The sequence below is a fragment of the Pipra filicauda genome, unplaced genomic scaffold (genome assembly GCF_003945595.2).
Source record: "Pipra filicauda isolate LSUMZ 115617 unplaced genomic scaffold, ASM394559v2 scaffold28_size6257848_pilon, whole genome shotgun sequence".
In the NCBI taxonomy this organism is placed as follows: Eukaryota; Metazoa; Chordata; class Aves; order Passeriformes; family Pipridae; genus Pipra; species Pipra filicauda.
The window spans coordinates 5,989,368-6,061,456 of record NW_024104409.1 but is presented as its reverse complement, the minus strand read 5'-3'; positions in this window follow the sequence as shown (position 1 = coordinate 6,061,456).

Here is a 72,089-nt window from a genome sequence, read left to right as displayed (position 1 = left end):
ATAATTCTTCAAACTCTTAATTTAAGCATAAATATGAGACAGGTTAAAACATTAAATCCTGTATAAGCTCAGTTATATTAAATGCTGACTCTTTGTCCCTAGGGCTAGTGCCTTCAGTAATTGTTATTCCTAGATCCTATTCATACTTCTGAGAGATCTGAAGACTGGTAGCTTATTTATATATGTAATTTGTTTTCCATATATTAATTCTGAATATCTTCTGTGAGCAAAAAGACTCTGCAAACTGCTGAGGTTAAACTGTCCTTATCAAATGTGATTTTAATCACTACGAACCTAAAACTTGAATGTCTAGCTGGATAGTTATTCACGGGGTTATTGATAATGGAAGTATTCATATTTTTTTCAGCTGAAAGATGTATTGTTTTGTTTCTAGCAGGGATTACTTTCATCAAAGTAATTTTTAGCTTTGTATCCCTAAATACAAAAAACATTTATAAACTACATATTACATGTAGCAAGTTAACAAATATTTCCCTGTGAGAGCTCATCCTTTGACTGCATCTTTTATGCAGGATTCAGTTTCAAAAAAAGTTGTTTCAGTAATGTCCATCTCTCAAAACCTTCTTTATTTTCATTAATTTTAACTTAAATTTCCCTTTTCTTTTCTCTTCCATTTTTCTTTTTGCCCAGTGTGTATGGTTTTCTTCAGTGATTTAATAGTATCCTGGAACAGCAGGGTGTTGGTAAGAACATATTTCAAAAAGTGTAAGAGAAGAATGCAACTCAATCAGTTAAAACATTTCATTAGCTCAGTTCTGTATTCCATGACTACATAAAATATTTTGTAGGATAAAAACAAATCTGTGAAAACTGTCTTTTTTTTCTCCTTTAAAAAAAAAAAATTGAGGAAAATTGTTTGCTATTATATATACCTGAACATTTCTGTTATAATTTTCCATCTGTCAAAAATTTCTTCATACAGTTTTGGCCTTCAGGAAATTCCAAAAGCTGGTCTTTTACCCAGAGGTACATTACCGTTACTATGTCCTTTCCTGATGGAGATTACCCGTGCACTGATGGAACATAATGTTCTATAACACGACATAAAGCAATAATAGCATGTAATATAATCCTTGTTATATCTTTAATAATGAGATAAAACTAAATTACAGTATTTGATTTTGCTGACTTAATTTCAGATGCTCATCTTTCACAGGAAACCTAATCTGTGCCAGAAGTGGTCATTGAGGATCATCAGCAGTGCAACTGAAAAAGAGAAAATAGAGTTCAATTACATCTAACCGTTAAAACTGAATTTAAGGATTGTAAGGTCATTTGCACAGCATACTGTCATTTTTCACTTTGCAAGTTTAAATATGCTTGCATAGGCTTTGATAGATTCTTCCACAGCAAACAGAATACTTGCATACAATTCAGCCTTGAGAATCTCATTAGCCTTTAAGTGGTTTTTGTAGGTTTCTTGAATGTTACACCACTGTTTAAAAGGCAATTTTAGATATCATAGGATTAAAAATAGCTTCATAGGACTTTATATTTGTTTTTCTCCCTGCAGTGTGCAGTGTTATTATTTGTTTGTTGTATTTTAAAAATTTATTCAGATTGCAATAATGAAAGGTATCTATTGTATAAACACTGTACAAATACATACTTAGGAACGTCCACTACTTAAAAGATTTTGTTATGGTAAAGACAAAATAACTCTGCCAGAAGTTATTAATATTTCCTGAAATTTTCCTATAAGACCCTGTAACTTGAGGGGTTTGAGTTCTTTATTGTTTCACTTGGCCTAAAATCCTGAAAGCTGAACTTTATGTTCAAAATGTATAATTTCTAGAAAACTTCCTTACAGTTAATTCTGGATATAACATGGAGTAGGGAAAGGAAAGTTAGATGTTCTGTCATGTAATAAAAGAAAAATAGAGAACACTTTGCCACTGAAATCTTTAAGCCTTGGGGTGAAAACAAAGAATTCTTCTTTGGATAATCTCTTACCATTCCTTAATGCTGTAAATGCTGACAAAAAAGCCCTCTTCACTAGTGAAAAACTATCTTTCAGAGTGTGTTGCCAAACTTCATGCTACTTCTGCTTGTTAGATTTGATTTCTGTAAAAAATGTATAGCATCTTTTTCTTTTTCTGATGTTCTGAGCAATTATGGGATTGCATTTGACAACAAAGAGCTTACTAGTAATTCAAATGTGAATAGATTATATCTAATCTATCTAAGTATGGCAACTTAGGATTTTTCTCTTTATGAAGAAAGAATATAGCAACAGAGAACAAACCTTAGGAAATCATACATATTAAAAGCATAATAATTTTTTTTTTTTAATAAAGACCTAAGAAGTACTTGATCAACACTGCTCAACTTTAAATAACTTCTAATCAGGCAAAGATTATCAGTTCCGTAAAGGTTTTTCAGACAGCTGAAACAAGCTCTAAACTTACAGTGAGGACTTATGTCCTTGACATCAGGGACCAGGACCAATTCTTAGGGGGTTTCTATCTGCTTAAGGAAATTCTTAAGATTACTTAAATATCTAAGAAAAATCTTAAACTGAAAACACTTTTGCGTAATTGCACATCAAAATCTATTTTTTAAAAATGCAATATTAATTTCTCTCACTTTCTGGCAAAATTATGATCTCCTGGGAAATGTTTTCAGGAGATGAAACTCATGTGAGTTTCAGTTGGGACTGAATATCTCTAGTGGGCGTGGTGGTATTAAGTCAAAGGTTGGACTTGTGATCTTGGACGTCTTTTTCAACATTAATGATTCTATAATTCTATGATTCTATGTCCTCAGCCCCTCAAAAGTGTTCATTCTTGTGCTGCAAGACTTCTAGTTCTCTTTTAGGTTTTGGTTGAAAGGTAAAGGAGGCTGCTCCATGTTATACTTTTTAGAGGAGGAAGAGACACCAAAACCATATTTAAAATACTTTCATAGTTCTCAACAAGTTCTGACAGATCCCCAAAGTCCTAAATGTCAATAAGTGGAGGTTTTATACTTATGAGTTTTAGATGCTCTTTTATTTTGATTTTGAATACTATTAAAGAAACAGTGTACAACATACTTAGAAGAAGCAACTTCCTGTACCACTGTAATGTCTTACATACTCCTGAAAACTCTTCTCAATAACCACTTACCATCTTGCTATCTATGCTGTTTACAGATATACTGATATCTTCTTTCTATTTGTGAAAACTGAATAGTTTTGATGGATTCTAGTTTTCTAGTAATTAACCCTTACACTTCTTACCCTGAGTTCTTCCCTTCTACTGTTTATCCTCCATGAAATGTTTCTGGAAGCCAATGGGATTCTGTTCTAAAAATACAGTTGATTACAGAAAGATGTGGGTTGGAATAAAAGAGCTTTCCTTATCTTCTTTTCTGGCTTTCTGTCTTATTTTCTTTCTAGTTTTTTTGGTTTGGTTTGGTTTTGTTGTCTTTCCCCCTCAGCTCTCTCTCTCCCTTTACAATTTAGCTTAGGTAAAAGACTAAGAAACAAATGACATAATTTAAATTCTGATTTGTAATTTTCCTCTAACAATGTTCTTTCAAATCAAAAACATCTCATACAAGGCATATCTGGTATAATAGGTCTCTTTGTATTTCTCCAGAGCATGGAGACATAAGGCTGAGCTCCAGCAACTGGACAGGAGAGTCCTGGGTTGAAACTGTTCAAGGTAGTGGCCTTGTCCCTTGCTGTCCAGAAGACAGGAAGGAAAGGAAGGAAGGAAAGCAAGGAAGGAAGGAAGGAAGGAAGGAAGGACAGAAAGAAGGAAGGAAATCTCTGTTATTCAGAATCCTATTCATTTCTAAAAGTAATGTCAGTGACCAGCCTAATGTTACAGTACAGAACAAAGAACCATGATTCCACTTTTTAGCTCCTTGACTAATTTTGTGAGTGCTCAGTGGAGAAAAAAGACAATGTTAAGAGCCTTTTTATTCAGTAATGTGCTCTGAGCTCTCGTTTGGTGTAGAAGTAACTGAGATGATAAATATTTTTCTTTCCCAGATACTTCAGCTGAGGCATGAGATTGCTTTGTCCATCCTTTGCCCATTGTGTAACAAATACAATTCTGAATATCATGTAGAAGCGAGATAACACCACCTTTTACTCTTCTAACTGGACCAAACTTCACATAAGTTTCCATAACACACTTTTGAATTGTTGCATTTTTGGAAATATTCAAGAGGATTCAGAGATACGACTGATTGCCTCAGGCACTATATGTTTTGCCTTCAGCTGCCCCACACACACATCAAGCATTTCTACTTAAAGCTTCTGGGTTGCACAGAGAAGGCTTATGTTCAGACCTAGTGTGACATGGAAAGCTACATCAAACTACTTCTTTCTAAAATGTTCTCGTTCGTTTTGTGTTACATCTTATGCCTACTTTTTGAGTTCTGACTATGTGAGCTTTGTGGTATATAAAAGTTAACACAGGATTATTATCCAAATCTATCATATTGTATGCCATAGGCTATGATTCAAAAACACTTTAGCGTTTAGCAATTACATTACTAATATATCATTTACCACAGAAAAACAGTAGCCAGAAAATTCATTTCCTGTCCCTACAACTGCTTATTTTCTCTGGTTAAGACAAAATCAAGGAAGAAGCTCTTCCCTGTAACTCTAATAAAAAATTCCATCTGTAGCAGTATGAAAAAATAGAAGTACTCTACCAATGGGATAGATCTGTGCTTCTCAACTTGAACCATTTCAGCTTTCATGTCCATTAACTCTCTAGCTGTCCTGCTGAGGCAGTCATCAAGATTGCCAGTTGTGGTGGTGTTTATGCTGCGAGTGTTTGTCCACAAGCAAACTAAAAACATTAACTAACCTAAAGGTCAGTGATTTTGAAACTGCAGCCCTCAAACTTGTGAAAAACATGTTCTGAAAAAATTTCTGTGCTTTTCAATGGGATTAGATGGAAGGTTTAAAAGGCATCCTTAATTTTGACTAAGTTTAGCAGAAAGTTTTGTAAATGCTTTTAATTATTTTTTAGTAGCATTACAAAAGGTTTTCAAAATTTGGAACATTTTGAAGTGAAGACTAGAAAAATTTTCTGACAGGGTAGAAAACAGATTATAGAGCCTGTGGGTGTACTCTGGGCCCTGACACTATGATCATAATTTTATTTATCATACATATCCATTTACAGCTACATACACACTGCATGAAAGCTCTGCTGCTCAGATTCTAGTTTACTGATGATACTATAGTGAGTCCCCTGGGTACAAGGGTATCCTGGAATGCATTAGGAAGAGCATTGCCAGCATGTCGAGGAGGTGATCCTGCCCCTCTACTCATCCCTGATGAGGTTGCACCTGGAGTGCTGTATCCTGTTCTGGGCTTCTCAGTCCAAGAGAGACATGGAGTTCCTGGAGTGAGTCCATCGGAGGGCTGTGAAGATAAAAGGAAATTGGAACAACTCTCTTACAAGGATAGGCTGAGGTAGTTGGGCCTGTTTAGCTTCAAGAAAAGACTACTAAGAGGAGGTCTTATCAATGTATATAAGTATATAAGGGAGGGTGCCAAGAGGATGGAACCAGGCTTTTCTCAGTTGTGCCAAGCAATAGAACAAGAGTCAACAGGCAGAAGCTGATGCATAGGAAGTTCCGCCTGAACATGAGGAAGAACTTTACTGTGAGGGTGATCAAGTACTAGAACAGATTGCCCAGAGCAGTTGTGGAGTCCTCTTACCTGGAGATATCAAGAACCACCTGGACACAATCCTGTGCAGTGAGCTTCAGGACAATCCTGCTTGAGCAGGGAGGTTGGACCAGATGATCCACTGTGGTTCCTTCCAACCTTACCATTGTGTGATTCTGTGAGTCACACTGATAGTTTAAAAATGGAGAAAAAGAAAACAAATTAAAGACAGCGATAAAATTAAACCATTAGCAAAGCCCACTTTACAGAAAAGTGTGAGTTATGACACACCCTGACTCTAAGGATTCTTCATCACAAATACTTTGTTCTGATCACAGCCCCTTAATTAAATTATCTTTGCAGCATTGACTGTGGTATGTCATATGTAATCTATAGGATGGGAATGCTAAGGAGGCAGAGCTTCATGGGGAAGGTTTACCATGAAAATCAAACCCTTTTCTGGGAATTTTCAAGAAACCACCACTGTTTAACCAATGGTGCCCTATCAACCTGCACCTAGTAATGTAATGCAACAGGGGAAAATATCATTTGCAAGTGGTGGTGCTGTGTAGAACGGGGTGTCAGAGTTTACTGTAATCCTGTTACAGACACACACACTTAAGAGACACATACATATATGTATTTTATATATCAGTACTCACAATATGTAGAGATACATAAATATAAAAACTATATAAATTGGAAAATATTACTTTTCACACGTAAATTTCGAGACAAGTAGATATGGAATATCAGCCTAAAATAATCAGTCTTCATTTTTTACCAGATTTATTTATTGTGCTGTAGACTCAGGTTCATGTGTCTTTTTTGACAACTATGCTCATCCTCAAGAGGAACCAGAATTAGGAAATTATGCAATGCAATATATGCTAAAAAATTCGTCTTCCAAAGCAATGAAATTTAGATGAATTATTAAATGTATATGCAGGTGAGCAGGAAAGAAAGACTCTTTAAATAAATAGGTAGGTGAATTTTCTATCCCCTTGCTATTCTTGTCTTATTTTGAGTCAGAACTGAAATTCTTAAATTTGAGAAAATCCTTATAAAAGGAACCTTTCTTTAAAAGTTTTTTTCAATCAATCAGGCAACCAATCAATCAATCAATCAGTCTTTCTATTTAATCTTGATAGTCTCCCAAATAAATAGATGGACAGGCATCTATCGACTAAGGTCCAAATGAGAGTTAGAATTTCAAAAATAGAAAGTAACTCTATTAGATGCACACTTCTGATATAGCAATCATTAGGGGTATTTACTCTTGTATGGTTGAATTGCACTTTAGCTGTAACTAAGAAAGGATCAGGGGGCCCCCTGGTGGTCTAGTGGTTAGGATGCGGCGCTCTCACCGCTGCGGCCCGGGCTCGATTCCCGGTCAGGGGACTCCTCTGGGCAGATGGAACTCGTCAGCCCTGTAAGGCCATCCATCTAAGAGAAGGTCACTCTAAACAAACCTACGTCCTGAGGACCTCACTGCCACCGTCCAAGTTTCGCTCGGCCCCAGCAATTGAACCTTAGGATTAAAGGGTGGGCTCAGTTCAGCGCACACTGTGTCTCACCTAAAAAAAAAAAAATCCACTGCGCAGGCTCGAAGGGTAATGACCTTTCCCAAATCTTTGTTCGCGAAGACTGACCATACATATACGAGAAAGGATCAAAGACATACTTTCTTGTGCAAAAGACAGACAAAATGTGCTCTGCTAGACTGGGAGGTATCCCCAACATATTATGTATAATTCTGGAAAAGGTTGGAGGACACTAGTAGTTATAAAAGTGTTTTTTACTATTGATTGGGGAAAATAGTTTAATTTTCTGGATATAATATTTACTAAGGGTTTGCATTTATTTACTAGCATTGTCTGTATCACCAGATACTGTTCATAAAGGCCGTACCTAAAAACCCTATGTTTATATTTTTTTAAAAAATATTAATTATTCTAACAATCATCAGAATCTTTTTTTTTTTTTTTTGCTATACAGAGTAAAAGAAAGAATAAAATTATTTCCTGCCAAGAAATCTTGTTCTGGGATATACATGTATATGTATAAAATGCTGATTTTTGAGAACATCCTACTTGAAGACAAAATTTATATAATGTAAATGCAGACCAAATGTATGTTGTGTGTTGGGGAATATATGCATTTTCCTGGAAATGCTGGTTCTGCATTTCTCGGTGGATACTGAATATCTGCACCTTTATAATAGCTCATGATTTTACTGTTTTTTACTTTGATAAGTAGTCCACTGATACCACTGAATATGTGTAAGAATTAGTTCCTGCTTTTATCACAAAGTTTTTTTCAGATTGCAGATAGGGTACTTTAATTGCAAGAAATAGAAGGATTTGCATTTACTGTGTATGTGTAGAAAAAATAAAATTATATATTATAAATATATAATATGAAATTTTTCTTCAGTGATTTTTTAATGTAAGTATATACACCCACATATAAAATGCACATTTTAATTTCATTGCTGTTTTAAGTTGACAGTTTTAGTAAAGATCCATAGGTTATGTTAGTAAAAATAAAAAATTAGTCATGTCCTTGACACCAATAGGCAAGGAGTGCGTAGTCTTTTCAGTCTCAGGTGCTGGATGTGTCCAGGACAAAAGAGCCAGCACAAAGTTGGTTTTGCAGTCTTGCTTTTGATTCTCGTGAATACCAATAAACAAGCTAGTATAATTAGCTATCACTTATTTAACTGACCAAGTACACTAATTAATTCATGCTAAAGGATATCCATTCAGGGAAGTATATTAATTCATTTTTTACACATCAGTCTTGCAAACAGAGAGGATCTACTTATTCTTATCCACACAATGGTTGATCTGTTAAATGCCTCTGTAGTTTCACAGCAATGGTAGACATCCATCTTGCTTCAGGAAATGGCAGTTCAGGTCCCTTGATAACTTGAACAAAGCAAAAGAAGAAGTATGCAAGAAACTTGCATAATTTAACAAAAGTAATTAGGTTACCAAAATGCATAGTATTCATCTTTACTCAGGCTATTTACTAATTTTTTTTATATATTTCATTTAAAAATGAATGAAAAACTTCATTAAAACCAAAAGTGTTCTTCTTCAATCACATTTTTTTATAATGTAGAACAATTATATTAATAGAAGTAAATTTTTAGACAAGCAGTCATGTAATATGTCAGACTTAAGTTCCACATCAGATATTCCACAACATCAACAAAACAGGGGGAACTAATTTACCCATCTCTGAAAGCTGGTTTGTTGTAGTACAAGTATTTTGCAAATGTAGTGCATTTAAATCTGCAGACTGTGGGATACGAATCACTCCAAATTCAAGTCATGGATGGGAGCATAAATCTAGAAATGGGGCTCAGAGGAGTCTGTTAAAACCCCAGTGCCTTCTGAGCAGTATGTAATGTGAAACAAACTGTATCTCTTTCTTATCATCATACTTCCATCAACCTACACATACCATTTAATGGAGAAATTTTCACAGTGATTTTGCACTAATATTTTGCTTTGGTAAAAAATTTATATTTTTTGCAAATTATAGTATGTTAATACTTCAGATTTGCCAAACTACACAGTAGCACAAGACAGTAATTCTAGTTGTGTGTTGCTACCAAAAATGCTTTCTGGAGATCATCAAGCTGTTACCATTCAAGTTCTAAAAACCTAGCTGCCAATTCTATTTAAATTTATTTTCTTTATTGTTACATGTATCAGCAAGATGAAATGAGTCTACAATAATGTATATTCCTAGCAAAAACAATAAAAAAAGAAAACAAACACAACCCTCCCAAAAATTGTGATAAGGACTTTTTTTTCTTGTTGGACTCTGATTCCATGAGTTGATAAGGATTTTGAAATACCACTAACCAAGGTTCATGTTTAATTAATATTTAGACAATATTTTTCAAGAAAGAATAGACTTGATAAACTTTTACCACTACTTGTTTTATAAGAAATAAGAAGATACTATTACAAATATGCAGCTACTCCAAAGATAGGATTGGCTTCTCCCAGTTTCGGAAGATCTGCTGTCAAATATTGTATTTCACCTTCATCACTGCCTTCTTTTATGCTCTAAAGCAAAAGGATGTCTAGAGTAACTATTCCAGACAAGAATAAGAAGAAATAAAAAACCTGGCAATACATAATTTTGTGGTTGTATTTTCGGTTTCTACTAGGTCAGATCAAAGTCAGTAGAGCCCTTTAATTTCTTCAGTATTGTCCCCACGGATGTCATTATTAAGGGACATCTAGAATACATTTTTCAATGCTGCATGCAGACTGTGGCAAAGCAGCTGAAGAGGAACTTCTGGGAAACCTATAAAAAAAGTAGTAAACCTGTTATTCCTTCTGAACACTACAAGCAGGATGAGGAATTCAATCTTGCGAAACTTTGTGGTCTGTGTGACATTTACTTTTTGATGAAAGCCAGAAGCCTGTTTCAGCCATAAGCTGAAATGCTGAGTTGCTGAAAGATCCACATCTCTTGTATTAACATTCAATAATCTCAGACTCTGCATTTCTGAATTATCCAAATACAGAAAGTCTTTTGATGTAGCTCGTCTTATTGTTTTCTTCTTATAGACATATATCTGCATGGTTGGTACAATATCTGCCGGTCTTCTGTGAATTGCTAATCTGTGATGCTAAATGGGTTTCAGGTTTCTGTGGAGCCCACCAAGATTTTAAGATGTCCTACATAACAAGAAATTGAGGAAAAAGGTCATTATTAGTGATCTGTTAGTTAATGAACTTTGAGCTTAGGCTACACAAACATGAACTATGAAGTGCCTCTTCCATTTGATGTAGAGAAATAAATTCATTAATTGGGACAAAATGTTAAAATCATAGTAAAGTAATAATGAATCAAGAATTCAATCAAAATAATCTTCCAAGTCAGCAAAAGAGTTCTATTGCAAATCTAAAAATGAAAACCAAAATACTGTCTGTAATTCCCCAAACAGTGGGGGGTTTTGGCACAGAAAACTAAAAACAAGATTATGTGAACTATGCCTTTTTTTTCAGGCAAGAAAAAGTTAATAATTTCCATGGACATAAGCTACAGAATTTTCTTACAATCATTTCCTTTTCAGTCTGACTCCCAAAATTAGTAAGCATTATTTATAGCTATCTTATCGAAATGTCATACTTAAATGTCTGAATTTCAAAACACATATTCATAGTGTAGAAATGAGTTCCAGAAGGCTTTTGGTTCTTGTTATTACCATATTCGAAGTTGCAAAGCTTTATCAGAATTTGTAGACAGTGTTCTTTCCTAGGAGGGGCTTCATTGGAATGAAAAGAAAGACCAGAGAGTATAGATTTGATATATCACGACAAGTTAAAAGTCACAATCAGTATTGGTATGCTGGAATTTTTTGCTTCACCTCCAGCTGTACTTCCTCCACTGCCTGCCTGCTCTCACCCTTTCCTTGTCCTTCCTTTTCTACTTTGTTTTAGAAAGTAAAGTTGCAGTAGGATAAAGTAAAGGTTAACTTTAAAAGTTAAAGGAGACGAGGTATCTGGGATTTTCTTTCAAAAAGTCCCCATAGAATTTTGTCAACTAATGTTCAGTGCTTGCTCTGAAATGAAGATTAATGGTTAGGTGAGATGTTTGAGTTGCATAAGCTTTTATTAGCCATCTGTTTAAACATGAAAATAAAATATCCAAGTTTAGAAGTTATTTTATTTCAGTAGAAAAGTGAAAGGCATGAAAGATAAAAATTGAACAAAGCAAGAACAAAAATTGTTTTCTGATTTAAATAATTGTTTTGCTGTAAATCATTATTACTTTTAGATATGCTTATTCTGAGAGTTGGGTAAATTACCAGCATTCTGATAGCATCCAAATTCCTTTTAGAGCAGTGCACACAAGGCTGTTTCTGATCTGGGATTATGTTGCACTTTTTTTCCAAAACTTGGCATGACATTTCAGAAATTTTAGAGATCCAAGATAACAACTGTGAAGCTGGATGAGCCATAATCCTTTAATAAAATCACTATAAGACGCAAGGTTTTCTTACAAGTCATACAAAATATATATAAAAAGGCATGAAAGAATACACAACTAATCCAAAATCTTAAGGGTTCTGAGAACAAGTTGAATTATTCTTTAGGATAAACATGAAACTGTTCCCCATAAAAATACATATAAAAATGAATTCATGACAACTAAATGTGCTGTACTATGCTATGTCCATACATACATTAAACAAATGTGGTTATAAAACACATTTGGTTACCCTGGGCAGATGACTTCATCTGATGTACTGATGACAGAACTGAAACATAAATTAAATTATCTTCTATAGGAGATAGAAGAAGGTTTTTACATCCATTTTCTTACATAGCATATACACTGAATTTGTAAACCTACTGCTAATAAGGGAAAAGATGTATTCTGAGAAATAATACATATTATTATTTTCAGGTATTCTTTTGTTGGTGATGATTTTGATTTTTTTCATGTGCTTTTTTGGTGGTCTTTGTTTGGTTGGGTTTTTTTTGTTGGCTTTTTTTGTTTGGCTTTTTTCCTCGCTTTTTTCTGATTATTTTCTGTCCTTACTATTTTATTTTGTATATGGACAGCTGCGTTCTGAGTACTTTACATTCAGGTTCAGTCTAGTAAATTACAGTAACTAAGTTTTAAGGTGGTAAAGATATAACTTAAAGTCACTGGAAACAACGTTGAAGAAAAAAAAACAAGTTTGTTAGTAAAACAAAGGTAAAATTAGATGTGTTGACAAACATAACAAGCTTACTGAAGTTTAGAGACAAGTAAAAATTATGTTTCTAAACCATTTTGATGAATGTCATCTATACGGTCTTACTAAAAGCTGAAATCAATCTTTCTGTCAAACCATTAATATTTCAGAGCCAATTTTTTTTGCTCTTATTTGGACACCCTCCATTGCCTCAATGTCTTTCTTGTGGTGACTGCATGCAGGATTTGAGGTGCAGCCTCATCAGTACAGGAGGATGTAGTCCTGCTGGCCATACTATTTCTGCTATTATAAACCAGGATGCTATGGGCCTTGCTGGCTACCTGGGCATATGTCACTCTCTGTCAACCAGTACCACCAAATCTAAGTGTACAGAGTGAACTCCTTCTCCACCAGGCATCTTTCCAGCCACTCTGCCCCAACCCTTTAGCATCAAATGGGGTTGTTGTGACCCCAGTTCAGGAGGGTGTGAGATCAAGTTAAGCCAGCAGTAGCTGCATTCAGGTAATTAGAATCAAAAACGAGTGTTTTGGCCTTGACTGGTGAGACTGTTGTTTCTCAAAGTGGAAAAACATTTTAAACAGCCTGCATGATAGTGTGTGTTTTTCTCTCGTAGCTGAACATAGCTACCACATGATGCAAGGTGGAGATGTGGGATCAAGGCACCAGTTTAGGATGATCCTGGGAATTTGGGTTAACTAAAAGACAAACACCAGGTGCTGTTTACAAAGGAACCCTAATAAAAGGGCAATGCCAGAAAGATTGGTGGACAAGTCCCGAAACTGAACTGTATGTGTGCAGCCTCATTTCTTTCAGTGCCCATATTCTCCATAGGAGGGGACACTTGACCTTGTCGAATCTCATACCATTGGCCTTGGCCCATCAACACAGCCTGTTTAGACCCCTCTGGCCTTCCTTCCTTCCAGTAGATCAGCACTCTTGCCTAACTTCATGTCCTCTGTAAACTGAGTGAGTGCCCTTGATCTCCTTATCCAGATTGTTGATAAAGATATTGCACAAGACTGGCCCTAGTACTGAGCCCTAGGGAACAACACTTGTGACCAGTCACCAGCTGGATTTAACTCCACTCACCATCATTCTCCGGACCTGGATATCTATCCAATTTTTTTTTACTCTCTTTTTTTCTGAAAATGGATGGGACTGTAGACCTGGCAAGACTTCTTTATGAACATTTGAGCATATTCAATATACATGATGTTTTTAACTCTGACCTTGGCACAGGGACTAATTTTTAACATATGTGAGTGTGTAACACACTCAATCTTCTCTGCATCAGCCCAGAAAATCTAAGGCTCCTAAAACTATTCTTAAGGAGTAGTAATACAATGTCAAAACTTACTAATACTTTAACACCTGCATATTCCTAAACGTAATACAAGTGCTATAAAAATGATTATACAGACTTTTATAGCTTTTTGATATGTGAACTTTAGATGATTTTACTATAATACCAATAGTCAGGTCATTGTTCTCACATGCTGATAGTTGCAATGAAATACTTTTGTTCTCTAATTCATATGATTTTCCATGACCCTGGATCTCATTTTCTTTTAATCATGCTCTACCTCCCATGAACTCAGCAAGTTTTGTGTTCCAAAGGCTCAGCTAATTATATTTCATTAACAAAATAACACAAGACAATGTACAATGTACACAAGACAAAATATTAATCTCATTGATACTGAATTATGCCCTTAGTATCCTTGAATAATGCACTTGGATAATGCAGTGTGTCATCTTACTGTATGAATTGCTCATTGTGAATATTGCTAGTATAATGTAGCTTTATGTATCTAGTATATGTGCTTATAGAGTGTTTGTGCACTGCTTCATAGAATAATGCGAAGAGGTAAAGAAAGGGATTTCATTAGAAGTCATCCATTAATATTTTAGAACTGCAGGTCTGCATTGCCTCTTTACTGACAGTGAAATTCAAACCAGTTTCTAGAAGCAACAGAGCCCTATATATAAGCAAGGGGGTTGGTTTTGATGGTTTCCCAGTTTGTACTGCTACCTTGGTTCTATTTCATTATACCTGAAATGTAGATGCAAAGCAAATCTGCAAGGAAAATCTCTTGTACCCTAAATTGTTATTGAAGAAGTGGTCTTAAATGCCATCAACACCAGTCTCATAGTTGGACTCTTCTGCTTATCTTCAGCTTATTCCAGATAAAATTCTGCTTCCTGAAAAAAGATGATACTTCATTCGGTTCACTTCTTCCAGAATTTTTTTTTTTAAACCTTTGAAGAATTTTTTCCTGAGGAAGTATTATCAGCATGTTGCAAGGCTTGCATGATGCCGAAGTTATGAGTTATGAGTGAAGTCACAGACAGTAAAAGAACAGTTGAGCATGTGGACATGATAGAAGAAAATAAGGTCTGTCCTTCCAATTTAATTTACACACTTAGAAAAAATTTATTATTATCATTATTCTTAACTGCACAACATTTTGATGTACTCTCTGAGTTCTCCAAAATAAAATTCCCACCTGTGTTTACCTTGACTTTCAGGTCCACACTCTCATCTGCAATATACTTTGATGCACAATTATGAACAATATATTCCCTTACAAATTACTCAGAGTACTCAAGTATTGAATAAATGAAGGGCTATATGTCATCATTAAAACATGGAAGTCTCTTTTTGAATATTCTTAATATTACCATTTAAATATTACATATACACCATTAAAAGAGATTATTGAAATCTATTACTAGGAGACTATTAGCAAAGAGAAAATGGACTACAGGACTGTAGGTTTCTGTTAGATAATTTCTCGTCAGTTGAAACCATTTGACACATTTAACATTTTCAGCAGCCATTTTCAATTGCTTTTCTCAAGACTGTACAAAAAAATAAAATACTTTGAATTAGTTCTTTTTCATTGTCTATTTTTTTATCTGACAATTATGTCTGGTTTTAGGTAAATTACTTATAAAGTTTTAAAAATGTTAGAGAAGCCTAGAAATTAGAGAACTCTCAATCCGTTTTTCACTAACTTCATGCTTGCTTGTATTATCATATTACATTTTTTTAGATGTTACACATTTCCCTTCCCCTCCTCTTGTCTCACCCAGTTGAGGCTTAACAACTGAAAGTCATCCTCCATTAACATTTGTTATTCCTAAAGCATGAGTAATTTTGAACTAAACCACACTGGACTATCAGCTGACAGTATTTGCTACTTTATTCTTATGCTGGTATCTTATGTTGTTTAACAATGAAGTTTTCTCCACAGTCACTACTGTATTCATCTACCGGGCCAGGGAAGACAGAGTCAGAATCTTTTCAGAAGTACATAAAGACAGGAAAAATGGAATGAATGCAAGCTGAACCAATGGAAATACTAATTACATATGTCAGGGAGGGGAAACTGTAATGAATGAAGTAAAAAGAAACAGGCTGCTCAGAGAGGCACTCCTTCTCTGGAATATCTCCTTCTGTGGAGATATTCAGGTGCAAAACCAACTTGAGCAACCTGATTTAAGTGAACCCTACCTTGAACATAGAGTTGTACTTGACAGCCTCCCAGATATATACTGGAGAAAACTCAGACAGACTAAAGAAATTCAAGTTTGAATTCACAGTAACGGGTAGCATGAATGTAGCCTCTTTTTTCAAAGGCCTTTTGGAATACCAAAATTGACTAAGTGAAAGTTTGAGACAAGAGAACTTATTGTTTGAAAATAGATAATTTAGAATAATGCAGTTTAGAGATAGCAAGAAGTTGTGATATTCTTCAGTTACAGTGTTCTATTCTCACATACAATCTCATTAAGACAGTCATGAGTAAAAGTAATAGCAGTTTTTGTCTTCAAATCCTTCACCATTTTTTATCCCATGCTTATCTTGGAAATTATATACAACAGTTCTATGGTTTTGCATTTTTGCATGTATGGCTTTGCATTTCTAGCACCTTATTTAACATGTTGTTTGCTCCATTTTTTCTGAGCTTCCTGCAAAAATTCAGGTGTGCTCATGAAAGCTAATAGAGGGATTATTAGGTTTTGCTCAGAAATCAAATTAGATGGATTCTTCAGTTGTATTAGTGTTTTTAAGAAGGGAACAATTAAGAACTAGTTATGCTGGGTTTTTTTATCTATCCAATTAATTTATTGGACATAGTGGTTTGTTTTTGGTTTTTTCCTCCTTTCTCTTTTATGTAAGAATTAGCTTTTTGGCTAATTGAGAAATTATCTAAAACTGTCTTTGTGTGGATCTGTGAGTCTTGCAGGATGTCTGAACATTCTCGTGGAAGCTGTGATTTTTTCTTCCTCCCCCCCCCTTTCTCTTCTGATTAATTTTTTTTTTTAATATTTGTCAATATATTCATACTCTTTCTTTTTCCTCTTTAACCATGAATCAAATTTTAAATGGTATATTATGATTATGAAAAATTGCTCACTGAAAATTACTTCTGAAGTATTTGTAAAAATTTTGTAGGGACTGGTTAGGATTGCCTGAGGGAGCAATTAATGACCATTCCTATCTCAAATAATAAAGGAGTTACCATGTACTCTTTCTGAGTTCTTGATTAAAGAAAAATAATCCACCAATTTCATAATTTTTGCTTGGTAAGAAAAATGCCTACTTCTACACCCTTACCATAAACATTGAGTCTGTCTGCTTTACAAAGCACATTTGCCTGCAGCCATACTTATGTTATTCCTTTTTGTAATATTATTAATATTTTTATTTCATGTATATTTCTAATTTCTAAAACCATTCATAATGAAAGCAAAAAAAATAAAAAGGAGAAAAAAATGGAACATTCAAGGATTTTTATTTTCCTGATTATAAAATATAAAAAAGAGTTTCTGATGGATCATAATGAAGGATTTTTTGATTGTCTGGAGAATTATCTAAATTTTTCACAGTATCTCATATAGAGTTACTCAGTACCTTCTTTCTTCTTTTTTTACTACTTATTTTTCTACACTGAAGTATGACCAAAGAAAGGTTAGTTTCGCTTAGTAAAATATTCAGAGAATGTACATAGTTTCTTCTCTGCTTCAGTAAAAGAAGAAAGAAAAATATAATTATGTGCATTGATAACTATAGGATATACATATAGGAAGCAAACCCTATGCTTTTAATGCATTACCTAACTATACAGCACAGCAAGATCTCTTCTTTAGTCAAATGGAAAAGTCTTTAAATCCAGATTTTCAACATAATATATACACACTCTTTTCTTGATGAACAATATATTTCAGTTAACCCCCAGTTTTATCAAAATAAATCAGCTCTTTTGACAGTGTTTTTTGTATTAGGAAACATTGGGTTCCTTTAGTTGTATAAGTAAGGTAAATCCTTTTTTAATGGGTTCCTTTGTTGTAACAAATTAGGATTTTCTCATAGGCAACTGGCTCCTTATTTACTAAAGGAATATATATGTCTTTTTTTCAAATGCCAATATGAGCTCTTCTCTTCTAAGCTGCAGATATTATGATATGTTGTATGTATTCTTTCCTAGATAGGGACATAAAATCTTGAATATGCTATCAAGCAACAGATGTAAATTTAACACACAATATTTTAGATAAACTTCATAACACAGTCTTCAACAATAATCTTGATATTTGGCAACAATTAATACTACATGTTTCATAAAATGAAATATAAAATATAAGTAACTTAATGTAAAATATTGGGTTTTTTAATCTGTTTATTATTCAAATGGCACTGTAATTGATATTATTATGTATAAAATTGTAATAACTAATTAATTAGATGCTAGGCAGTATAAAAGAATAATTCCTAAACTAAATGCTAGGCTCTTGTATCTGAATATTGCAGATCAACATTTTTTTTCTTTTTTTTTCTACCCTCTGCCTTTGAATATTTGTTGGATTAATCTGGGAGTATTCTTTCTAAATAATCTAAGGAAATAGAGGTTATGGTTCACATTTGTTTTCTTTAAATCTAACTATTATATAATTTATTTCTGTGTCCTTAATGGAAAAAGTACAATTTTCAAATCAATTTATTTTTTCTATAACTCCTATGTTATTAAAATACCTTATAATATTCATAACAATTACTAAAGAGATATGTTCGGGAACATACAATAGACGATGAAGAGCAGAAATGAGATGGTTCAGGTAAATAAAGGAATCATACAGACCACAGGAAGATACTTGCTGGAAATCTCTGTGAGTTGTGGGGCTCAGAATTAAGTCCTTCTTTGAATGCTGTGTGTAATGGTAAGTGCATAATCTATATCCCTAAATCTTAGTGAAAGTTAATCATGCTATAAGAGTCTTCTGAAATTCAAAACATGGTTTTTATTTTTAATTATTTTTACTTGATTGAAAAGTAACTCGATCTGGGTGAAGAAGGGCTGAGTGAAATATTCATTGTTTCCTGTTTTTGACTTAGCAATTCAAGTGGAACATTAAAAAATATTGAAAATGAAATGTCTTCATGACATTTTAGCATAAATGTTTATGGCGGTGTGGCTGTTAGAGAAAAACATGCCTGTCCCACTGACACTGTCACATGCTGTTAAAGAAATAACTGCAAGATAAAGCTGTAGCTGTTTATCACATTAAAAGATGAGTTTACTCAAGGACTAAAGCAATGACTGCCTTTTACTTAATGAAATGGGCTAATATGTGTGCATCATTTCTCTCCAGAGCCTGGCTAAAGAGTGCAGAATGAGTTCAAGAGAGGGACAAAAATATTCCCAGAGACTGGCAAAAATTGTCTCACTTCTTAAACTTACAGAAATTTCTTTTTTTAACTCAGGCAGGAGTTATGCTTCTAGGTTTTCTTTCAGAGCCATGTTACGTCTGGGGCTGGACACAGAGATGCCAAAATATTGTGAAAAGTTGTTCTCATGGCATTTTTTTCTAAGACTGAGACTGCTAAAAAATCTGACAAGAAATCTTCTTTCCAGATTTCTGCCCCAATTTTGCAGACTCGAGGGGCTTGTGTAGTCATAATAAGCTTCAGCTAAGCCTGTGAACATTTAGATGCTCGTCTCAATCAAACTGAAATTCCAAACTTAAGTCCCACCCATCACCAACCTAAACCTCAAAGCTGTAATTCTACCTCCGGCAATACTTTTCAAACGAACACCCATATATCTGAAGGAAATGTCAGAGTACACCAGATATATCAGACTGCAACAGAGAAGCACATTTCACTGATGCATTGTACATGGCACATCATTCAAAAGTTGAAAGACTAATCATCTAGTCTCTAAATTCCCTTTCCAAAGTTTTCTATCTGTTCTGGTATGCATAGTTATGCATTGTGCAGGAGGATGCTTGCTTTCCTGTGAACCCGGTGACTATCTTATTTTTGACCTTTTAAGAAAGGAAGAAATACAATGAAAATTGGTCTTAATATAATGGGCTAGGAAAATAATCTTAAACTCCATGTATCCCATGTAGGTATTTAAAAACCATAGAGAGTAAGGGATTAGCAAGTATAAATAAAGAAATACGTGTTTGCATAGCATAGGTGTACTGAGGAAAGGGTTGAAGAGGTGGAGCAGGAAATGTCAGAAAACATATTTCAGTTCCTTGTTACACACTCTCAAAACCAGGAGAAATAGAAACATGGTAGAAAAGTAAAGAAAGTAGAATGAAATAAATAATGTAAAAACTATTCCCTATAAGCAGTGCGATATTAGTAGCAGCTAGGAAGATTGCTCTGGTGCCTTAATAGATTTTTTTCTAGAGAGAACAAAGCCACACCTGTTAAAGGTGAAATTTTACCTTAATACTCATCTCACAGACCAGACTATATATTCCTTAGAAGCAATTACATATGTTTTATTCATTTCTGTAGGTTTCAACAAATTCTTAAGGGAGAACATGTTACTATCAGTCTGGACCTGAAAATACAAGGCAGTGTGAAAAGTAAGACATTAGAACAGCATTGCCCATTGTTCACAATCTTGATATGAAGTCCAAACACTGAGGAGATGGTTTGCTACAGTGACATCCTAACACTAACTACTTACTGAATCTCTGCCATTTACCTGTCTAGAAGTGTAGTTTTTATTGTAAGTTGTTTGTGGTGTAAAGGTGTCCAGAATCAAACTTTTCAGTTCTTTGGCCGATGACATAGAATACTGAAGATAATTTCTGTTGTCTAATTGAATTCTGCTTTATTTTTCTTTCCTAAATTTAATTATTTTTCACAGATATGTTTTAGGTAAAGTCTTAGTTGCAGGCCCAAAATCTCCAGAACTTCCTAGTGTGCTATTATGATGTGAACAAAATCAATGAGAAAAAAAAATACAGTGCAGAAAGTGTCAAAAAACTCACCCATTAATTATTTTCCTGTTGCCCAGGCAGTTCCACTCTAGTCTTACATTAGTTTCAGATGGTACCAAATCAACCATAGTTCAGTTTGGTTTACAATGTGCTCCCCCAACTGAGGGATATGAACTGTTTTTACTTCTTTAATGGGAATGAATATTTATACTGCCATGATTTCTCTTGCCTACAGAGAATTTTAACAACCACTTCTGTTTTCAAGGAGCAAAAATAAAGCAGTACATCAAACAAATTTTGTATTTTCTATGCCTGCTTAGAAAAATTACAGTTTTTACTCCCCGGAAAGCAACATTCTGATTGCTGTTATAAGTAACCTGCAGTAATACCAGACCATGATGGCTTCCTTCCTCATCTGTTGCAACTTTTCTATTTTATTTATACCAAAGTTATCATGCACTCATTAAAACTTCAGTGAAATAAGACATGAAAGCAGAAAACACTTTACATGAACCACAAAAGAGCAACATACCATGGAATGCTTCATAATGAAACAATACCAATATAGTTTTACAGAATTAAATATCTATGCAAGTGAAATATATACTTGTAACAAACACATTAGTGGAATGCATACCTTTTATAAATTGATAAATTCCAAGTTTCAAGTTACAGAACAATCCTATTTCTGTGTGTCAGAGTTCACAATTCCTTCCCTTGAAGGCTACCAAATCACATCAGTATTAATACAAGTGCTACTCTGGTAGAATAGAATTTGAATTTTTTTCTGATACATAGAAGTATATTAAAATCTGTACACGCAAACCATCAGTATTAAAACAACAACAAAAAAAAAACCACAAACAAAACAAAGTTGCACTTCCACAGTAAACCAACAGTTTACTGTGATAACATTAACATTACATCACAGTACTGAGGAATGGTTGCTTGTTTAAGAATATGAATTGTAATACAGAAATTAAGAAACATTCTAAAATATGAGAAAATGTCTATAGCTTAGTCAGCCATCATGTTAAGAATCACACTAACAAAAGCATAGGATTTATCTTTCTGTTACCTTTTCTTCCTCTGTCCCTTCTTTTCAGTCAACTGTACCCAAACAGATGCCATAACAAGTATATTTACCTGGTAAGAGTATAAAACACATATTTGCTAAATGGTACACAGATGAGACAGGTAGGACTAACAAGCTGTTAGGCTAAATGTTGATCTCATCTTCTAATCCCTCTGATGAGACACTGCAGTCCTTTTTGGTCAGTAAGCCAATTAAAGGGTTCGACCAGGTCGATCCATTTTCTGGGTGACATATTCTTCTTCTGACTCCCTCAGGATTTTCATTCCAGTATTTTTTATTTTGAATCCTTGAGCTACTATTATTAGTATTCAAATAGTCTCTATTACTATCTAAACTGTCTCATCCTTATCTGCATTTTTACTTCTGTTATTTTGCGTGGCTCTAACTTGTAAATTTCCTCTCTGCTTTTTCTCATTTCCGTGTGAACATAAGTCTAAGCCAGAGTTACACAGATGTTCTGTGTCCAAACCAGAATTTGGATCACAGACAGCTGAAACCCTGGAAGGTGGATTACAGGATAAACGTACTTGCTTCAGGTGGTGAAGATGTGTTGGCAACAAACACAGCTCAACTATTGCTAGTTCAAATATTTTGATAAAGACTCTGTTAGAAAAGAAATTGGTTTACTTTCTTGAGTATTTATTATTTCTTTAGAAGTACAACTTACTGGGTAAACCTATTTCTTTGTGACATTTATTTAATGCTGTCAAGTAATAAAATAACGATGCAAAAATCCAGCTTATGTTACAACAGCTCCACAGAACAAAGAATACAGGACATTCATGCCACTCTTGCCGTGACTCATCGCAAAGGAAAGAGTATGAACAGGTCTGTAATGAATAGATCTGATTAAGTAGGGCAGGAATAAATGTGAGAAATAATGAAGCACATTATGCTAAAACAATACATCTCAATACTCTTCAATAGTATAAGGAAGAAAATTTCTTATTTTCCTCATACCTTATGAAGAAAATTATGTTTTAAATTACTATTTTTATTTTTCTTTTTTTATTAGTTTTTAGTGTATAAATGTTATTAATTTAAAACACTACTGTACCCTAAGAAAAATTTAGGGCTGAATCTGTTGTAATTATTGCCTTCCACAGGAAATCTTCCAATAACTCGTTTTGTTTGTTCTGTTTGTAAAATATGATGAAGTCTATACTTCCTCAAAAATTATTTTTCATTAGACATTCACAATTAAACTCTCTTTTCTGTTACTTCTCTATCTCTTTCTGATAAGATATAATGATATATACATAAATAATGTAGCATGCTCATGAGCTCTTTTCTGAAAAGAACTATAAGACAAGATGCACAAATCCAGGCAAGGACAAGGAGTGTGAGCTGATATTCAGCTAATATCATATTTACTAACAGCATCTGACATCATGTTAGGAAATTGCAACAAAAATAAATTTCTCTATAACATCGTGTGATGCCCATTAGTTGAAAAGCTTAATAACCAGATGAATGTGATTCATTATTCTTAGAACTGCCTGTGGCTTTCTTTCATGTTTTCAAGCTGCAAATAGACAAAGTAGGAAAGTACAATCACTGTATCATAAAGACACCTTTGCTATTCATCCATAAAACCAGAGCTACAATGTTTTTAATTTACAAGTAAAATTGCTATACATTTCCTTTCTCAAAAAAAAAATATTACCTGGAATTGTACCAGTCTATAAAGACAAATATAATTCCAAACTCTGTTTAAAAAATATAAAATGTAATTAAGGGAAAACAGAATTAATTTGGTTTTTTTTAATTTTATTTTTTGACCTTTATTCATATGTAATTTATTTTTCAAAATAAAATGTTTTGTCATGATGCTGTCTCATAGTCCAATGAAATATGTGTTATGATATATTTCAATGGAAATCACCGATTTCAATATCCCTTATTCAAAAACTAATATGTGGAAGAATATTTGGGACTGCATAATTAGAAAATTCTTTTCAAAACAGTACAACAATGTCAGAAGGCTGAGTAAGAACTTTGTCATGGGTTAAGATTGGCCCCCCCGGGAGTCGGGGGCTCAGAGGTGACTGGGTGCCAGGGCAGTGTTCCCTGGAGAGCCAATCACCACTCGTCTTGTTCGCTTCTGCTAAAAATCATATATACACAGCACCGGAAGCTGCTGGCATATCTCTCTGTTGGTGTCTGCTGCGTGTAGGTGTAGAAGGCCAGGGGGTGGCTGGGCTCCTTCTTCCCCCCTCCGGACAGGAGAGGGGAGCCCTGCGGCCCGCCAACTCTGCCTAGGCCAGAGTTAGAGACAGCATTGGAGTGAGTGTATGTTTGTGAGAGATGCGACTCACAAACAACTGGTAAGCGAGAGAGAGAGAGGCAGGCCTTGAGGCCAGGCCCTCTTCTTCTTTCCCCCCCCTTTGCAACCAGGCTGCAGAAGGCGCCTGTTTTTCCCTTTCACTGATTAGTGGGAGTGCTGCAAGGCTCAGCATTGAAGCAGAGCCAAGTGGACAGGCTGATAACTAAACAGCTCAGCGCTAGGGAAAAGAATCCCAGGCGAAATTGGAGACGGGCCAAAGGGCTCAGGAGTTGCCCTGCCGAAGTTTGACCAGGGGCAGCTGAAAACTGACTTGGAGGACGTGCACGTTGATAAGCTACACTACAGCAGCCTACAGAATCGAGGTATGAGACCAAGAGGGAGAGATCACATGGCAGAAATGACACAGGATCAAGGAGAAAGGACCAGAGCTACCTTCTTGGACTTCATGAGGAAGGAAGGACTTCCACAAACATCTGGAGCTTGGTGAGGGGGGAGCGTTCAGGTCCCCGAACACTCCCATGAGAGAGAGACTGGTTACTTATCAGCCTGAAAAGGCTTTTCCTGGACTAAACTTAAAAGGAGAAGCTTCGGAGGGACTGATAGAAGTGTAATAATATATATGTATATAGTTGCTTTTAGTTTGTACAGTATATTTATTTGTGTAAATAAATGTAAATACTTCTCCTTCCCCTATAGAAGCCTCTTGCTTGAAAGTTTTCTCTTCAGTGTTAGGATAAATTGTGGGAAAGAGTGGGGAAGCTTGGAGATTGGATTTCGGATTTCTAATGTGGCTCAAACTGCCACAAACTTATAATAGAAAGTTTGTTTCTTCCATTTTCTTTCTATGCTTTTTCTATCTTTTGAAGGGGGAGTAGAAGGATGTGAAAATGATGTAAACAGCTATAAAAACATACACTTGCAACACATTTTAGTCAGCTTACACTCTATGAAAAACCCACAATTGAAATACAAACTCTGCGTAAGTCAGGATACTGGGGGTGTTCTTGTGCAATATTCTAAATATTCTTTGAAAACAGTTAGATATTAAGGTAGTTGCCAAAGAAACATAGCTGTCTATTCTTATACCAGTTGACTAAAAACACAAAATAAATGTCATAAAACCAGCAAATATAATAATCTCAGAATTTCAATACTTTATAACAAATCAGCCAATTCTACTTAGTCAAAATGTTGAAATAGAATTCCCCTGAGGACAGGCATCTTTCAACAGATTTCTTATTTAAATTTTAGATGGAAATGCAATCCCATGAGAAACACCAGTCTCTCTGATAGGTTCTACTTAAAAAAAGAAAAGAAAAAATGTTAAAGTTCTAATGCATAAGAACGATATATAAGAAAAAGAAATGCTATCACCTTGCTAAAATAAATTTGGATATTATTTAATTTGAAACAGGAACCATCCTCAAAAATAAAAACACACGTACAAATAATAAAAAAAAATTGGACTCTAACCTAACCTCACAAAATTAATTTATGGGAGTTTGTGTCATCCACTAAAATCTACACTTTCTCACATGCTTTCTGGTATAGTACAGTGGTCTGCTGAACCATTCAATAGCTGAAAGCCTAAATCCCACGTACCCCTGAGAAACTTTGTACAAGGTTTACATTTTCTTCATATTTCTCGTTTACACAGAATGACCTCAGTTGGGAAAAGTTTATACACGAAAAGTGAGTGAAGCCAATCTTCTCATTTTTCACAGGCACCTGGCTTATGTTGAATAACTTATGGTAAAATACTTTATTTTCCCAATTGTTAGAGATCAAAATTAAAAAAAGGGAAAAACTAATGAAGGTAACTTAAGTTCATTAAGGCTGTTCGGCACAGTTTTTCCAAATATTTTCAAGAACTCCCTTGGTATTATATTTTAGCAGCTACTAGTGGAAGTATTATTCTGACAAATCTTAATTTCATTTTAAATTCTAGCAGAAAAGTTAAAAATATAATGTTTTAAAAATGAAAGATTATTAACATAAACCAGAGACACTCCCCCCCTCGATTTATAATGTATATATCATGCAAAGGAAGTTAAAATGGGGGTTATGTTCTGTTTTAAAGTCAACATAAACCAAACTCTCTTAACCTGTTCCTCTGTAGTTCCCTCAGGTAGTAACAGTGTGATATTTATCAGTCAGACTTGACTTGATTTTTTTTTTATTTTCAGCACATGGCTTATTGGGAATTTCTGTATTGGTTTATATCATGCTCAACTGGTGTTTGACCTGTCTCGCCAGTTTGATCATGACCAATTCAGACTGGATTGTGGGAGGGTTAAAAAAATCAGCAAAATTGATTACACATTAAGAGATACCTAAGTTTACTCTTCTGTTTGTTATATGTGATATCTGTATTTACTGCTAATAATGTTTTTATTTTTAAAGTGACTAGTGATGGAAATTGTTATTTGTTTTTCTTTAAAAGTGTACTCAAAAGATTCTTATGATGTGGGAGAAAGGAATTTTGACATGGACCACACAAAGAAAACATGTCTTTATTCAGAACTGAATTATATTTCATTTATTTGCATGAAGAAAGACGCACTATTACCTGAAAAAGCTTTTTGAAGACAGACTGTGTTTTCCCTATGTCTACAAACAACATAGAAAAGATGACAAGCAGCTCTTCTTGTCATCTACACTAATTTAATTACTTAAAGTAGTATAGTCTGGAGCCTTCAGATCCCACTGACACCACCAACTGAAAGAAATGCCTCCATATTTTCTCCTATTTTAGTTCAGCTTTATTTTAAGTTTGAGCTGATCCTAGAATTTTCACCTCTGAAATATGGGAAAATGTGCTTGTATTTATATGGGATAAATACAAGCATTGCTAACGATCAGTACACATTCTGAGGATTATTAACATTTTATTTCACCTTAAAAACTACATGCGATGCACACTAGATTTGAAAATTTTTCAGAGCTAACAAGTAGTTCTCCTTCAGTTTGTAGATTCCAGCATGTTCACATATTGGGCTACATAATAGGAGAAATAGCAACAAAGTAGATTAGAAACAGGCTTTACTAAGGGGAATTGCTAAGAGAGAGATCACCCCAGATCATTAAGGCCTTCAGCCTCCAGTAAATGAAAACTTGCTCAAAATGCCTAACAAAAATTAAGAAATTGCGTTCTCAGAAATTTTAAAAGAGTATTTTTATAATTATGGTTTGTTGTTTGGGGTTTTTTAATGATATTTTATATTTCCAGTGCTACTCAGGCATATCAAATTAGTGTAAAATAAAAAGAAAAGGTGTTTAACTCAGTTCTCTTTATTATTCTAGCATATATTTAACTCAGAAAGTGGAGAACTAATTTGAAGTAACATTCATTTTCTCTGCTTTTTGAAATGTGCGGTCACATCCTCAGGAGTTTTGCAGTAGACCTTAATCGGAAGGGACATTCTAACCTGAATGCCAGAGGCAAAACCTCACAAATTCTGGAGAAGAATATACACAGTACCCTTCTTCCAAATTTTCTTCCTGGACATAGAACCACAGGTCCATCACTGACCAGGAAATTAACCAAAGATTCAATGATAGACCTAAGGAACTAATAGTTCAGATTTTATTTGTAGTTACTGCAATTTTTTGCAGTTCTTGGATTCATGTTGAAGAAAAAAAAAGACACAAAAGAGAATCAAGAACAAGGGAAGAGGAAATTAATTACATATCCCTGATTCAAAGGTACTTGGAAAATAGTAATATTTTTCCTGTGTTCTTATATACATATATATATATATATATACGTATACATATATATATATACATCTGTGTAAGAGTATGCACCTCACATTTTACCTTTCCTCTACAAAGGACACTGCTAGAATAATGTAGAAAATTGAGGTAAGCGTTCTTTTTTTATTTTATTACCAAGTGTGTTGGTAGAGTGGAACTGAGGATATAAAACAATTATTTTGGGAAAAAAAAAAAGCTCTAGCTGAGGATGAAAAAAAATTGGCATTATGTATCTGTGGAAAGTAGTAGAGGTACTAGAAATGTAGAGCTCGATGTAATTTTTTTTGCAAAATATATCTTTTGTCAGAAAATTCCTATTCTTCAAAAGAAACTTTTCCAAGGGAATTTAAGTGAAATTGATATTAAAATAATTAGTTTTGAGATTGCTTTTCTGGGTGAGAAAAGGCTCCCATTGTAGCAAAGAAGTAATGAGGCATTTAAATAAAGCACATGAAAATAAGGTTCATGCTCTTACGCTGTTTTATTGGAACAGTATTCCACCTTTTCCTTTGCAGTGCATGAACTTCTTTTAGCCAAGACCCTACTGGCATGCCAAATATGCTACTTGTTTTCACTTTGGCCCAAAAAGATTATTTTCTCTACCTAAGAAAGCTATCCCAGCAAGCTCCACTGAAAACAGTGCACTTCTGATTTCAAGGAAGAGTGTGAAACTGTATCCTTCCTGTCACAGTTATCTTCCTTGCATGCAGAATGTAATTCCTGTTTTCCAACTGTCACTATTGATATAACACACAGAGTCTTATATTTTGACACTCTGTACTTCTCTAATCTGTGTTCTTGCAAATTTTTCTGTTTCTCTAGTATCTGACTTCATTGGGAATTTACCCTGCTTTTCTGTGATGTGACATTGATCAGCATTTTTGGAAATTTGGGCAAGTTGCAATTCCTCATTCTTACCAGTTTTCATATGCCAGGTTTTAGTAAAAAAAACAATCAAACAAGCAAATAAAAGCCTCTTTAAAGGCAACCCCCCCCCAAATAATCAGCTTCTTATATGAGATACTGTGGTATTATTAATGTGGGAACTCAAATTATTTTACAATTGTGATTTTCTGGTACTTTGTTTTTCCAACTGTGCTATACTTAATAACTAATTTATTGAACTTTTCTTTGAAATTGGGAAAAGACTGTCTTTTCCCACTCTTAGAGCATTGCTGGTTCCTACTTAAAAAATGCTAAATATTCTGATGTTGCACATCCATAGTGCAAGCTTGTTGTTTACTTAGGACCAAGGAATTTAGTTTGATTAGGTTTCAAGTTAAACTCAGTCACGACCCTAACAAAAAAGTTCATATTTCAGAGATGAAACCCAATCAAATGGTATTTTAAAACTCTGGATGATGCCTTCTTTTCTTTCTGTACAAGCATTGCATGTGCATATGTGCATTCTTTCCCATTTTCTGCCATCTGTCCCTCCTACAGACACTTTAATTTTTGAGCAGACAAGGTGAGGTGTATGAATGTTTTAGGCTGTATAGCTTGAAGACATAATTTCATTCTTTAATTAGTTTCAGGAAATCTAATAAGGAAATTCACAGAATATTGAATATTCTAGTGTACCTGTCGTCCTTGCTCAGTATATTTATATAAAGAAAGGCTGATTTACAACTAATAAAAGAATTTATGTAATAGGAGAAGATCAACTCAATATAAGCAGTTAGTAGAAGAGGATAAATAGTGTTTTGCAATTCAACAAAACTTCTACCTCCTACACTACTAAGGTGACTAACACAAAGGTTTGATTTGGTCATTCATAGATTACATGGGAAAATGATCTGTGAGTTCACCCATACCAGTGGTGGACACACACACATTTCTCTTAAGCACTACCACTTCCTTAGTCATTTATTTCCTGCTCAACAGGCTGTTCAGAGATGCTGTCACCTTACCAGCTCACTGGTCAACTCTGCAGCTTAAGGAAAATACAGAAGTGTCTGCCATTCACTTCAGGAGTAAAAGGTAGATTTGGCGCAGTTGTTTTGCTCATCCTCTAGGGAAATTCTACTTGAAATCTAACTGTGTTATCACTATTGAATCATATTTTTAGTCCAATGGCGTTACAGTGGTAAGCGGATCTTACGCACTAAGCTATGTTGAAAAAACAGTCAAGAGCTTTTGTTGGAATAATTTTGTATTTGTAAAACTATAATTTCAAGTGTGAGTTTAGAAATTAAACTACCACTTTTGCTGCTTCAGCTACCGGTACAGTTGTGAACATATAAGTAAAACATGACAGTAAAGAGTCAATAACAGAATGACTTACTGGAGGAAAAGTGTAAAGTATTTGCAACAGCGAGGAAAGTAGGAACCATATGAATAAATAGATTATGTAGAATTTGTCTAATATGGCTGAGAATAACTGGTTTGTTTGAGTTACTTAATTTCTTATATGATAATGAACTTATGCTTGCAAAATGGCTAATAGCTCAAATGAAAGTAATGGAACAAGCTGACAGAATGCTAACACTTCTCTCATACTGTGAAGTGGCAGGAATTATTGGATACTCTCATGTATAGCCATATAACCAGAAATTGTTTTAATATCTAAAATAACATTCTTACTATTCTGCTTTCTGAAAGAACACCAGCTGAATTGAAAGAACTGATTTGCTTTCTGGCATTCAGAAATAAAAGGTACCATATAATCAAAGGTGGTCATCTTTAGAATAGTAGGGAATGTTAAGAAAAGGATTTTCTGCTCTTCAGAAGTATTACAGAGAAGGAAACACAGGTTTTTGTTCTGTTGTCCTGCTATAATAACATGAGTGTTGCCTCACTGGAGATCAAGAATGACTACAGCTGGGTCAGTCTATATTTGTGACTTTTTACAGGTTGCTCCTTTCAGTATCTCAGTGAGAGCGAAACTCTTTCCCTTTGTAGGCTGTCATCACCTTGTTTCGGTACCTTTCCTTCCTTTTGCTAACTTTAAGCCATTGACACAGTAGGTGATTGAGCCAACTGAAACAGTTGTGTGTGTTCTCTCATCTACTTAGGCAGATATTTAGTCCTTAGATCTCGCAGCTGAGTTATAGACTCATTTTTTAATTCTGCTAAGAAAAAACTTTTTAGCCTAGGTTAAAAAAAGAAAAAAAAAAGGAAAAGGAAAAGAAAAAGAAAGGGGATAAAAAGGTAGCCAACAGTACTGCTATAGTTAACTTTATAGGTAGCTGTAATGAGTAAGTAACATATTTTTGTTATTGATTTTGACTGCTGATATCTTTGTAATTTGTAGTTCTGAGAAGTCCACACATAAAGAGGGGATTTTCTCTCACATACTGCTACTAGTTAACTTTGAAAAAAAGTTTAAGAAAAAAAAGATTTTATTATGAGTCACATAATTAAAATTTTAACTTACAACATAGAGTAGATAGATGAAAGTGATAAAAAGTTTCATAAAACAATGGGAATAAAAATATTTTTCACAGCACATTATTAGATGTTTGCTATTTATTTTCCTTTCATTTTCATCATGCCAGTGATGAATAAAGTTTAGTGAGTTGAATAATGCATCACGTGTAAAATATGTATGAATCAAACATATATATTTTTTGCCTGTATTATGTAGATACTAAACACTTTCTTACTCTAAACAAAGATTTCCTGACAGCTGAGAGCTGCTCCCTTCAAACTTTTCTGGAAGGATTTTGCTTTTCCTTTTGCCAGAAAATGAAGTGAGCCATATAAATAAGAGGTACCTTAGCTTCTTGTTCCAGCCACTGGTCTTCAGCAGTCCAAAATCAGCATGCTGAACCATTCAGCTGTTGCTGCAATATGCTACAGAATGTGGGATATTTCCAATATCCTCATATGTTTCAGAGTCCTCCATAATACTTTGCTTTTTCAATAATAATGAAAAAACCCACAACAAAAAAACCACTTCAGAATGAGGTATTCACTACCTGTTCCTTTCATAATATAAATATAAATGAAAGCAGAAACACGTGATAGGTTTAAATTAATCTCAGTTGGCAGAGGAGAATATGTTTCATGGCAGGTGAAACTTCAGCTTTACCACTTTTATCCATCTCAGCAATGAGACAATTTGAAATAATGTGTTTCAGTGGTGCCTTGAACATCTCTAGCCCTTTCATTAACTTGTGACAAAAGCACAGCTTTGAGGAAATTTTTACTGTGGATAAAGGAGTAGAAGAGGAGATTTGTCCTGGAAACACTGATCCAAAGGGTTGAAGCTCTTTGGACCTTGAAGACCACAGCAATCCATTTGGAGAACCTAGAGTCAAGTTGATTATGTTATAGCTGACAGACTGAAGTAAGTGGGTGAAAGCAAACATACAGAAAAGTATTCAGGCAGATACGTGTATACCTTCTGTCCAACTTTGTAGGTGTAGAGTAATGTTTTATGCAGACAGCTAGTCAGTTAGCTTACACACAGATGTCTACACTCTAGGTATCTATGAATCACTAATGAATCCTACCTAAAATATGCATCTTGGAGAGGATTCAACTTATTTAACTCTAAACTTCAGGAACTTAGACATCTGTGACTGAGATTATCACTAACTTTCCTCTCTTTATAGTTAATGGAGATGAAAAATGAAATATCTTGGGTAAGAATTTTCTCATCTTACGATAAATATTTAACATAGACCAAACCAAACACTCTCCAGAGGCCTGCAGTGAAGACAGCTTTGTTTCTGTTTTGAACATGGTGTTGTTTCCTTTCCAGTCAGAGGAATAATATTTACTCCTGTACAGTTCAACAATACTCTTCTAAAAACCCTAGTGAAACCTATTTTTTTGACTCTCATCCAAACTAAAATGTGTTTCTATTGACACAATGTAGGAAATAAAACTTTGGCTTTAAACCAGCTGGCAATTGATTTGGAACTTGATACTTTCAATTAAAATTGTATTTAATTAATCTTGCAATAAATTTCTTTCCTTTACTTAACTTTGAGGGTTTTTTCCTTATTTTTTCCTAGAGCTGGAAACATCACAGAACAATGATACAGTAACATAATAATGTTGTGGAAAATACACTCTTCTATCTCTTAGATGGTGAAAGTGTCTTTGTGTTGGGATTCCTTAGCATCTGTTTACAAATGAACTGTTCCACCTCCTCATGCTTAACCTACTTGTATTAGTAGATTTAGGATTTAGTGTTGAGACTATAATGTAATTTCAAAAGGGTTATTTGTTCAATTCCATGAACAATATTGGTAGAATTCAAGCCTTTACAACACTAAAAAAGTTTTATCATTCAGAATTCTTTACAAGATTCAGTAGTATTTCCAGCTCTCATTAAAGCAGAGAAAGAAGCACTTATTGATTTTATATATGAGCTTTAAGGAACACATGAGCTGCTACATAAGATGACATCTGAAACCTATCTGCTTCAATATTTCATCACTGACACTGATCTGTCCTCACTGGTTCAGAACACAATGCAGATTCCCTACTGTACAGTCTTTATCACTGAGATTTAACAATTAATAATTAGAAGCTGATATCCTGCATCTTAAGGTTTCATACATTTTCCAAATTATACATCCTTTAAAATTAAAAAAAATCAACCATATTAAACTTTTTATACTAGTCACAGTTTTATAACAATAACAATTTGTAAACGATAAAAAAGCTTGTCTTTGCCTGAGTTTTGATTTAGAAATCCCTCAGCTTCTCTGCTTTCTGAGACTTGAGAATAATGCCTTTTAGACAACATTGCTATGATTTTTCCTATTTGGTACTAATCAATCATAAAAGTCACAGAATTGTCAAGGTAGTTTTCTTGTTGTGCTTTTAACTGCTTTAGCTAAATTATTTTATTTAAATAATAATTTACTCATTTATTTACTTTTAACCATGGGAAAGTGCATTTTGTCACAGAGATCATAATTCAGGAAATCAAAACTAGAAAATTTGTTTTCGCAGGCTGTTTTTCAAGACATAATGATATTAATTTCTAGAAAGGAATACAGAGTATGCATTTGTTTCTCTTACTTCAAAGGTTAAAGATTTATCATTTACAGGGACTGTGCCTTGCTTTCCAAGGTACAATTAAACAGACTACAGCTCCAAAAAAGGAGCTGATAGCACTGTCTATGAGGGAAAAAAGTGTTAGTGGAACTCAGCTTCTCTCTTATAAGCTAAATAACTCCTCTCCTCATATATTTTAATTAATTAAAATTCTGTTACAAAGGACATCATTACTTTGACAATGTCCCTTGGGAGCTTTATCTCAAGTTCAGGCTGTAAAACATTTGGAGTAGTTGTCAAACATATTTCTGCTTTTAGAGGAATATTTCTTAATTCTTTATTTAGTGAATAGATCTTTTTAGTGACTATATCTTTGTATAAGTTAAGGTAAACAATTAGTTTAATAACTTTCATAAGGTGGATTATACCATGGTTCTGAGAAGTTGAGACTGTGGGAAAAAAAATCATGACCAATTCGTTTCTCATTCTTTTCAAAATACCTGATCACAACCTTGGTAATGAAATATTAAGTCATGGCACTTTTATTCATTAGTAGCTAATTAGCAGCCAACAAAATATGGAGTTGTGAGTATTATTACCCTTACTGCGGAATTTAACATTCTTTTTTAATAAGTGCCTTCTGTCAATTTTTAGCAGAGTTATTGCAAGATCAGAAAGACCACATTAATTGATCTGTCTATTCCCTGAGCAGAAGATGGACCTGAAAATGCAAAAAATGTTCCTTAAAAAATAGTGTCAAAATAACTGGTTTGTGTGACATTCTTTTTTTTCATCTAACAACTGTTCCTCTCTGTTTGTAGAGGAGTTGATTTTACCTTTATTATGACCATGGGTGCATGACTGTTTCAAAATATTGGAAAAGGGCAATGAGCCAAAATCATTATCTTCACTTGAAGTGTTTAATACTAAATGTAAATATTGGAGGGGCTTGAGTGCCCAAGCCATCCCTCAAGGCTTTATGCATCTGATTATAAATGTCCCTGCTGCACTGTCAGTTAGTCACCATCGTTACTTCAGTCTAGTGTTGTCAAGAAAATAATAACCTACAGTCTTCCATTGCTTATCAGTATAGGGACAGCACTTAGATAACACATGGGTTGATTTCCCCTTAAATACTTCTATATAATTAAAATTACTAATAGGAGATTAGCAAAATCAGAAATAAATATAGAAATCAGGCTGCTTTAGATGCTAATTCCTCCTATATATTTCATGCAGCATTAAAATCTTTAGTGCCCGGTGAGATAGTGTTCATAAAATGAAAAAGTAAACTGATGGCTACCTTCTACATACACTTCCAGTGGTCAGTTTTACTCTCTTGTCTATAAGAATTAAAGAAGGTCTTTTTTCACTCCTTCATGGAACAGCAGCACCTGAGGGAGACAAAATTTATTGCAACAATCCATTGCCAGGAATATATTAAGCATATAGAGGAATAAAGGACATATGAGAATATTCTACTTTCACTGAGAAATGTGGAATTCAAAAAATACAGCATTATCCAAAATACCATTCTTTAAGATTTACATTCTTTTTCAAATTCAATTCTTGGTGGTCATTACAGGTTCTTGCTTTTCTAAACAGTGAAATGTATTTCCCAAATTATTTCCAGAGTTCTGTGAAGTAAATAATAAACTTTAAAAGAGCCATGGTGTTTGTTCTATACAAACCTAACTTATTACTATGTGCTATTCTCAGCCAAGAATCTCATACAGATCATAAAGAAGTACATATTCTTCAATGCAGGACAACCATTTGTAATTGAGCTTTTAATCTTCAGGGACTGGGAATTTATGATTTTTACAGATTAAGTAAAAAGGCAAAACTATGCCAGACTAATGTAGTCCATTAATCCACTTCACACTGCATAGTGAATATTAGAATACAGCTTATCAATAAATCTCATCAAAGCTTGTATTTCACCTAAAACTGGATTATGTCTGTATTAATATTGTCTTTCAGATTTTCTTTTTAGTTGAATAGGTATTTGAGAAAATTTTGAGCTTAATTTGGGTTTGGATTTTTTTATGTCTTCACTTTAGTGTATATTTCAATGAAATGTGATGTCTCTTTCCAAATCTTCAACTTCATCTTGGGTTTCTTTAAGTTTGATGTTTGCAACAGAACTAATCATACCAAGCAAAAACTAGGTGCCATAGTGCTATTTTCTCATAGCCTTGGCAGACACAGTATGTGATGTAGAAACACATGTGCTCTTCTGGACTAAGTAGACCACAGGAGGCATGGCATCTAGATGGGATTAAACAGGTGTGTATGTGTGTTGCAGATTAATTTAGTTAATGCAGAGAACTTCTAGAAGAGAATTCATCTGAGATGAACAAGTCTTATGAGGAGCAGCTGAGGAGCTGGGGTTGTTCAGCCTGGAGAGAAGGCGGCGGAGGGGAGACCATATCACTCTTTACAACTACTTGAAAAAAGGTTGTAGTGGGATGCGGGTCAACCTCTTCTTCCAAGTAACAAGGGATAGGACAAGAAGAAATAGCCTCAAGTAGCACCAGGGGAAGTTTAGTTTGTTTATTAGGAAACATTCATCATCAAAAAAGTTGTCAAACACCGGAATAGGCTGTTCAGGGAAGTGGTTGAGTCACCGTTACTGTAAGTATTTAAAAGACATGTAAATGTGGTGCTTAGGGACATGGATTAGTAGTGGATTTGGCAGTGCTGGGTTAGTAAAAGTCTTTTTCAACCTAAAGGATTCTACGATTCTATGACTGCATTACCTTAAGGCATGTCAGAAGAACCGCCTGTTAAGGCTGCTATTTTTCTTCACTATCTAAACAAGGTAACTAAGATGTCTGGCTTGGCTATGAGCAATTTCCAAATATTTAAGGTAAGTAGATGACCTTGATAGCCAATAATAGCACTGTCTAGTTCATTTATCAATACATAAATACGTTTTTATATTTTTATTTTCCTAATGTTTCATTTATCCATTATCATTTATCCAAAAACAATATCATGAAAGAGTAATGAGACCAAGAAAAATGGCTCTGTGTCAGCATCAGACTTGATGATACAAGGAATGAAGTCATCACACTAGACCAAGACAATAGGAATTATTTATAGAAATAATTCAAGGCAATGAATTCCAAGGAATCCTGATTTATTTTTGTAAGCAATTTAGAAACAGGGAAAATAATGACAGCAAAGTTTTTTAATAAAAATTTCCATGTCTTTGATCTTGTATATTTTTTGTAACTGGAGTCAGTGTTTTGGACTACATTTGTCTGAGTGCATCACAGAAGAATGAAACAATAAAACTTAACATTTATTTATTTACTTACTTATCTGAGGCACTTGTCCATAAAATGTTAAATTCATTGCTGTGGTAAGCTAGTGCAGTTGTTCTCACATTAATGGAATTCTGCTTGCTTAGCCCTACAATTATTTTGTCCCACAAGATAAGTGATCCGTGTAACAACACTTTTGGGTACACATTATTCTTTTCATACTGCTCCAGAGGAAATGCTACAGAGGATTAAGGGTTCTTTCTAATGGCACAAAGGGTATCTGATCTGAAAGTCTGCATTAAAACACTGTTTCTTTGCTCACAGGCCTGAACTCAAATCACACCTCTGTCTAAAGGAAAAGGTTTCACATTGCCTTGAAAACTTCTCTTTTTATGACATTTTGGGATTGCTGACAGGAAGTTTTCAGGTTATGCTTGACATTTTGATAAGTAAAATCACATGAATGATCTTACCTTTTCCAGACTCCTATGTTGCTTCTCTTTGCTTTTGAACTGCTCTGGAAAAAAAAAGACAATACTCATAATATCTTTCTCTATTCTTTTTTCATATTATATGATATAAAACAGAGGTAATTTATATTTGCTGTAATTAAAACTAATAAAGTACCTTAATCTTTTTTTTTTTTAATTTATCCAAACTCAAATAAAGCTCTAGATTTTGCTTTCAAACCTAGAATGAAGAGAAAGGAAACGGATAGCTTAAACACAGACTGATTATCTCTTCACCAGTTTAAAAGTCAAGTGGAATTGGATTTATTTGGTTGACCTGCCTTCTGTTTATTAATATCTGATGGTGATTTGTATCTAAGGGCTGAAAGAGTTCAAGGTGTAGAATAGGCAAATTTATGTTTAGATATCACTTTATGATTCTCCTGATTATAATGAAAATTAAGTTGTTATTTATTGACTTTATAATTTTTTTTCTCTCACATTTTACCCAAAATGTTCTTCACACCTGAAAAATCTACAGTCATTAAAAATTCCCTTTTCCTAGACAATATCATGGAAAACAGCTGGATATTATAGTGATTTTCAGCAGCATAAAACCCTTAAGAGGATTTTAGTGGGTTGCAGGGAAGAAAACAGATGACTCAATGGTTTGTTACAGTTTTACTAGTTTTAATAGTACTGCAAAGACTATGTCTCAGAAAAGACTGTCTGTCTCTGACACAGAGAGAGGCAATACCTGAATTTGGAAGGAAAATAACTGGAATAATGGCATGAACTTCATAAATTTTGAAATAAAGAGGTCTGTGGCTTTTACATTTAATTACAACAAAGAAAGAGGATTCACAGACCTATAATCATCAAAATAGCTGTGAAGTAACTGTCTTTTCTCTACCAGAAACAAAGTTGAAGAATACTAATAAAAATTTTTAGTGTATTTAATGGATAAGTAATTTGGAGCATGAGTTGAGTTAGGGTGTGTTGGGAAAAATAGGCAAGAATTGGAATAGTAAAACTTGATGAGACTGTGTTCTTTATTGTTGAGGTTGTGCGCTCTATGGATAACAAAAATATGTGCAAGTTTCTGGAAAGTAGGTGCAGGACAAGTAAGGAGGTTATGATAGTTACTGTAACTATTCAAGTGGCTCAATTTATGCATAATTTATGAGTGCAGTTGAGCATATGAAGAACCTGAACCTTCTATCATTAGATCAAAGATGGGCTGCTCTTTTTAGTCAATCAAATGACTTTATCATTCGCCTGTGGTAAAAGGTTTAGTAGTGTCAGGGAAAATCCTTTAATGTACTGGTAACTGAAGAGTACACTGTGACTAGCACTGGGAGAAAAACAGACGAAAACCCACAAACAATCCTGCTTTAAAATTAGGGTTACTGACCAGCTGACATGTCAGCAGAGAGCAAGTTCATTGCTGTAAACTGTGTGAACCTCATAAAGTTTAAAAAGGCCAAGTGCAAGGTCCTGCACAAATCAAGGCAATCCCCAGCACAGGTACAGGCTGGCCAGAGAGTGGATTGGCAACAGCCCTGAGGAGGGAGACTTGGGGACGTTGGTTGGCAAGAAGCTCAACATGACACAGAAACGTGTGCTCATGACCCAGAAAGCCAATGGTAGCTTGGGTTACTTCAGAAGAAGTGTCAGGAGGTCAAGGGAGATGATTCTAATCTGCTACTCCTCTCTCATGAAACCCCACCTGGAGTGCTGGGTTCAGTTCTGGAGGCCCCACCATAAGAAGGATGTGGATCTCTTGAAGCAAGTTCAGAGAAGGTCAGGAAGATGATCAGGCAGTTGAAGCACCTCTCCTGAGATTGCTGAGAGAGATGAGACAGGCTGAGAGAGCAGGGGTTTTTCAACCTGGAGAGGAGAAGACTGTGGGAAGACCTTACAGGAGCCTTCCAGTACCTGAAGAGGTATGGAGAGATGAAGAGTGACTTTTTATGAGGGCAAGGGGGAATGGCTTCAAACTGAAAGATGGTAGATTTAGATCAGATATCAGGAAAAAAATCTTTACCGTGAGGGTGTTGAGACACTGGTACAGGTTTCCCAGAGAAGTTGAGGGATGCCTCATCTCTGGAAGTGTTCAAGGCCAGGTTGGATGGGCTTTTGAGTAACCTGATCTGAAGCTGTTCCAACCAATGATGTGGGAGTTGGAACTAGATGTTCTTCAAGGTCCCATTCCAACCCAAAGCGTTCTATGATTCTACGATGATTCAGTAAGCTATTTGAGTGGTATTTTCTCTGTACATGATGTTTAATTCTTCATTTGAGGTTATGAAGTGAGGTATGAAAAGAAAAAATAGCCCTTATCCTGTTGTTTATCATATGCTGGTCATAGACAGATTCAATTTCTCATAAACAAATCTGGAATACTTCCCGGAATAGAGCTGACTCTCAAACATGTAACTTTGGCTGACGGTGCTGAATTCCAAGAAAAGAGTAGAATATTTCTTCCCTGTGCAATGCACATTTGGGATTCTTCATCCTCCTGAGAGATTTTTTGATAGTTGCTTGCTGTTTAATTCTGTTGAATGAAGTAAAATTCAACCAACCAACCAACCAAACAAAAAGTCTTGTGTTCTGGAGTTTTATGACTGCAGTAGATATGGTGTCAGCTGTATGTCTACATGTATAATTCTGATATTTTTCTTATGATTAATTTGGTCAATTGTTCAAGCAGTATATGACTAATATCTTTACAGAGTAGGTCCTGAGAGAATTGATTTTGGAGAAATTGGTCAGATAAAGAGAATATGAATAGTTTTGGTTTTGCTCACATCTCCCCTCTCTACTCTCCAATTTTATCCTTGTTCTTTTAGCAAATAAAAAAGATTAAAAAAACCCACAATAAATATATTAGATGTTTACCCTTCAGGTTAATGAATAAAGAGCATGTTGTTAGCCCTATTTCATTCCTGAATACACATATCAATTTTTTTTGAGATTTCATATTTTCTTTATATTTCTTTAATATCATGAAAAAAAATGCAAACATGAGAAGTCCTTGAAACTTCCTCTACAGAGATTACTAATTAGTTTATTTATTTAAATACTAGGGAACAATGGATTTTTCAGGGATTAAAAAGTCTGAATAGTTAAATACTTAATTTCTTAAATTTCATTCTAGTTGACGCCCTCATCAGGCTCACAAAAAAGAGAATTTCAGAAATGGAATCTTTCTGTGGAGGAACTTCTGACATTTTCTCCTAAGAGCTTTCCTGTGAGAGAAGAAGGATGGCAAGATTTTTAATATCTGAATGAAGTCGTTTAAGTGCAGTACCTATTTTATTTATGGATTCTATTCAGATTCTAAATCTAAGATTCTAGCACAGTCTAGTCAATACAGGTTATGGAGACTGGTGAGCTATTCACCTCTCCCTGGTATTAGACAACTATGTTTTGTGCTGAACAGCTTCCCAGAATGTATTAGTTTATCAAGCTTGATTTAGTCACTTATATGTACCATGGCTGTCTTAGATGCTTTAAGATATTCTACTTGACCTTCAACTTGTGCTCAAAATGTTTCCACTATCTTGTATGTTCATTGAGGTGTTTCTGAAGACATGAAGATGTCCTGAATATCTAGCCTTTGATATAGGGTAACGTGAAAATGAAAATGATTTAGTAGAAGTGGAAAAACTCCAAAAATCTTTAAATAGTAGTTTATAATTAGTTCAATTTTTTTCCCCCTTTAGATACACAAGGAAAGGCTCCAAAAATACCTTGTAACACTGGAAATTCTTTTGGAGAAACAAACCAGACCTAGCACTAAATTCACATTTCAAAGTATTCTATTTCCACATATATGTGTGTGTATAAATATATATATAAAATTATTAATAATTTATTGTTAAAACCTAAAAGTTAACATTGTAAATGTTACTATCAACTAAATATGTTAAGGTCAAGCCAAAACCAGTCAGTGGCATAGTGGTAGATCTGTGTATATATATTACTTAAAGTTTTAAACATTAAGTTTGGGAAACTGTCTTCACCTAGAAGCTATTTAGATATATGAGGATGGAAATTGGGTTAGTTTGCACCACTAAGTAAAATAGGAGAACTATGTTGGCTTCAGGCAAGTGCAGAGAACAGGAGGTTTGCCCTGAGGATATGCACTAATTTAAGCTTGCCTTCTCTGGTCAGTGATTCACTTTCTTTCAAAAGAGTACACCCCAGAGTGTGAAGAGCTTCTCAAGAAATAAGTTTTTTCAGAATAAGGTCATACTTCACCCCTACAGTTGTGAAACAAGAAATGCTAATAACATAAAGGGAGATGAATAGTTATCAAACTGATAGATTAAGAACTAGAGGACCTCTGCAAAAGATTATCCAGGACAAATTATATCTTGAAAGTCACACTCCATAGCGATACATTTGGTAGTTGTAGTATCATATCTATATGGAAAAGAGGTTGTAAATGTGACAAGTACCTAAAATTGTTGTTTTAAGCATTTATAAGATAATTCACTTATAGCCTAGTCATACTTATGCAATGCAGATGTCATGCACCTGTACATGATAGATGGTAAGTTCAGGTCCTGAATTTCCAAGGACTGATAAAACAGAGGATTGTTGTGAAAACAGATATGACAATTGACTTTTTTCAAATTCAAATTAATTTAGTTTACAGTGTACATTTTCTCTAAGGTATATAACTTATTCCAGTTTTCTTCTTGGGTGGAAGTCATTCCACGCAATTTATATGATCAAAACATTAGACATCCCATCTGAGTCAGTATCCAAGAACACTGTTGACCTGCCCTCATGTGAGTGCCTGGTGCCATTTGTGTTATCCTTGGAGGCTTTGATGTCTTATGAGGGTATTCTGTACCAGCTCCTTGATGATGTACTGAATACCTTGTAGTATCTTAAATGATCTTTGGTAACTGTGAACAAACAGCTGAATTCAGGTCTGAATTCCTAATACAGCTACTGAACACAAAGTTACTATATTAAAAGAGGGAGACGTATGCAGAAGTCCTGTCTCTTACTACAACGCAGGATGAATTATCTTCTTGAGGTACATTTTTCTTTCTACTAACATTACAAACCTCTAGACTAACAATTTAGGCAAGATGAGAAACTTCTAGAAAAACAATATTATGTGAGAGGATTACCACAGAAATTGTGAAATATTGCTGACTGTATACAGAGGGGCCACATTTCTGAAATTACACCCATGAAAACTTGAAGTTCCAGCTTTACTCTTGTTGACCAGTAATAACTTTTTTTGCACTGGAATGTTATGGAGTTCTGTTCACACTGTGATCTGTTCCCATGTATTTGCTCACATTGTTATTTGCCACACCACAGGCAGGCACTATTCCAAACCTGCTTGTGTATAAAAAATATTAGAGAACTTCTCTCTAACTTAAATGATGAAGAAACCACATGAAAGCCTAAAGGCTTTTTAAAAAGATAGCATATGCTTAAATACAACGTATGTATGAGAAAGTTTATGTGACATGAATATTCAGTAGTTTATAAAGATATTTGTATTTATTATTATTGATGTTTAAAGTGTATTTCTCTAATTATCCTTGTTCTGAAGTAGCATTCTAATTGTGCTTCTAATACTATAGGATTAACATACTTAAAATAATTTTGGAAGTACAAATGTGAGTATTTCTTGCAATTATTTCCTATATTTTAGTACATCTTTGTTTAACATTAGCCTCAGAACATTTCCAAAACCTCTTAATTAATTTCATTTTTGTTTCTATATTTTATTTATTTATATTTTTCATAATAGACATAATGACTTTGTATAGATTTTTTTAATTCACACTTTGAAACTGAATTATGATTGCACAGTATGCTATTGTGGAAAAATTGTATATTAAGAATAAAAAGTATAGTGCCTGGTAAAACCCATCTAACAGTAAAAATGTTTGAAGTTTTTAATTACATGAAGTTTACATATGTTGTGATTTCCCTTATGTTTGATTGTTGCCTTGCTTATTGTTGTCAAATCAGCCACAATATAAAAGGTCCATTACTGTTAATAGACTTTTTGATTTGAACAATAGTATTGGGGTAAAGAATCTGTTTTTCTTTTCAGCAATGAGCTTTTCATTAAAAAAGGCAATAATGCAAAGGATTATCACAGCCCTGTTACACTTGTAAATCCATTTGTCTCCCATAGTTCAAATATTTTGTTTATTTCTTGATCCTTTCTTACCTAATGGGAGAAGATTCCAGGAGCTGTAATAGATGAAGATTTTAATTATTTTTTATTTTGACACAGGGATGTGACGTCTGATTCTTCTCACTAAAATAACAATTTAAAAGTGAAGTGATGAAGGGGTATCTTAAAGATTCAGTCCTAATTGATTCATATCAACAGCAACACTGAAACAGGCTATCAGTTACCTTTCATACCTCCGTTCCACAACGTTTAAACAGGGATCCTGCTTATTTATTTATGAGAATACATTGTAATGTGTAACCATCTGGTATTTGAAATCCAACTTTGCTTGATAATTTTCTGATGTCTATGTCTCTGGATGGTATACTGAATTATAGGAGATCTGAAGTATGGAGATTTAACAACTCTCTAATTAAAGCTGCAGCATTTGTACAACAGATGAAGACTATTTCAGAATAAATTAATATCAATAAAAACCAAGAAACTAGCCTGGGTGTTTTGTGGGAAGCTGCCAAAGCAGTCATGAGGGGTGGAATAATTTGCTTAGCTGCATCAGCAGTACAAAAAGTATATCTTGAGTACCAGCGTAAATTAGAAAAGGAAGTTAATGAGATGAAAAAAGCAACATAAATAGCAGGTACCCTAGGACCCTCCAACTTTTGATTAAACAGAGGGAAAGTAAATGCTTTGTTGTGAATAGCATAGACAATGTGTTAAAGCTTAATGAACAAATGAATTATGAAAAGGGGAATAAATCCAACAAATTATTTGCATATGATTGGAATGGGTAGAGAAAGGAAAACTTTTTTTTCAGTTTGAGAATCAAGAGGCACTGCAACAGATCATAATCCAAGAATTGTAATGAGATTTCTTGCATGTTCTTTATAAAACAGATTTATCCTAGCTAAATATGGGTCATGAGGAGATAGTCTCCTTATCCAAAATTCAGTTGCCACGTATTAAAGAAACAAGTAAGATGAAGTTGTTTCTTCTGGGATCAGAAGGTAACAACAAGCCAGTGAAGATTCTTCTCTCAAAAACACAGACCAGATAGAATCAGTGTTATTAAAAGAAGTTCTCTTTGTTTTTGTTTGTGTGACTTAAAAAATTTTTATTTGACTTCCCTCTCTCCTACAGAAATGGAAGCATTATAATCTGCAGTGGAAAAAAGTTTGTATGATAAATCATATATTGTTTAACATTGACCTTGGTGCAAGAAAATTCCCATGTATTAAGATAATAGGCATTTTCCCTATTACATAGTCTATCATTTAGTAAAAAGTATCTTCCTCAACACAGATATTGGGGCTTGTTGTTGTTAAATTTAATGTTACAGTAGCATAATTAAAGAAGGATGAGAACATTAGTAGACTGTAATGTAGTGGGTTTTAGCATACTTTATTCCATACCATAATTGAATTATATTTTAGTTCATGACAGAATGAGGAATCACAGAAAAAAAGTATGAAGGTAAACAAAGGAAAAAAGACAAGAAACTGGTATATATCATGCATGAAGCTATTATAAGTACAAGAAAAACCAAATTAAAAGGTTAGATCAAAGTGCATTTTAAGGAAAAAAGATCTATAGTGTGATTTTCACAGATTAAAGTATGTCACAGAAATCAAAGGCTTTGAGAGACTTCCAGAATTTTAAGATCTGCCATTCCTATGGGACTGGGTCCAAAGTTGAGTACAAAGTTATACTTTTAGAACTTGTCATTACAGTTTTAAATTGTTCCTTGTTAATTGTTTGAAAAACTGCACTTGGTTTACGGTTCTTGTAGAAAGTATATTTTTCAGCACAAAGCCTCACTGAAACAATTTATTTCACTTTCATGAGTCCATCAGAGAGTATGGCTGAGAATCTAGACTTGGCAAAGCAGCTGTAAGACTGAAACAGGGGTTACCTGCCTCCACAGATAATGTGTATTACCAACATGATACGTAGGATCTGCACACATGAAGTGAGCGGTTCATAAGAGACTGCTGAATTAAACCTGGCAGTAGGATTCACTTTAGTTGTCAGTGATCCAGGTCTTGCAGATTCAATTAGAGGTTTGGGTTCAATTAACCAGAACTTTCACATGAATCTCCCATGTTCTCAGAGCAGAACCTTATTGTATTCCCAAGCAATTCTTCACAGGCATATAAAAGTCATGTCTGGCAGCAAATCTAAATGATTTGACAGGGTAAACAGGACTTTAGTTATTCCATAGGGGAAATAAGTAGTGTAGATGAGAGAGTTCAGGGTCCACAAACAATGTGTATAGGCTTATCTGAGCTCAGTGTTGGCAAACAGGATATCTGACATCTAAGGTCAGATGTAAATAGCAAACCAACATCACTTACCTAATTGGTTTTGGGTCATTCTGAGCCAAGTACCCATCTGGAGAGAGGGAAGCAAACAAAGGGCTTGTTTAATCATGCAGCTAAGTGTTACTTACACAGGCAAAACCAGTATTGAAATATCGATAGTAGTAACCTTATTAACCACTGAAATTGCTGTGAATAGAATAAACCATATCGATTATTAACATTCACAAGAGTCAGTGCCCTTTGTTCCATAGAGGAGACTTCAGGGAAAGGAGTATTAAACGGTAATTATTGCTCTGACACAACCAGAAAACAGTATCTTGTCCTTCCCAACTCAAGAAATTCATAGCAACAGTGACTGAAACATAAATCACTAGGACCAGTTCTCACCCTCAGTTTCCCTCTTGACCTATTTCTCTCAGAAACTGCACCACTGAGAGACCTTAGGTGGATGTATGACTCAGACTACATCATATTTGCTACTAAGGGGATATTGTTTTGGGCATCTAATGCCAAACTGAATGTAAGGAAAAATACAATCTTCAGGCTATTCCAGTCTTCAGTTACAGTCAGAATTCATATCTCCCAAAGGATAGGAACATAATAAAATTTGTTCTCTTTTAAAATTTAATAGAAACCTCACAGTTTAGAAGTTATTGCATTCTGTTCTTAAGGCTGAGCTAATTTTTCTGCTTAAAGAAGGTACTCAGATATTTTGCTGTGTATGAAGATTGTACTGTAATTTTCCTTTTTACAGCTGTATATCAAAATGTGACTTCTAACTTTAATTTAACTGGACCACAATTTCTGACAAGTGTTGGGTATGAAAACTGAAGATTAAAAGTATTTTAAAGAACAGTTCTACCCTATCAATATAAGTTCCCCTTGGATTTGAGGAGTGTGGAAAAACAGACACTACACTGGCATACATGCAAGTTAAAGCACATAACCTTGCAATATATTATTAGAGATTGTCATATACATTTTAGTACAAAGTATACTTGAATTTCTCAGTATATATATTCATTAAATCTGATGAATATTATGGGATCTCTGCCCTGGAAATTAAGAGAACAATGGATGACTGTCGTGGTTTGAGAAGGCCCCCTCCCCCGAGGGCTGAAAATGGTTAATTCTAAGTGAGTTTCCTGAAGCTAAGCCAATCGAAAGTCTTGGTTACGCCTCTACGAAATGGCATATTCTTACAGGACCAGAAAAGAAGCTTGTGACTTAGTTGGAATTAGAGACCACAAGGAGACAGAAGGCTTATTTGAATTTTCAGTTTCCACTGGTTTCAATGAGACCTGAACCAAGCTTTTAAAGCATCAGACTATATTTAACCTCTCTTCTACTGATCAGAAGCACATGCTTGACCATTTCTGTAAAACTCCCATACTAACTCCAGTTGAAGCCGTTATATAATTGCCTTTCTCATTTCCTCATTTCAGCACACTTCACTAACAGCACTTTACCTTAGTTTTAGAAAAAAAAAAAGGGAAAATTCCGAAGGAAATTAATCTTTTCCATGTTTATAAATTGCCTTTGTGCATTAATGAATAAGTCTTGCTCCTCTTTATATTCTTCTGAGAACAGTATGTTTAGACTTGTTCTTGTGGGACTGTGTTGGAGAATTGTTCCCCCGGGGTGCCATCTTCTTCAGGGATCTTTGAGATTATTCTCTTCCACTAAAATAATAAAATAAGGAATTTTCATTTCTACACATTTCTCTTTTTCACTTAATACTTTGGTTTTCTCTCTACTATCGCCTTCTGCTATTATGATTCTCATTTCTGCAAAGCATTTTACGTTGAGAATTGCTAAAACTTTCATTGCAGTTTTCTTTTTTCAGCCTATCCCAAACATCTTCCCCCAAAAAACCCTCCTTTCAGAGCATTTATTTTTTTTTCTTAATCTTGAGGTATTGCCATGCAGTGAGACTAATGAAAAGCTAAAAAAGATCATACGATCATACAGTCCTAATATTCACTTTAGAGCATTTTTAAGCTATGTTGAGTTTACCTAATTTTAGACAGATTAAGTCACCTCTCACACAAGCAGCCAAGTCATAGGCATAAATACAACTATATGGCTTTGTTGATTTTTCCTCAGAGACAAAAAAATTATTGCAAACTAGAAATATACACATATGGTAAAAATAAGATCTATATTTTTGTCGTTAGTTTAATTAAAAATATTATTTTCAGAAGGTATTTTTGTGGTTAATATACGGTCCAGTTGTAAAACAATTAAGAGGCAAACAGTTCTCTAACTGAAATGTCAAGCTGAAAACAGTACATCTGAAAAAGATAGATGACATAATTCATGCAGTTTTGATAAATAACTTGTAACTTTTATAAATATAGAAAAATAGAAAAAACGTTAAGTATTTTATATGGAGGAAGAAATTAAAGAATCTGTTTAATCTAATATAATAGAAAAACTTTATTACAGATTGTTTTTGTAGATCTGAAAAACTTTTGAGCAAAGCAAAGATACTCTTTTAATGTAACTTAATGTTAAATAGTTTTATAATTATTGTTATATTGTAAAAAAAGGAAAATATTTCTACTTGATAGACAAGATGATATGTATTTGCTGTTTTTAATGTCAACGTGATCAGAATTGACCTTGAATTGACAACTTCAAATTTTCATTGACTTAAAGAAATGTTTATTGATCTGAAAAAAAAGAGTAATTTGAAAAAGAGTTTACGCTAAAAAATTCTGATTTACTGTATCTCACTGTAATCTTCTAAAACAGTCACTGCATCCTCTCGGGGATTTAGCAAATAGCATCCATATAAAACTCTTTTAAGCTAGTAAAAAAGTACCCAGATAAATCTCACTCACCTCTTCATAAACATTTGAGTTACAACAATTATTTGAAAATACCAAGTGAGGATCTAATCAAACTTATTCATGCACTTCTTCATGAATAAGAATATTCTCCTTCTACAACATCCTCCTAAGAGCTGACACAAAGATGAAAAGGAAAACAATAGAACCAGAACTTTTTTTGTCTCTGTGTATTAATTTTCCAGTTTATTTTGGCACATCTATTCAATAAAATTGAACAAGGCAGAAGTGAAATAAACATGGAGAATCTCCATCCTTTATTGGATGTGGGGGGGAACATAACGACAAAGTATGAGGAAAAGGCTCAGATACTTAATGTCTTTTTTGCCTCAGGTTTTAATAGTAAGATCAGGTGTGGGTCTTTACAAATCTCACGAAGGCCAAGTGCCAGGTCCTGCACCTGAGTCAGGGCAATACCAAACATATGTGCAGGCTGGGCAGAGAATGGACTGAGAACAGCTCTAGGGAGACGGACTCGAGGGTGTCGGTGGACAAGAAGTTCCGCATGAGTTGGCAGTGTGCACTGGCACTCAGTAACCCCCTGTGTGCTGGGCTAATCCCACAGCATGGGCAGCAGGTGAGTGGGGGATTCTGCCCCTCTGCTCAGCTATGATAAGACCGCATCTGCAGTGCTGCCTCCAGCTCTGGGGTCCCCAGCACAAAAGATTTGGACATTCTGGAACAAGTCCAGAATCTTCAGGTACCCAGATCCTTGAGTTGGAAGACAGGGATGGGGAGCAGAATGAAGATCCCATAACCCAAGGGGGAATGATCAGTAACATGCTTACACCACTTAGACACACAAAAGTCTATGGAACCAGATGGGATCCATAAAAAGGGACTGAGGGAGTTGGTGGACGTGCTCATCAAGCCCCTTTCAATCATTTATCAGCAGTCCTGGCTAAGCGGGGAGGTCCCATGTGACTGGAAGTTAACAAATTTGATGCCCACCTACAAGAAGGACTGGAAGTAGGATCTGGGGAATTACAGGTCTCTCAGTCCGACCTTGGTGCCAGGAAAGGTCATGGAGCAGATAATTTTCTATAACATGGGCCACTTAGTGGTTGAGGGAAAGGCTGTGAGTGATGTTTTTCACCTAGACTTTGGTAAAGCCCTTGACACCTCTTTCCACAGCATTCTCCTACAGAAGAGGATGTTCATGGCTTTAAGTCATGTTCTCTTCACTCAGTAAAAAACTGTCGGTATGGCCAAGATCAAAGAGTGGCGGTGAATGGAGTTAAACTCAGTTGGTAGTCAGTCAAGTGGTGCTTCCCAATGCTCAGTATTGGAGTCAGTCCTGTTTAAATAACTTTATCAATTATCTAGATGAGGGGATGAAGTGCACCCTTAGTCAATTTGCAGATGACACCAAGTTGGGACAGTGTGTTGATCTGATGGAGGGTAGAAAGGGTCTACAGAGGGATCTGGATCAATGAACCAGGGTCAACTGGATTAGGTTCAACTAGTGCTGTTTAACTTGAACAAAAGGAGTCTTGAGGGGAGACCATATTGCTCTCTACAACTACCTGAAAGGAGTCATAGAATCACAGGACATGTTGAGTTGGAAGGGACCCATCAGGACCATCAAGTCCAACTCCTGGCCCTGCACAGGACACCAAGTGCCTGAGAGCCTTGTCCAAATGCTTCTTGAACTCTGTCAGGCTTGGTGTTGTGACCACTTCCCTGAGGAGCCTGTTCCAGTGCTCAACCACCCTCTGGGTGAAGAACATTTTCCTGATATCCAACCTAAACCTCCTCTGACTCAGCTTCATGCCATTCCCTCGAGTCTTGTCTCTGGTCACAAGAGTGAAGAGATTGGTACTTGCCCCTGTTTCCCCTCATGAGGATGTTGAAGACTGCAGTGAGGTCTCCCCTTCTACAAGCTGAATAAATCAAGTGACCTCAGCTGCTACTCCTACAGCTTCCCCTTCAGACCATCCTCATAGCCCTCCTTTGGACACTTTCTAATAGCTTAATTTTTATACTGTGGTGCCCAAAACTGCATACAGTAGTTTGCAGGTGGGGGTCAGTCTCTTCTGCCAAGTAGCATGAGATAGGACAAGAGGAAATGGCCTCAAATTACACCAGGGGCAATACAGATTGCATATTAGAAAACATTTACTTACAGAAGGGGTTGTCAAGCGCAGGAACAGACCAGGGAAGTGCTAGAGTCCCTATCCCTGGAGGTATATAAAAGTTGTAAAGACATGATGCTTTGGGTTTAGTGGTGGACTTGAAGGTGATAGGTCTACAGTTGGACATGATGAACTTGTAGGACCATTGCAACCTAAACAATTCTATGAATCTTCTTTACTAAGTAGCCAAAGATGTGGAATATATTAATATTGACATTTCTTCTCCCTTGCTATTAGTCTGGCTTTCTGAGAGTGGAAAATGAGATATGGTAAAAATAGACTACATACCTATATAGACTATAAGCAAATAGTCTTATGCTTGTGGTTATTACTATTCATCTTCAGGCTATGTATGAGAGGTTGGAAAAACATTATCAAAAGTATGATGGCAGAGACCGTAGAAGAAACATAGTTGTGTACAGAGAAGTCCCACTTACTTAACTACTGTCATAATATGTCCCAATATTACAAATAAATTCTAGTAGATATTTAGAACTCTTGGACTTTGCACAATAATTCAAGTTATGACAGCAGAAGGCACAATGTAATTTTTGTGAGGTCAAGGGAAATTTTACTGTACACTTCACTGAAAACAAGAGTTTGATCCAAACTGGAAATGTTAACTAAAACAGAATAAGGTTTTATGCCAGTAGAACCCATCCAGTCCCATCAGTATTTAATAAATAGTTAATACTTTCGACTGAACAAGGGATTTATTCAGTGTGGACTTTCCTGATCCGCCACATTCATTGCTGTGATGAGAATCATGCTGCTTACCATCAGTCACCTTGCACACTTCACCTGACAAAGCCTAGCAGGATGCCTCACAACAGTGAAAAGCCTGGCTGGGAAATATATGGTAATATGCTTCCTGAAGAGGAAAAAATGCTTTTAACAGAACTTTTTTTTTTTTTTTTTTTTGGTACTTTTAATGAGGTGGTCCCTTTGTTTCTTGATTTTGCTTTAGAGGAAAGGATATCAGCTGTCTTAGCCTTAAAATTCATACTGTGTAATTCATTACCCTCATAGGGGCTCCTGTAAGGTATCCTACCTCCTTGCAGTAAAATACATAAATAAATCTCCCAATATTCTCTTAGTCACAGGAAGAACATACCTACAGCTCTTCTGCCTGTAAGGCTTCAGCATAGCCTCCTGTCTACAGGGGATAGCTGCTCTGAGGTAGGGCAGAGAGGAGGAATTAAGGCTGGAACACTGTGATACTGATGTAAGAGTAAGAGGCTGGCCATGGGGCTGACTGCTAAGAAATAAAAAGCAACAAATCTGAAAAAAAAAACAAACAAAAAAAAGAGATTACTAATAGCCATTGAAAGAAATAATCATAAAATCCACAAATAAAATGCAAAGAGTGTATTTTTCCTTTAAATATATATCAAAATTAATATAAGGTTAAGTTTTCTGCTTAATTCACAGATGTACTGCTACATATTGTCACATTTCAGTGTATATAGCTGTTCACAAATTTAGAAGTCACTGGCCTTCTGGACTGGTTTTGTTTCTAACATTGAAAGGTCTGATTCATGACTCTACTATTCTAACTTTGAATGTAGTGCACTTTCACTGGAGTAAAAGTGGAACAGTGTGACTTAAATCAGGTTCCACTCTATTTTCAATATGATGAAAATGGTAAAAAATAGGTTTTGTCTAGTTTAACTCTAGTTTAACTCTAATGCATTTCTTTTTTCTGTGGAGACCTGAGCAACTTCATTTTCTGTCAGCTGTAGCTTTCTCTGGTGTTTTTAGAATCAGATTCAGTGTTAACAAAGAGTTCCAGCTAGTAATTAAACCAAGTTCCAGCTAGTAATTAAAAAGTAAAAACAGAAGTGAAGAAGAAAGAAAAATATATGTAGAATAACAGTTATGTGTCATGGAAATCACTCTGCTGCAAAGGAGATAGTTTGAAAGTTCAAGACAGCTGTGATTCTTTCTGTCTGCAAAACCTCTTTTTTCTTGTCAGTCTACTCTTGTAAAGTAGAAATTTCTTTCCAAGGCCAATGCACTGTGAAACATTTTCCTGGATGCTTAGAAGGGGTTTTAATCTATATTGTAAGATATATGTGGGGCTATGAAAAATCATGTGTTTTTACGTTGAAATTGTCTCTACGTTAGATATTAAGTCAACATTAAGATATAACATTTTAAAATGTAATTAGGGGTAAAAATTGTGAACATGCATAGATTTATCATCTATTCCCTCTAAGCTATCAATTTAATTTAGTTCTTCTCTTAATATGTTAAAGATGCAAGTAGTGTCCCTACTGTCAAATTAACATGTATTGCTTCCATAAGAAATCTAACTTTAGTAAAAAGTACCTGTGCAGGTAAGGTTGAAGGTCTGGTATGAAAAAAGTTATTGGTCTCTTATACATCTGATGTTGCTATAAAACTTGTAGTATTTGTAGAAAACAATTATGACTGAAGACATAAAATTAAAAAAAAACCCACCCTGTAAATTCAGAAAAACAAAATTATCCTCAACAGAAGTAGTGTAGATCTATATCACCATGACTGTGGTTAAAGTTCATCCTTATTTCATAGCTAACTTACCTAATTGTACTCTATTACTCTTTCATGTTATTTTTTTTTAAAAATATGTAATATCAGAATTTCAGCTCTTGTTTAAGAGAAACTGAGATCGTAAGTCAGATTTTAAAGTGTAGATAAATGCCTAAAATATTAGAGAGACCCCAAAAGTATTTTCAAAAGCCCTTAATCTCCACTGAAACTAATCAGCATTGAAAATGAATCTGGAAGCAAGACTACAGTTGTGTGCCATGAGATTATAGAGTGACATTTATTTTCCCTCTCTCTAAACTAATGAATTGTTAATTATTCCATGAAAAGTAGAGCAGCTGAAAAAGGAAACATTTAAAAAGATATGTACTCTGTTTTATTTGTTTGCTGCCTACAACATACCATAAAAGAATAAAATTTGGAAAACCCTGTAGAAGAACTTGAAAATGTAGATGTCTTTCTGTTAAGGGAAAAGAACACCAGTACTCCTATTCCTGAGCTGTTTATGAATTTTAGCCTAAACAGTAATTGAATAAAACAGAAACAAGAGTTACTGTGAAAGAGACAAGACACATTTTTAAACAAAAATTGTACAATTTTTCTAAAAGTGGAAGATGGTTTGGTCTTTTCATTTTTTTCAACCTGAGATGTAGACGCCTAGTTTCAGGAGAGGAACAGTTCATTGGATATTTCCTATAGGCATATTTCCTATAGGATGTTTCCTTTGGCTATTACTCATTCCTGGCAAGAATACTTTTGAACAAATTAATACCCGTTATAGCAGAAGGAATTCTACCAGTGTGGTTTCAGAGCCAACAGGAGTACCACAGACATGGTGTCTGTTCTCAGACAACTGCAAGAGAAGTGTAGGGAACAGAATAAAGGTCTCTATGTAACCTTTGTTGATCTCACCAAGGTTTTCGATACTGTGAGTAGAAAAGGTCTGTGGCAGATTTTGGAACGTTTAAGATGTCCCCCCAAGTTCCTTAAAATGATCATCTCACTTCATGAGGATCAGCGCAGCCAAGTCAGATATGGTGATGCACTTTCTGAGCCCTTTCTAATTACCAATGGTGTGAAACAAGGCTGCATTCTTGCACCAACCCTATTCACAATCTTTTTCAGTATGATGTTCCAAAGGGCCACAGCAGACCTTGATGATCAGGACGGTATCTACATTCAATACCGTACTGATGGAAGCCTATTCAACCTAAGGCAATTGAAGGCCCATACTAAGACCTTAAACCATCCTGTCCAGGAGCTGCTTTATGCTGATGATACCGCCCTTGTGGCCCACACAGAAGCAGCTCTGCAGCGTTTAACATCCTGCTTTGCAGATGTTGCTGAACTCTTTGGGATGCAAGTCAGCTTAAAGAAGACAGAAGTTCTCTATCAACCTGCACCTCAGGAAGTCTTCCATCATCCCCATCTCACCATTGGCGAATCAGAGCTCAAATCAGTCTAGCAGTTTAATTACCTAGGTAGCCTCATCTCCTCAGATGGTAAGATTGACGGAGAGATAGACAACAGGTTAGCAAAGGCACATAGTGCTTTCGGAAAACTCCATAAAAGAATTTGGTGTAATAAACACCTGAAGAAAAGTACCAAGATCAGTGTTTACAAAACCATAGTGCTGTCTACTCTTTTATATGGTTCTGAATCATGGGTCATCTACCACCACCATCTATGACTCCTAGAACGCTTCCATCAATGCTGCCTCCATACAATCCTAAATATCCACTGGTCAGATTATGTGACCAATACATCTGTTCTAGAACGAGCAGCAGTCACAACTATTGAGGCTATGTTGCTGAGAACACAGCTGCGTTGGGCAGGACACGTCTCCAGGATGAAGGACCACTGCCTCCACAAGATCTTGCTCTATAGTGAACTTGCCACTGGCTGCCGCAAGAGAAGAGCCCTGAAGAGGAGATACAAGGACTCCCTGAAGCAACATCCAGCTTTGGCCATACTGATCAACATAACTGGTCTACTCTGGCCTCCAGTCGGGAGACCTGGAGACACACCATCTATAACGCTGCCGTTCCCTTTGAAAAAGCACGCAGGATCACCCTTGAGGAGAAAAGACAGCGCAGAAAAAAATGTGTCTTGCAGAATATACCAGCTAAGGAGTCTTTCTGCTATGCCTTGTGCAATAGGACATGTCTATCTCGTATTGGCCTTATTAGCCACCAGTGTGCTTGCCACGGTCCGGGGGGATAGGAAAATGGGACCACGGCACTGCAATGAGGGTCAGGACACAGTTGAGGGTTCGGGAAGCAATGCCAATTTTATTAAAGCAAACAGGGACTTATATAGGGTAGGTTCAGGGGGTGGACTCAGGCTTAGGGAGGAGCATGGGACAGGCAGCTCAGGGAGAGTAGAGGTTGGGAGACAGGGAAAAGGTGGGTGGCAACCTTGGGTCTCCAGGGGAAAGGGCCAATGGTTGCTCTCCCTGCACTGCAGCAAACTGTGGCCAATCAGGTGCAGAGGAGCGGGAAAGCAGGGGAGGACAGGGTGACAAACAAGTTTAGGCGGGAAAATCTGAGGGGAGAAGAGGACAATATGGAGGATATAAAATTTTCAACAATAAACCGGGGTACATGAAACTTCACAACAACATAACAATAAACTGGGGTGAAACTTGGGGAAAAACTGTCCATCCAGTGAGTGTCCAGTCCAGTATGAGAATGTCCATTCAATTACCATAGATATCTCTCCACGCCTTGAATCTTTCCCAGTCTGATTTTTGGTCCTTGTCACGTGCTTGTAACAAATGTGGATAGAGCCTTTCCCAAATCTTCATTCGCAAAGACTAACCATGATGACTCATTCCACATTTGCATCCCATCTCTCTTATGTTTGGTATCTTCAGGTGAACATTCATGATTCAGCTTAATGCTACCAAAATAAAGCTCATACTTTTTTGATGATGACCCATTTAGTGGCATGAAAACTAATCATCCTTGAAATAGAGATAAACCCATGATTTTACATTTAAACTTCATCACCACCAGGAATCTTATTTGATATTAACCTACATAAATTTTGTTGAATCACTTAAATCAATTATATTTTAATAGCAGTGAGAGCAACAAAATATACAACCTGTGACCAATACAGGACTGCCAATAAGAACTGAAAGCCCATAAAAAGTTGATTCAATGCATGTCATCACAAATCTGCTGGGAAGACATTAAGTAGAAAAGAGTTTATATCTGTGAGATATACCGTGACTGTACAATATGATTCTGTATCACATGCACAGTGAATCTGTTGCTTTGAGGACAAATAAAACTGACTGAATATGTGCTACTTGCTGAAGAGTTGCTCAGTATGTCATTGTGCCATTTTTCAAGATTCTGAACATCCGGGAAGCAGTGTGATACATCATCGGTCAGTACAGCAGGGTGGTGGATTAAAGCAGCACCTAGAAAATGTGGTATAGGCAGGTGAGTCAGTGTATTGCTCCAAAAATGCTTTACAGTATTTTGATGCACAGATTCTGAGGTAAGATAGTCTTTCAAATGCGATCCACTTCATAGTTTTATGCCTGTCTTTATTTGCAGCAAGCCTTCTCATGCTCAGGACAGTACTAATGAAATAAACAGAAGACACTTTGAAATACAAAACTTATCAGTTCATAGTGGTACAGAACCCTTTATCTATTCATATGCAGCGAGTTCTGGATTAAAATTGTGTTTATAATAATCATTAACATAATACCTACATAATATCTGCATACATATTAACATAACCTACATAGGTATCCTTGCTTTGATGGAGAATTCACTTTAACTTCTGCCCATCGAAGAAATAATTCAATTCCTGTTTATATACTCAAAGTAGTCAAAAATTTCAAGTCGTGCATGTGAAGATCACAGAAAAAATCATAACAAAATAATACATAGCAACATTAAGAGACAGAACAAACAGAGAAAAAAAAACCCAAACTGCAAGCAGAATAAGAAAAGCAGAATTTGGACTAAGAATGGAAAAAACAAGCCTTGGTAAGAGTAAAAGAGGAAAAAAAAAAAAGTAAAAGCAAAAGAGAGGGAAAATGCCAAACAATAAAACCAGATGCCACCTCTCACGTGTTTTCCTATAGGACAAGACCAATGGTCATGCAAGCAACCATGGGGAGAGAGTGGTTATAGGAAATTCACTGACAGTTCTGGTGACCAATTAATGTTGCACTAGAATGAGTAGCTAGGTTGCTAGAATGGTTAGTACTTTGAAGACATGGGACCACTTATAAGTTTCTACACAGCTAAATACAGACAAAAGCCAAATCTAGTTATGTGTGAGGAATGTGAGATAAAGGTATAACATGATCAAATATGATCAAATCTTTTCAGTTGTATCCTGGGCTGTATCAAAACAAGTGTGGCCAGTAGGTCAAAGGAGGTGATTCTACTCATCTACTCCACTCCTGTGTGACCCCCTCCCTCATGGACTACCTAGAGTGCTGTATCCAGCTCTGGGGGTTTCCAAGATAAGAAGGTTGTGGACCTGATGGAGTGAGTCCAGAGGGGGCCACAGTGATGCTCAGAGCACTGGGGCACCTCTCCTATGAAGACAGGCTGAGAGAGTTGGGTTCAGTGTGGAGAAGAGGAGGCTCCAGGGAGACCTTATAGCAGCTTTCCAGTACCTAAAGGGGGCTTCAAGAGAGCTGAAGAGTGGGTGTGTAGTGATAGGACAATGTGTAATGTCTTTAAACTGAAAGAGGGTAGGTTTACATCAGGAAGAAATTCTTCCCTGTGAGGATGGTGAGGCAGTGGAACAAGTTGCCCAGAGAGGTTGTGGATGCCTGTGGTGGTTTGGCCCTGGATGGATGCCAGGTGCTCATCAAAATTGCTCCAACACTGCCCTCCTCAAATAGACAGGGAAGAGAAAATATAACAAAAGACTCATGAGTTGAGATAAGGACAGGAAGAGATCACTCACCAATTACTATCACAGGCAAAACAGATCCTACTTGGAGAAATTAATTGAATTTATTACCAATCAAAATTAGAAGTAGAAAAAAACCCAAACATAATAATAAACACCTTAACATCACCCCTTACTGCCACGACCCGCTGGGATAGAGGGAATGGGGTCGGGCACTGCAAGGAAGGGTCTTTCACACGGTGGAGGTTGGTGAAGCAATGCCAACGTTTATTTGAGGGGTAACAACTTATATAGGGTTGGATGAGGGGTGGAACTTGGGTTAGGGAGGAGCATGAGACTGACAACTCGGGGAACATGGTGATTGGGCAGCTGGGTAAAAAGGGGAGGAGTTTAGGTATTACCGGGGGAAAGGACCAATGAGAGCTACCTCTGCACTGCACCAAACTCTAACCAATGGCAGGCAGAGGAGCGGGAAAACAGGGAAAAGGCGGGAAAACTGAGGGAAGAAGAAGGGGACAATATGGAGGACAAAATTTTAACAACAACAACAGGGGTACATAAAACAGCATAACATTACAACCATAAACTGGGGATAACTGGGGTACAACGGTCATGTCCAGAAAGTGTCATAATCAATATTATAGGTCAAATCCGGTGTATTAAAGTCCTTTCAGGGATTATAAATTCTTCTCCAAGCTTCGTATCTCTCCCAATCGTCTTTATCTCCTCCAACACCTTACTCCTTCCTGGGCTTAACATCATTCCTGATTTTCTAATTCCTTAACCCCAATGGCACAGAGTGACAGAAAATGGGGGTTTCAGTCAGTTCATCACACGTTGTTTTCTGCTCTTGCTTCTTCCTCTTCTGGTAGAGAAGTCCTTCCCCTGCTCCAACGTGGGATCCCTCCCACAGGAGACAAGCCTCCATGAAGGTCTCCGGTATGAATCCTTCCCACAGGTTGTGGTTCCAGAGTGGGTCCCTCTCACAGGGAGGAGTCCTTCAAGCAAGGGTTCTCCAGCATGGGTCCCTCAAGGGATTTGAAGTCCTCCCAGTAAACCTGCTTCAGCATGGATTTCTCTCTCCATAAGTCTGCAGGTCCTGCCCAGAGCCTGCTCCAGTGTGGACTTCCCATGGGGTCACAGACTTCTTTCAGGCATCCACTTGGTACTCTGTGTGTCTCCTCCGTGAGCTGAAGGTGTGTCTCTGGTCCCCCATTGACATCCATGGGCTGCAGAAGGACAACCTGACTCACCATGGTCTGCACCACAGGCTGCAGGGGAATCCCTGCTAAGGCTCCCAGAGCACCTCCTCCCCTGCTTCACTGATCTTGATGTCTGCAGATTTTTTTCTTACATATACTCTCACTCCTCTCTTTTCCGTTGCAATTACTTCTGCCCAATATTTTTTTTCGCTCTTAAATATGTTATCACATCATTGATTGGCTCAGCCTTGGTCAGCGGTGGGTCTGTCTTGAAGCCAGCTGGCATGGGCTCTGCTGGACATATGGGAAGTTTCTGACAGATTCTCACAGAAGCCACCCTTTTAGCACCCCCACTACCAAAGCCTTGCCATGCAAACCCAATACAATGCCCCATTCCTGGAAGCATTCAAGACCAAGTGTAGGGGGTTTGAGCAACCTGGCTTAGTGGATGGTATCCCTGTCCATGGCAGGGGAGATGGAACTAATTGGAACTTTCAGGTCCCTTCCAGACCAAAACATTCTATGATTCTCAGTGAATTCTAGAGGAAAAAAAAAGAGATGGAGAGAAGGAGGGAGAGACAGAGGGAAGAAGAGGAGTGGGGGACAGAAGAATGATTCAGACACTTAGGATATTTAGAAATTAGGTAAAAATTTGAAAGAATTCAGGTCATCAAAACTAATATTTCTAAACAACTATAATTTTGCCCTTTCAACATTATTAGTTCTGATTCTGTCTTTGATTATGCCTCTAATGTTTTCTGAAAGCCTTCATTTTAAGCAATTAAGGATTTATAAGTGAGGCCTCTGCACTGACGTAAGTATTGTCTTGGGATATGATATATCTATATGTTTAGCTACAGTCTATGACTGAGGGGCTATTAAATTATGAAAAGTCACTGCACTGACATTCCATCTGTATCTTTTTCCATAAGAGCTATAAACAGTGTGGATTATGAAAGGAAAAAAAATTCAGGGTTAGAACCAAAACCGTAGTTTTACAACTTCACATCAAAGTAGTTTAGAAAGTTGCTTTGCTATGAAACTGCTATGAAACTTCCTCATCTAAATACTATAATTTCATGATATGGGTCTTTAATGTACCTAAGCTTAACCATACTGGCTCCTTGTGAACAGCTATTCATGTAAATGGTGATGCAGCTATTTATATTGATAACTTAGAGTGAAAATCATCTCACCTAACTTTAGTTGTCTATAATGCGAAAGTCTACATCTGAGACACTCTCCCTAAAATCTCTTTATAGTTCCTCCAAGTGAAGCAAAGAGGCATTTTTAGGAAGCAATTTGTTCATTCTATTTTAAGCTGAGATTAATTGTTCCCTACAGTTGGTTCTTTCTCTCTCTAGGAACATAAAGAAATATATTAAGAATGCTTGGGGAAATTAGTTCTGGCATAGATATTCTGAAGGAGATGTCGACATTTAGACAGAGGAAGCTTGTCTTCAGATTCTGCATAGACAAACATAATAGAAAAGGCTGTGATAGTTCCAATTCTGTCTTTGCTTTGCAAGTAGAAATGCCATATTTTAATGAAGGTTTTAGCTGACAAAGCGCTGTAAACATATTGATGAAGAATGCTGCAATACAGGACATGTTTTTAAAGGTAAGCAAAAATTAGTTACTTAAGCTTATAAAGAAGCATTATTGCTAAAATGTTCTTTAGTAAAAAATTATTTTATCAAGTGATTTTGCTTTCTGGTTTCTCAGTTATATTTTCCTCTTCTTGAGACAATTTAAAGTTACAAAGATTATATAAGTCTTACTGTGTGGGATTCAGTGCAAGACACTTACATATTCATATTTACATATGAAATAAGTTTCTGAACTTCCACGATGGCCAGTGGAAATGTTGGAAGTGTAAAATATATTCATCTAAATTCATAGATATTAAATTTTAGAACCGTAGAAAATACCTTTGAAGACATTGAGTCTTACTATTAACCCAACACTGCCAACTGCATTACTAAAACATGTCCCAGAGCACCATGTCTTCACATCTTTTAAATACGTCCAGGGATGGCAATCACTTCCCTGGGCAGCCTGTTCCAGTGCTTGACAACACTTGCAGGGAAGTAATTTTCCTAATATCCAATCTAACACTCCCCTGGTGCAATTTAAGGCAATTTCTTCTTGTTCTACTACTTAACAGAAGAGCCCAACACCACATTGTTACAATATCCTTTCATTGTAGAGAACAATAAGATCGGCCTCCTTTTGTCCAGGTTAAACAATATCCGTTGTTGTTGTCCTCAGTGCGTTGATCCAGCCTGTAGAGACCATCCTACTCTCCAGTAGATCAACATTCCCTCCCAACTTGGTGACATCTGCAAACACATTGAAGGAAGCACTCAATCCCCTCATCCAGGTTATCAAAAAAAGATATTAAACAGAACTGGGCCTAATACTGAGACCTGGAGGACACTACTTGTGACAGATTGCTAACTGGATTTAATCACATTCATCATCAATCTTTGGGCTCATGACTATGTTGTAAGAGATTAAATAAACCTATAAATTATGATGCATGACAATTCACAAGAATCACTATTCTCTACTTAAGAAAGTCAAGAGAGTCAGAGTAACCAGAGGTCTAGTGTTCATCTCAGAGCTTTTAAATGTTTGAGGTTGTGTCAGTAAGTTAAGTTAGTAAGTGAAGTTCTTTGCAACAGTTCCTATTTCTAGAAATTAAAATTTCATAAGAAGTACTTTTCAATCCTTAATATTGTTATCGGTGTCATCAGTTTAATAAGAATTTTTTCTAGAAAATTTTATTTTGTTTTAATGCATGTTCATGAACAGGTATGCTTTAAGAAGTAAGCCCAGTAAACTAAATAAATCTTCATTTGGATACATAGGTTTTAATTTTGTGATTTATATTTCTGAACAGAGTTGACCACATTTTTCCTAATTTTCCTTAGGTAACACTTAGCATCTTTTTCCCAAGTTAACCAAAGATATGGCAGCATCACTTTAGATCAGAAGCTGTGACTACAAGCAGATGTTTGTTCAAAAAAATAAAATAAAATTAAAATAATAACAGAACAGAACATACATTTTAAAAGGAATGCTGCTTAAATTTCCAGTTTTGTTCATATAACCACAGAAATCTTTTAACTGTGAAAATTCAATAGCAAATGAGTGACGTATAGAGGTATGTTTTGTTGTTAGCTCAGTACTCTGAATTCAGAGAACAGCAGGAGGGGTGCCGCTTGCATATACTGGAGTGAAATAGTGGTGATAGCTATCAATGGTAGCCTGCTGCATAGTGAAACAAATCTGACTCCTAACACAAAGCACATACAAAACAAACTCTCCAGAATTTCATTAGTAAGTGTTGGGCAAAGGTGTCTTGGGCGTAGTTCCCCTCCCCTATTTTTCAAGTGAAATTCAAAGCTTTTGTATCTCCAATTGACCATATTCTTTTCTGCTATGGGGTGTGATGATTATTCTAGTTAAATTGATCATAAAAGAACAAAAATCCCCCAAAAATCATGGGTGCTCTTTCAGAGAGAAGGTTTTCAATTTCATTTTCTCTATATTGTGTACTGAGGGCAGCTCTGAGGTATTCTGAATACTGCATACCAAAGTTGTCTGATTCATGGGCGTTCAAAACCACATGGCCTCTACTTGCATAGGATATAGGTTCTTTATGTGGCTTATGTGCTGCTGAGTGTGTCTAAATATCTAGTTGTCGTCATGTAGACTAGAGATAAGGGGGAAGCAAAGCAAGTCATATTTTGGAGGATGTCCTACATTCAGAAGTTATGGTAAACTATGTTTTTTTAAATTTTCAGAAGAGTAATTTATAGGTTTTAACTTAGCATTCCATTTCAGAAGCTATGGAGGATTATCAAATAAACTTCTTTGATTGCCTAAATACAATATGCTTTTGGCACTAAACTAACTCCTTCCGATTCTTTGGTGATTGAATAAATGTTTTGTTGTTGCCCTGGGCTCTATCTAAAGAGTGTTGTTCTCTGTCTCACTGCCCTTTTCCATACAGGATAACAAGAATATGTTTACAGCAGTCAGCAACTTGATAAAACTACTCAGACATGAGAATGAATGATTGAATAAACAGAATTACTTCAGTTATGTGAAAATATCCTCGTATTCAAATAAGTTTATCATTTCAGTACAAAACGTATGCTATTTTTCTGAGATAGTGAGGTTTCTATACTGGAGATAAGCTAGCTTCCTTTAGGCTTGTCTTGAACAAGACACAGAAAAATTATAACCCTATTCATGAATTTTAATTCTAAAATACCTTAGTTGAAATCAGTTGAACTTCTTTGTCTACAAAGGAATCTTACTAGCATAGTTTCTGTTAACAATGTTACAGACATTTTTAAAAATACCAAATAGATATTACCCAAAATAGTGTTCCATTCACCAGATAAATGGCTGCACAGGTACAGATACATCTGCTGTCTGAATTTCAAGTATCATGTGAAGCAAGGGAAAATATCACACTGAATGGTTTTATTGGGAGAAGACACTAATTCTCTTGAACCTCACTGGCATAAATTGTCACTACTCAGACTACCCAGTTTGCATTCTGTACTCATAGCTGGAAAGTCCCTCTTTCATAAATTAGATAGATTATCTGAGTCCATCAGTTGTCTGTTCTTTTTTTTTTTCAAATGCTCTATATTCCAAATAAAGTTTGAAACATTCAGATGTCTTACACAAAGTGGAGACAAACTAATAGAAATAGCTAAAAACTAAATTATAACTTAAAATATTCTAACACAGAATTGCCACAGAAGGGATAAAAACTCTCTTCCTCCACAGTAACTCCATCCTAGTTCTGAAATAAGTTCTAGGCAGTGCACCCCACTGGCTGCTCTAGAGAGCAGGTTAATGATGATAAAAGAATAAGAACATAAATAAGACTGAGACTGTGCTCTGACACTGTTTCTGTCTTATTGCCCTCAAAGCAGTACCAAAGAAACAGCAAATGGTCCATGTCTCTTTAATACTGAAACCATACACTTTGTAAAACTGAGCTGTTTCACTACTTCTCACCTGACAATATAACTTATTAACTATGTACCAATGTAACCCTTGAATCAAAATCTTGAGCATCACAATTGTCACAGTCACCCTGTCACACAGGTTAATGTCTTTGGTCCCCTCTTTCATCTTTTACTTTGCTTTAATAAGAGTCTCTCAGTATCTACATTCACTACCACCTTTTTGATTTCAGTGTTGCAGATTACACTTGTAATTTAAGACATCCTCTTCAAAGGTCTCACTGATGACCTCAGTAAGCACCTCAGAAGGTGATTCCTCAGTGCTCCTGTGGTTAGAAATCTATTAAACCCAAGTCAAATGAATCTTAGCCTTTAATAAATGAAAACTAGGGTGAGCCAACAACCTTGGAAACTATTCACTGCCATCATGCTATCCACAGACTACAAGTTTCTTTTTTCTTTTGATGTGATTTTTTTCTTTCACACCTGAAATGCTCAGTGCCCTTACACCAGTTTTATTTCCAATTATTCTTGCATAAAAGCCATGCATATCTAGCTTAACATAATAGTGCTTCCCATACAGATGAAACACATCTATATAATTTCTCCCTTCAGAACACATATGAAGAGGTGTTTTATCTGCAGAAAACTAACCTGCTTCAAAGATACAGTACATTGTTAAAAAGCCATGCAGGGTACAATTAGGAAAGAGGGAAATATGATATGTCATGCTCAGGATCAAACTCGATGCATTTCATTACCTAACCTGTGAAAGAGTCAGATGAAAAAATCTGGATTAAATATTTTTAATGTATATAAACACAACACGGTCTTATAGACTGCCTTCTAGAAATAAGAGATTGGTCTCATCATTGCTAATAGTTTCAAGGCAGATGTTGAATCTATTCCATACTCAACGTATCTGCCAAGAGTTATGAAAGCTTACAGTGTGTATTTAAGTTGGTGTGTATGTGGAATAAAACATAGGAAAAGAACAGAATACTTTGAAAACCCCGCTGCTTTATTCACTTTTAATCCACTTATTGGAGTCAAATTGTGTGGAATCAGCTTTGAGATGGTTCAGGAGACGGTTCAGGAGACCCAAGATTTGTACAGGATCAGGTGCTACAGTCTTATTTCAAACAGATTAAAAAGATAATTACCTAGCACGTACTACCTAGGTCATTTAAACAGGTACCCTTCAAACTTTCATGTCGCTCACTCAAGGTGTACTTTAACAGATGCAGGCTGATCTCGTGAAGGCTGGCTGCATGTGTCAATACTGACTGTCCTGTGCCCAAGCTGGAGCTTTAAATAGTTCTATAACGCTGTTCCTATGACCTAATTAATTTAATATTGAGGTACCAGAGCTGCGCAAATGGGAAAAAATCCAACTTCACTCTCTTGTCACATTAGACATTTGGTCTTGTGCTTAATCTCCTTAATGAATTTTGCTCTTGTAAAGCTTAAGGGATCAGATGAAGGATGTGCAAATCACAGAGACCCTCATTCCTCACCCACTCCCTCATTATGTTTAATATACCAAACCCTCAAGCTGCCATCACAATTCATCTGTCAGCATGCCACCTGGGCTTTGTAAATGTCAGCATCTATACTGGATCCTTGCCATAATTCAACAGGACCACTTAGGGCTCCTGGTGACCATGGGGAAGTAAAAACACACAAAGAAAAATTTAAAACAAAAAAAAAGGAAAATAAAAAGGGGGAGGAAAGAAAAAAGAAAATAAAAGGAAAAAAAAAAGAAAACTACCCATGCACATGCATTACAGGAAGTAATTTTACATTTGGGAAGAAATCCTATGAATTCCTGAAGAAAAATTAATATAATTTTCAGAAAAGTGATCAAAGACAGGAAACAGCAGCTCAGGATGGATGAAGACTGTAAAAAAGCCCCCAAAACTTTCTTCAGGGTGAGCTACCAAATTTCAGTGTGTCATGATAACCTTTCAGTACATATGCAAAAGCCCAGGACAGAGGAAAGCAAGGAAAATAAGCTCCTATGTCCATAAGAAATTCATACATGTGAATGGGATGAACATTATCATTCTGGCAGCAGTAAAGACTGATATGTTTTGAAGAGCCAGACTGATGAATGCCACAGAATGTCAGCTACTGAGATGGTGTTTGAAATGGATATCTCTGATTTAATATTTGTAAAGATATTTTCAACCTTATGGCACAATGTATCTTACTTCAGAAAATCAGTACGTCTGTCATAACATGGTCCCATGTCTCAGCTTGTAAACTTTGCCTGTCTTAGTCCTGATTCTGGTTAGATCTGATACTGGACTAAGTTTCATTGAATGAATTGTTCTCCATGAGCTGATTCCAGAATCACCTCGATCAGTAGTCATTTAAGGCTGTGTGCATAGTTCTCCATTATGAAAAAAAAATTATTAAGCAACAATTAAAACAAAAAGGTTCTGCTTGGGTTATCCAAACTATACTAAGTAGTCAGGAGTCAGTAACATTCAAGCAAGTTTTGCACAAATATCAGGTTAATAAGATAAGAGAAAGAAAGAATAAAGCAGTAAAAAAAACGGAAAGACAGCAAGTGAATACAGAAAGGTAAGTGAATGTAAGAAGAATGACAAAATACAGAGCTTTCAAAATACAAAGCCTTCTAAGGTTTCTGGATCTTAACCAAGTCATGCATCTGGTAATGCCGTGGGTGAATAGGAAGACTGCGTCAGAGAAGTTGAATCCCACACTTAGCTCCCTAGCAGGGAGAATGTACCTACTGTTACACCTTTTTATTGGGTGAATTTTTGTCAGGTTTTGGTTTGTTTTGATGATGCCTTCTCCCATATTGTCATTTTGCTTGGTAAGCCAGACAGAACCAGGAAGGGAACACAATACAACCTACTCCTTATTTTACAGGAACCCTAAGGGATAGGATCAAAGCAGACAGAGTCTCAAGGAAGCTACCCTAACCTTACATATTCTAGGAAAGAATAAATAAGTTACTTATGATCTCTGCCTTACTGGATTGGGGTTTTTATACACAGCAAAGTCTGGAAAGAAACTAAGATGATTTTAGAACAGTAATGCATAATCTTATACAAATGTTTTAAGTCCTCTTGGCTAGATATCTTGCTAAAAATGAAGTATTTTCATAAGAGAGACTCCTGTTTTCTGGGGCAAGGAGGTTAGGTTTTCCTTATTTTTTAAATTTTGTTAGGATATTGTTTTTTTGTTTTGTACAGAGAATGTGTTATGAGCTCCTAGGGGTATGAAATTACTTAATCATACACAATATATTTCTTGTCAGCCTAACCTTTGAGGTGCAAGATAGAAGAAAAGATATATTGCATAAATTAAAAGGCATCAGACACCTCTTTAAAGGGAAGTGTTGAACATTATCTGAGATGAGAAAGGCATTCTTGCATATGCTAATAATACCACCAATACCAAATATGGAAACTGAGAGCATGAAAAGTAGTAGAAAACAGTTGTTTGCCAGGAACATTCTGTGATGCTGGATCTCTCCTTTGATATACAGAACTTCATGAGGCAGCATTTCTGCAGCTTTCTAAAGTCAAGTAATGAAAATGAAGTCTCAAAGTTGCTCAACTAATGCTGATACTAATGCTGTACAAAAAAGATGTGGTCCAAAGAAGGGCCCCGAAGATAATGAAAGGACTGGGAACCCTGATACGTGAGGAAAGACTGAAAGAACTAGATTTGTTCAGCCTCTAGAAAGGAAGGATTAGGGAAGACCTTGCTACAGATAAGGTGGAGACTTCCTTTTTGCAAGGAATAACACAGAAAAGAGAAGGGGTAATGGGTACAAGTTACTCCTATGGAGATTCCCACTGGATACAAGAGGAACATATTTCATAACAAAAACGATGAGCAATTGGAATAATCTCCTCAGGGAAATGGTGGATTCCCCCAGCAAAGGACACTTCAGACTCAAATGGACAGGATTGTGGATGATCTTGTTTAGACCATGCTTTTGCCAAGAAAGTTTGGATCAGATTATCCTTGAGGTACCTTCTAACCTAATATTTCAGTGATTCTATTATATACTGAAAATTAAACCATTTCCTCTTTCTATTTTTTTCCGTGATCGAGCCTGAATTTTTCTGAAGTAACTTCAATGCAAAATTTTTGAATTCGCAATTGCCTTTATGTTAAAAATGACATTGCTTTAGATGTTTAAATTTAAACATCATTATTTTACCTTTACTTTTGTTAACAAACAACAACAAATCAGGTTTGTATGGAAAGTAATACATTTGGACCTTAGTAAATGACATTGATCCCTTCTAGTGAAATTATTATCACACAAGAAAACAGCAAATTTGCTATTAGATTAATATTGTAGGAAAACCTTTTTCTTTTCCAATGATTGAGTTGAAAAAACAAAATGCTGATAAACTGCTTTGAAAAAAATCAAAATGCTGTAATTTTAATGTAAAAGTATGCAGTAAATATAAATACTAATATTTGCTAATGTTAATTTGCTATATTTGAATAAGGTTGGATGAAAAAATCTAGGGTTATTTTAACATCATCGCTGCATCTACTAAGTTATAACAATTAATTTAGAACTGTGTGACAGTATAAATATTGCAGGACATATGTAGCAAACCAAAAACCTTCAAAGAATTTTGACTTTTTCGTCAGAAACACACTTTCCTTACAGCATACTAACTCTTCGTGAAAACACTTCAGACTACAATTGAGTTTAAAGCTTGATTAAGCACAATCAAGGAAAGAAAAAAAAAATGTTTGTTTTTTCATCAACTATCATTCTGTGAGTAGGTATCTCAAAACTAGTACTTTGATAAAAATTATGAAATATACTTTATTAAAAATATTAAAAATTTAAGTTGATGGCTGTTAAAATAATAGCAAGAGACAGTCATGAGCAAGGACAAAAATGATATTTCCATGAAAGCAGTCATTCACCCCATTTAAAAAGGGATTTTTGGTGATAGCTCCAAAAAGGCTTAACATATAGCCTAGTGTATGTGTACATATATACATATATACATGTATATACATACATATGTACTTACACATACACACATACACATGTATATACATATATATATGTATGTATATTACTCTGAACAGATGAATGGGGAAAAATGTACATGACAAATTTACACTGCCCAAAGAATTTCTGAGGATTTGTTCAACATGTATACATATTAGATGTGTTATGTTGGGCAGAATTCTGTCACTTCCTTGAAGCTTTTCTCCACTTCTTATAGGCCTTCATCCTGGCAAGTTGACAGTATCTTTCAATACCTATGGAATATTCTGATTCCATCTTTTTTTAAGCACTTCATGTTATATCACAATGCAATTCTGGATAGCTTTGATCAAATTGGATTTCATTTTAAAAAAACTGCAGCAAAAAAAGCAGGAGTAGACACCTTCCTGAACATGTCTAATTCACTCCAGATTTCTCAGGTGTCCCAACTTCAGTGCTTGATGGCTTTCTTTGATATCTGTACTGACACTGTTTATTTTGATTAATGACAATAAATAATTAATTTTTGTTCTTTTCTGCCTCTTTAAATAAAGTAGTAATGAGTACAAACTTTCCAACACACATAACTAAAGCTTAAAAATACGAATCCATATAAAAAGACTTTGCATATTTTACATTTTCTTGCTTGAAATCAAATTTGAAATTTTCCTATAAATCCTTTGTACTAAGCAATTTGAAACTGCACAGGGGTTCATTATTTTTCTTATTAGCTAAATTTCCATAGCAGTATCATGCTGATAAATATCATCAGTGATACCATAAATTTTACTTAAATTAATACAAACAATAATGTTTTATTAGTACGTACAATGGAGCGCATCTTAAATAATCATTAGATTCAAAAGACTCTATTTTCTTCACTCTTTTAATTTGTTGCATCCATATCCGGAAATTTGCCAAGTACCTTTTCAAATAAGCATCACACTGAAAAGTGTCTCTGCCCTTAGTTCTGCCCTTCTATCATTTAGAAAGCACAAAGGCACAATAGCACTTAGGAAGAGAGTAAGATATTTCACACAGAATCACACAGAATATTCTGAGTTGGAAAGGACCCACAAGAATCATCAAGTCCAACTCCTAAGTGAATGGCCCATACAGGGATTGAACCCACAACCTTCATATTATTAGCACCATATTTGATTCTAGAACATTTAAAGAGGGAATGTGACAGTGAGATAGCCACCTGCAACTGATGTATTAGGTTATCCAAGGGAAAGGGACATGTTCTTTTTAAACAAATGAAATATATAAGCCAAAGAATATTTTTATCACTCAAGAGTAAAGAGATTGTCTAATGGATTTTAGGACAGTTCTGAGCAATTTTAACTCACTCATTCTCACAAAGAATGTACTCACACTCTTTAGTGCCCTGTTTAGATCTTGGAATCACACAGCACTGAAGGTGCTGTGCCTCCTGCCTTGCCTGCAGCCTGGTGACACAGACTGACTGCCAAGAGCTTAGCCTTTCTAATGTATTCATCGAAGTGTCTCCTCACCTTAAACTTCCCTCCCTACACTGAAATGGAAAAATAATTTATTGTCTTAAGAATTTGTTGCTTTATCACAAAAGGAAATTAAAAGAAGTAAAATAGAAATGAATGAACTCAGAGGGAATAGCCAGTCAGCTAAGGTTGGCTAAGCTATGCAATTGTGGTGTGAAGCAAATGAACCTTACTTTGAACCACTTCAAACAACTGGAAAAGAAAAAAAAATCCTATCAAATCTGCCATGAGGGAAGCATATGTGAACTGCACATGGTCTGAAAAATGGGATAAAGGATCTAAATAGGTCTTTTACTGTCTTTATGCCCTGATTCATGGAAACAAGAGAGTACTTAAACACATGCTTACTTGCAGGCATCTGCTTTACGTTTATTGTCTTCAAATGAGAAAGCCAGTAGTTAAGTTTATATGTGGTCCTGAATGGAATGAAACATAAAACACTCTGTCAGCGTGGTTCTGACTTGGGTCCCTGCCTTTGCAGTATAATCAAAGTAGCTGCTAAGTTTATTGTAAGTTATTTTTAGAGAAGACACAAATAAGCTGTCAAGATCAGCTCTCAGATGTGAAATAAAAAAACTCCACATATATAGTTTGGTTTGCTTAAAGATTTGGTTTCCCTATCATCCATTGATAGGGGAAAAACTATTTTATAATTTCTTAAGAAGACATTGCAGAAAAAATTTTTGGGGTACGTGCAGGCAAAAAATTATCAAGACCTATACCTGAATGGTTGGAACATTCATTTCAACACTTCAGTTAAAGCCAAGCATTTAATTCCTGTTTACATTTTTCTCTGACTCACAGTAATTTTTGCTTTGTGTGTGACCCTTTGTGGACTAAATAACCCCCCAGTCATGGACCACTTGAAAAATAAACAAATACAAAACAAAATACTTCACTGAACATAGTTTTACCCCTGGGGAAATGATGAGAACAAAATATGTGACAGATGTTAGTCACATTGCTTAATGCACTACTGGAAGTTGCTCGGATACTACGG